The sequence below is a fragment of the Cryptomeria japonica genome, chromosome 8 (assembly GCF_030272615.1).
Source record: "Cryptomeria japonica chromosome 8, Sugi_1.0, whole genome shotgun sequence".
Classification (NCBI taxonomy): Eukaryota; Viridiplantae; Streptophyta; class Pinopsida; order Cupressales; family Cupressaceae; genus Cryptomeria; species Cryptomeria japonica.
In genome coordinates, this window is record NC_081412.1 from 142,689,800 (window position 1) to 142,761,888 (window position 72,089).

Here is a 72,089-nt window from a genome sequence, read left to right on the forward strand (position 1 = left end):
AGAATTGATCCCTAAGATCATGTAAGAGAATTTTGCATGATGAGCATGGAGTTTGCACATGAGGACACATACTTAATGAGGTTATTTACAAAGAGCTTAAGTGGCCAAGATATGAAATGGTTCTCAAAACTTCCACCTGGAATTATAACATTTGCAAAATTGGTGGACAAGTTTGTTTCACAATACTCTTATAACATACAACATGAGATCACACTACTAGACTTATGTCACACCAAGCAAAAGAGTGGAGAACCTTTCATGATGTTTCTACAAAGGTGGTGATGATTAGATCATGATATCCTTGTACGGTCACAGATAATGAAAAGATGGACATATTCATTGACAATCTAAATGAAGAAATGAGTTATAAACTAAAAATACAATGTCCTCCAAGTTTTGAAAAGATGATTGATAATGGAATCAGGGTTGAGGAAGCTATGGTAAAGAAAGGAGAGTTGAAGATATACAAAGAATGAGTTAATCCTCCTCCCAACAACAATACTAATAATAAAAACAATGATAAGCCCAAGTTTTGGAACATAAATCGAAACATCGTCAATGATGGGATAGTAGATAATAAAAATTTGAAACCAAAGAAACCAGTTTTCAATTTATCAAATCACACAACAATGATTCAACAAGATAACAATAAACCAAAACCACCTTTTAATAATTTTCGTAGGAAATTTACTAACATTGGCGAATCACTTGGGTTAGCATTAAAGACACTTCTTGCAAACAAGTTGATTACCTTGCTAGAAGCAAGAGACTTTGAAGCCAAGGTTAAACCTACTTGGTGGAATGACAATCATTATTGTGATTTTCATCAAAACAAAGGACACCAAACAAATGATTGTCAGTGGTTAAAACATGTTATCCAAGATTTGATTGACAATGGCATAATAACTGTGGATGGGCATAAGACAAATGAGTCGCACACAAGTTTCAAAAATCCACTTCCTAATTATGAGAAGGGTGAATCATCAACAATGCAAAATGGCACAGGTAAAGAAAAAGTGAACTATGTTCATACCTATGTTAACGTGGTCAATGTGATTGTGGTGAAAGAGAAACAACAACAAGAACCCACTCATGTTATCATGAGAAGAAAAGCCAGGGTTACTTTGTCGGGTCCTACAACTTACATGTCATCGACGTCAAAACAATACAGTATAGTGGATCAACTATAGAAAACTCCCATGCAAATATTAATTTTAGAACTTTTAAAACTTTCACCCGCACATAAAGAAATTTTAGAAAGAGTGCTAGTAGATATGACAGTATCCAAAGATCTTGGTGTAGACCAGTTCTAAACTATGGTGGGACACCTCACAGCGCCTCATTTCTTATCATTCATAGACAAAGATGACATGTCTTTGCAACATCCCCATAATGCTCCCTTGCATATTGAAGTCCTTATTCATAAAACACTCATTAAACATGTCCTAATAGATGGAGGAGATGACTTGAATATTTTCTCATTAAGTCTTGTTCACACGTTAGGTTATTCTGAAGATGTAGTTGTGATAGTCCTAAAAATCACTGCACAAAATAAAAAATTCATTCCTTAGTCAAAATCTAGGTCATTTTGGATTAATTTTATTCTCTACTCCTGCCTTTGGGGTTTAGGGTTTAGGGTTTTAATCTTTCGTAATTAAATCTTGTGGAAAAACCCTAAGCCTATTATAATTTTGCATTACCTTTTTGTCTTAAGGCTTGAGGGTTGTGTCATTGTCGGCGGGGCCATTTTCTCCCCTAAGTTGTGCTTACCTATATTATCCTAGGTGGGTCTCGTTTAATATTTCAAGCGGCCCCTTTATATTTTCCCAAGTCTAATGTTTTAATATTTCGGCTGACAGTTAAACTGTGAGCAGATCCTACAGCCCGCACTCCCCCGCGGTCGAAGGTGCGCAGTGGTTAAGGACCGTGACATCACGAGATGATGCCATGTGTCCAAGGCGGGGAGGTTAAGTCGGTAGTTAAACCTTTGCAACATTTGTTGTTACTATTTCCCAGCAAGTAAAGTCTAGACTACTAATGGTTCATCAATCTGCATGTGCTTGTAAAGGACGAAGATGTTTTAATTTCTGCAAAAAAAGTTGCTTGACTGCTAAGAGACTTAAGAAGGCAGTCATTGTGGCCGACAGGTAAACAATGAAGCGATCAAATGGCTCTCATAACCCCATGATAAAGAGATGCAAGGGGATTATGGACCACTACATCACGAGATGATGCCATGTGTCCAAGGCGGGACAGGAAAAGTCAATGGTGGGTGTAAAGCGAAAAAATCGAACCCTAGGTGTTCCTCCCTTCCCCACTCCAAGGAGAGAGAAAGGAGGGTCATTGGGGTTGACGGTTTTCACTTAGGAGAGACTTTACATTCAAAAGAGGGGTTGAAACCCACAAGATCCAATCCCACGCAATGCAAGACTAGATTTTAAATGAGTTTCAAGGGTTGTGATAGCAAGGATACCCTCTTTTGTAAAGAATGTCGATAGAATGATTGAACTAGGAATGCATGTAAAGTAAGAAAGATTCGCTTGTAAATGGAGATAGGGATATGGGATGAAGCTACGGACCTGGAATTAGCAGTAAAATGTCAAGACGATACTGTTCTACAAATTTGAGCGAAAGTTGACAGGACAATGGTGCCCGGAGTGCACACGGTCCTCTAAAAAGTCCGCAAAACGAAGGGGGATCTGTTCGTCTCTGCACAAGGATTCCAGATCTTCAATTACAGCTGCGTACCTGCAACCTACACATAGAAAAGAGAGGATGATTGGGGGGTTAGGGATTAGGGGTTTGCCTTTAGGTCAAACACCAGTTTTGGAATTAACCAAGAAATGAGAATGCTGTAAATGTAAATGTTTGTAATGTAAACAAGTATTGATACCTTGTTGTAAGAATGTTTGTATTCTTACATGCAAAGGTGTAATGTATGTTGTATGTAATGTGTTGTAAGTGATCTCCTCTTCAATGGTTGAATCCTTGTCTTGAATGCAACACTTAGCCTTGAATGGAGACTTAGAATGCTCAATTGCTTGAAGGAATGCTTGAATGCTTGAATGTTTGAATGTTTTTATATCGCTTCCGCCTCTTGCTCTTGCTTCTTTCCTTCCTCCTTTTCTAGGAGAGGAAAAGTAGTTTATATACTTGTCAATTAGGGTTGAGAGACTAATTTTCCCGACCTTAGGCCGACCTAGAAACATTATTTTCCAATTTGCAAACTTAAAGACTCGATGCCCACAAGAGACCGGGCCCCAAATAGGGCCAGGGACCAGGGTGCTGGGCGCCATGGTCCCACCTCCCGAGACAGCAGGGTGCAAGGAAGGATCATGCCAAGGTGTAGAAATATGCAGTTTTTGGTATCGCAAACAAGTTTCGGGGTCTCCATTCAGGTTCAACGTTGCATCGCCATCGTGAAGACCCAAATGCAGTCGAAATTGCAAGTGTCACAATTTTAGGAAGCTACATTTAGCCCCCACTTTAGTGGGAGTATAAGCGTACGCCCATACTTCCGGTAAAGTACAAGGAAACAACATTGAAAGACTTTCACCATGTCAAGGAAGCAAGATACACCAAGCCCCCAGTGGACCAAGGATCTTACGACTTCGATTGACAAAGTAAAAGGGAAGATCACGAGGGAGAACCATGACTGTCAATAGTAAGGTTCCCTCACTATGAGTCATGCAAGAAAAATACCAAAAATTTTCGAGGCAAAGCTAAGTTCGCCAAGAAACTTTCAAGTATCTTGAAGAGATATGAACGGGATGTATGCCCCCTACGTTAAAGCGATCGCACACACCTCATCGGGGGTGATTGCTTTAAGGTAGTGATACATATAAGAAATGAGAAGGGAAAGGAGCACGTTAGCACAAGGATTTAGCCCCCAAGTGTGAGATAAGCCCAAGGATAATAGACACAAAACACAAAGCACAAGGTGACTTTTCTTTCCTCGGGGTCAGTATGCTGTATGATAATTCATGTATATCATATGTATGTATGCATAATTGTTCTTCATTCCCCAATCAAGGAAGGTCACCTAGAAGAAGGGAACACATGTGTCTTTTGAGTCAACATGAGAGAGACCAAAAGAGATCTCAATGCTTTGCATCATCCTCAAGTAGACAACACTAAGGACAACAAATAGAAGAATGCGAGTAACACATAGAAGAAGTAACAAAAGAGATGAAGAGAGGAGGAGAGAGTCTGCTATGCTAATGAAACTAGTCTAGCACGTCATCTACCCCCGATCTTGCTGATCAATATTTCAGGAAGGCAGGAAACACGCTAGAGGAGGAACATCCAACACAGCAGATGGAGCTATCACAAGATCCAAACAAGGGCTATGTTCATGTTCCAAGCCACGTTGTTCTTGTCTAGGAGCTAGGATAAGTGCTTTAGAAAATTCGTTAGATAAATGGTTATCAACATCAACATATTCATATTCACTATTAGAATGAACAGGACTAACATTTTCATCATGAATAACATTTTCATCTATATCATCATCAAGATTTATAAAAATAGGATCTTTAACTCGCACAGGATCAAGACCATCATGCTTCTTATGTTTAGGAGATTTTGGCTCAATTTTCGGCTGAGGAGAAAATGGAATAATACTAGTTGAAGGTGTTTTTGGGGATTGCAAAGTTTTAGAAGCAACTGCCTGAGCTCTAAGACGACGCTTTCGTCGGCGTTCATGTGCAAAACGATTTCGTCTAGTCTTAGTAAGAAGTTGAGAAGATTGAGGAGGAGGAATGTTCTCATCCTTATCACTTGGGTGTTTAGGTTGTGGTCTCTTAGGTTGAATAATAGGAGAAGAGGAAGGTCTCTTCTCTCCATAAGAGAAAGGAGGAGGAACTGCTCCATATAAAGGAGGAATATTTGGTTTAGGAAGGAGACCAAGTCCATCATGACGAGGAGGTACAGGTCTACCTTTAGGAAGTTTGTTAGATATAGACTTAGTCACATTCATAGGGATGGGTTGGGAATCTTCTTGAGGAAAGACATTAGTTTTATCTTTCAAAGGAAGAACTTCCTTCTCAAGAATGATAGGAATATCAAGTTTGGGTGTTCTAGGTTCACTTAGAGATAGGATCATATCTTTTTTCCACTTTTGATAAGATTTGAAAAGATGATCACTTCGCGGTGGAAGAGATTATAATTGTTTAGGCCAAAAAAAATCAATAGGAACGCTAGAAGTTCTTTCAGCTGGTTTAAAGAGACTATGATTGACAGTAACAACTTCACCATTATGGGGAAATTTCAAACACTTGTGAATAGGAGAAGCAATAGCTTTCATGGAAGATAGCCAAGGATAGCCTAACTTCACACGAAATTGTTCAGATGATGGAATAATAGCAAAGTCTACATCAAGGGGTTTGTTATGGACCTCAATAGGTAATGTAATAGAACGAATTGCAGGAGAAGAGAATGCATCAAATAATTTCACAGCCACATTTGTTTCATCATAGATCACTTGACTCAATTGCAAAGTAAAAAGAAATTCTTCAGTAATGATATTAACCATACAAGAAGGATCAATAAGCACTCCACGACAAGGTGTAATCTTGACTTTTCCAACTATATATAAAGGACCATCAGGTGCCCTGATAGTTTCACTGGAATCAAATGTGATGGAAGGTTCTTCAGGGATTTTCTATTGTTCTACAAAGTTAATCACATTCGGAGTCATAGACACAAGATCATCAGGTGAGACAGAGGAATCATTAGTATCAATCACATTAGAGGTATGAGAAGGTAATGGATCAGTAAAAATCTTAAGATTTTGGTTAGGAGGAGCTACAGATGTGTTGCTTTTATCATTCACACCAGAAACAGAGATAGTATTATTATCAATCAAATCTTGAATTTTACCCTTTAAAGCAAAACATTTTTCAGTATCATGCCCAGGTTGACGATGAAATTGACAAATAGATTTGTTATCAAAATAGGGTGAATTAATCTTTGTAGGATCTATTTGCTTTATAGGAGGAAGAGTAAGCACATTTTGTTCCAATAACTTATTCATAATACTATGCAATGATTCATTCAAAGGAGTAAACTTTCTTTCTTTCTTGAAAAACTTAGAAATAGGAGGCACACCTGATGCTGCATTCACATTGTTGTTGATGATGCTTTCATTGAACTCAATGGACTCTTTGTTCAGTTTAAACTTCCCAAATAGTTGTTGACTACTATCACCCTTATCACTCGGAGCCATAGGATTTGCTTGTTCCATTTGACTCACAGTCAGTTGATAATTGTGAAGAGTTGTGCACAACTGTTGGAAAGAAGTAAACTCAGAAAACAGAAGTTTTTCTCTAATATCTTTTTGTAAATTAGAAATAAAGATTCTTTGAATATCATTGTTAGGTACTGGAAAAGAAATTTGAGCATACAATGCTTATATCTACCAATGAAATTAGTCACTTTTTCTTTAACACCTTGTTTACAATGCATTAAATCAATCAAAGTAACTTTAGGACTTATATTGTTTTGAAATTGTTGAATGAAAGCATTTGCAAGTTGTTCGAAAGAATTAATAGAATAAGAAGGCAACGAGCAATACCATTGTAGGGCTTTATCTCTTAATGTTCTAGTAAACTGTTTTGCAAGCAACCTTTGGTCATAAGCAAAATTGGTACATATTGTTTGAAAGGTCTTAACATGTGTTAGAGGATCACCCTTATCATTATAAAGCTCCAAATGTGGAATTTCAACATGTTTAGGGGGGATAGCTCGAACAATGTCAAGAGAAAGTGGGCTCGCAACATCAAATGTGGGCACACTAAACTTATATTGGTTCATAGAGGCAATTTGTTGCTGTAAAGAAGAGACAGTTTGTGCAAGATTGTTAATGGTCGCTTCAGTCGAAGAGTTCATATTAGACGTGTTAGATTGTGATGGAGGTATTATGTTATTGAAAGAAGGTATTGATTGAGAGTAAGGTGGCGGGACACTATGATAGTTAGTCATAGGGGATGATTGGAAAGGAGGAACACTACAAGGAGCAATGGAATAATTAAATGAATTGCCCCCTTGCGTCATGTTTATTTGTGGAGATGAAATAGGAACACTCATTGAAGGAATGAATGAAGAAGTTGGATTGAATGAAGGAAGAGGGCTGATTGAAGAAGAGGGATTGCCCCCATGACTGGTGATCATAGGTGGAATGTCTTGTATTGAAGTAGTCATTATGTTTGATGTAAAAGTAGGTATACTAGCAATAGGAGTTGTCAAAGGAATTGAATGATTGACTTGAGTAGGAGGTTGTGTATAACCCAAAGTTTCGGCACAACTCTTCATAGGCATCACATTCGAATCCACAATGTGTGCAATACCATGCAAAATATCAATTCCATTCTTATCACTTTGAACCATACGTTTTAGACCCTCAATTAATGAAAGAGCTTCACTATCAGGGTATTCTTGAGACATCCATTGTCGAAAATCGTCAAATTGGTTATCTAATTTCGATAGTTGTTCTACAGAAACCTCATGGAGAGCTTCTTCATCATTAAGAGGATTAGAGGAATTACCCATGTCCTCGTTAAAAAGGCCATTCAAATTAGGTTCCATCTCCTCAATAATTAAACCTTGGAAAGACTTAATTCTAAGGCCTCGCCTAACAGGAATAGTGTAAGTAGGGCTTATTGTTGTAAAACTCATGCACAAAAGAGAGAGAGAAGATTTTGAATTTTAGAGGTAGCAAATTTCAATAAAATCAGCCAATCTCCTAGATTTAAGCTGTTAAATACAATCAGGACAATCTCCTAAAGTTTTGAAAAAAATGTCAGGGACCGTGGCGAACGGAGTGTACACGGTCCTCGCAACTTTTTTGAAATTTTCAGGGATGAAAGTTATGATGATTTTAAAGCTAATCTGAAAAAATTGAGTGATTTTACGATCTGTAGCTAGGCCAAATTAAAGTTGCAATCTCAAAATTGAACCCCACCAAGATTGTTAAAAAATGCAAAATTTGAATTTTGAAAAAGAGAGAGAAACTGAAATTTTGAATTTTATGATTTTAGAGGGAATACTGAAAGCAATGCAAGCTTTGAAATTTAAAAGTTGACTCGATTTCATGCAAAATTCAAATTTGAAAGCGGAAATCAAAGTTGCCGCAATTAAATACTTAATTTCAAAAGTCACAAACTGCAAAAATTTGAATAAAGCACTGAAATTTCGAATGAATGCTAACACACTTTTCAGATTTAGGACAGTAAGAAACACAATTTTGATATGAATTTTAATTTCAACAATTTTTGAATGATTATAAGCCTTTATCCAAGCAATCACTAGACCAACTTTGACTTTAATTTTGAAAGTGTTAGAATTGATGAAATCAGCCAAAATTCTAGATTTTAGCAGAAAAATACAGTAAGATCTAGCTCTCGAAATTTCGGAAAAAATGTCGGGGATGATGGTGCTCGGGGTGCACACGGTCCTCGCAACCTTTTTCCAAATTTTCAGGGATGAAAGATATTGTGATTTTGTTGTGGAATCCAAAGTTACAGCCGATTTGGAGGTGTTTTGATCAGTGAAATTATCAGTCAAAGGTTGAATCAAGAAGGTTTTAAAAATTAGGGTTTTGACACTTAACCACTTAATTTTCAGAATTAAAGCACAAATATGAATTGACAATTTGCAATAGAAGGGTAGATCTGAAACAAGCATTAACAATTAAACATTTCACAAGCTCAATTACTAAAAAGAAAATTTTAGGGTTTTTATGCAATTAACCTCTAAAATTTGCAAAAGATCAAACATGGAAATATAATTAAGGAAGCAAATTTTTTAGATCTAACCATGAATAATTAGAATTAGGATGTTTCACGTCGGTTTCACCAAAATGTAAAGCGGAAAAATCGAACCCTAGGTGTTCCTCCCTTCCCCACTCCAAGGAGAGAGAAAGGAGGGTCACTGGGGTTGACGGTTTTCACTTAGGAGAGACTTTACATTCAAAAGAGGGGTTGAAACCCACAAGATCCAATACCACGCAATGCAAGACTGGATTTTAAATGAGTTTTAAGGGTTGTGATAGCAAGGATACCCTCTTTTGTAAAGAATGTCGATGGAATGATTGAACTAGGAATGCATGTAAAGTAAGAAAGATTCGCTTGTAAATGGAGATAGGGATACGGGATGAAGCTACGGACCTAGAATTAGCAGTAAAATGTTGAGACGATGCTGTTCTGCAAATTTGAGCGAAAGTTGACGGGACGATGGTACCCAGAGTGCACACGGTCCTCCGAAAAATCCGCAAAACGAAGGGGGATCTGTTCGTCTCTGCACAAGGATTCCAGATCTTCAATTACAACCGCGTACCTGCAACCTACACATAGAAAAGAGAGGACGATTGGGGGGTTAGGGATTAGGGGTTTGCCTTTAGGTCAAACCCCGGTTTTGGAATTAACCAAGAAATGAGAATGCTATAAATGTAAATGTTTGTAATGTAAACAAGTACTGATACCTTGTTGTAAGAATGTTTGTATTCTTACATGCAAAGGTGTAATGTATGTTGTATGTAATGTGTTGTAAGTAATATCCTCTTCAATGGTTGAATCCTTGTCTTGAATGCAACACTTAGCCTTGAATGGAGACTTAGAATGCTCAATTGCTTGAAGGAATGCTTGAATGCTTGAATGTTTGAATGTTTTTATATCACTTCCACCTCTTGCTCTTGCTTCTTTCCTTCCTCCTTTTCTAGGAGAGGAAAAGTAGTTTATATACTTGTCAATTAGGGTTGAGAGACTGATTTTCCCGACCTTAGGCCGACCTAGAAACATTATTTTCCAATTTGCAAACTTAAAGACTCGATGCCCACAAGAGACCTGGCCCAAAATAGGGCCAGGGACCAAGGCGCTAGGCGCCATGGTCCCACCTCCCGGGACAACAGGGTGCAAGGAAGGATCATGCCAAGGTGCAAAAATATGTAGTTTTTGGTATCGCAAACAAGTTTCGGGGTCTCCATTCAGGTTCAACGTTGCATTGCCATCGTGAAGACCCAAATGCAGTCGAAATTGCAAGTGTCGCAATTTTAGGACGCTACAGTGGGGTCATTGACCGAGGTGAATTAAGCGGTGAGTTTTCTATGCCATGTCATACTTTGGGTGGACCCGCTTGCCACATAGGATGGTCAATTTAAGATTGATTAAAGCTAATCATGTGATGCGCCATTATGGAAGATGATCGACGGTTCAGTTTTAAACTTATATCAAATGCAAGTATGAGCCATTTTTTCACTCGCGCAAGCAGTAATGGTGGATGACATAGTGGCATTTCATTCCAGAACAATAATAAAAGCATTCTCAGATCTATTATCCCAAAACTTGTATCCTTGTACTCCAGCTCCATATCCTAGGGTTAGAGAATGCTTTTATTATTGTTCTGGAATGAAATGCCACTGGGATAATTGTTTTCTTAGGATCCCAAAGCTTGTATCCTTTAACTCCAACTCCATATCCAATGAAAATACATTTGAATACTTTGTTATCCAATTTAGATCTTTTAACATCGGGTACATGTGCTTATGCCTTTGAACCAAACGCACAAATGAGTCTTAGAGAAGGTTTCTTACCAGACCATGCTTTCATAGGTGTCTTGTCTACTAACGCTATTGTAGGTGACTGGTTCAACAGGTAACATGTTGTAGCAACTGCTTCTACCCAAAACATTTGTTCCAACCCAGCGCTACTCAACATGCTTCTTGCTTTCTCCATCAGAGACCAATTCAACCTTTCAGCAACTCCATTTTGTTGTGGAGTATAAGGTGTAGTTCTATGTCTTTTGATTCCATGGTCTACACAGTACTTGTCAAAATCTGTATTGCAATACTCACCACCATTATCAGTTCTTAAACATTTTATTCTTCTTCCAGTATGATTTTCAACCAAGTTTTTAAATTCCTTAAACTGACTGAACACTTATGACTTACTGTTCATAAAATAAACAAATGTCCTTCTCGAATAATCATCAACAGAGGATACATAGTACTTTGATTTAGACAAACAAGGTACATCCACTGGACCAAACACATCAGAATGCACATAGTCCATAATGTCAGAAGATTTATGAAGACTTGAATAAAATTGAACACGATTTTGTTTTCCATATATGCAATGTTCACAGAAATCAAACTCAAGGTTACAATCAGTAATTCCTTCGACCAGATTTTTACTCTTTAAAGTTTTCAAACCTTTTTCACCAATGTGACCAAGTCTATAATGCCAAAGCATTGTCTTTTCTACAGGAAGTTTAGCTTCCATATAATTTACATCATATGTCAACTCGGTAGTTCTATCAGATTTCTTGGTGACTCTATTACAACACATAGGTTCAGCATTTAACTTGTACAATGTACCAACGCATTCACCCTTAGCCAAACTAATAGACCCTCTAGTCATCTTACAACCACTAGACACAAATGTTACCTAGACTCTAGCATCATTCAGCTTGCTTACAGAAAGTAGGTTTCTTTCCAAACCTGGTATGTGCAAAACTCCATTGATTCCCTTTATTATCCCATCAGGAAATTGGATTTTAATTCTTCCTCTCCCAACAATCTCCAGTGTTGAGTCACTTGCTAAGTACACCTTCCCACCAACATACGGTTCATACTTTAAGAACCACTCCTTGTGAGATGTCATATGAAAGATGCCCCTGAGTCAATCAACCACACATTGTCAGAAGTAGGCACTGCCAAAGCTGCTACAAAGGCATCTACATCACTATGAGAAGATTAATTATCAGAAGAGTTCTTTCTCTTCTTCTCCTCTTTGCAGTCTTTTTGAATATGACCCTTTTGTCCACAGTTCTAGCATTTCATCTTAAACTTCTTTCCAGGAGACTTGGACGTCTCTTGAGACTTGGACTTGGACTTCTTCTCTTTCTTCTTGTCTTTGTCCTTTGGTCTTCCTTGAATAGAGAGTGCATCTTTTGTCATCTCAGAAGACTTCTTTCTCATTTCTTCTAACAAAAGAATATTGACCACAGTATCCATCTTGAACTAGGTCGTCGTACTACCAATGGCCATCACCAAATGTTCCCAAGAATTTGGCAATGAGCATAGCAGCAACATGCAACATTCTTCTTCTTGAATAGCCACACCGACTGATGTCAATTGAGCGAGAACCATGTTAAACGCATTCAAATGATTTGCCAAGGGTGTTCCTGCATCCATTTTTAGAGAATATAACTTCTTTCTAAGGAAGAGTTTATTCACCAAGGTTTTGCCTTGATATATGTCTCCTAACTTCTTCCAAAAATCACTTGCAGTCTTCTCCTCATGTACGTTCAATAGAACTGAGTCTGCGAGGCTTAGTCTTATGAGTCCTCTAGCTTTCTGGTCTGCTAAATCCCAATCTTCTTGCCTCATGCCTAAAGGTTTCTGTCCACTCACTGTAATCCAAAAATATCGATCAATCATCAGGTTCTCAATTTTAAGTTTCCATAAGTCAAAATTGGAGCCATTGAACTTCTCAATATCCATTCTTCCAGAAGTGCTTGCCATCTTAATCTGTAAACAATTAGATACACTAATAGACTCCCAGTGAAACAAATTAACATAAAAAAACAACCCTACCCACAAGGATAAAACAACTAGCCAGGCTCTGATACCACTTGTAAGGAAAGCACAGTGCGGAAAAATGCTTCCCTAATGTCAATTTGTAGGGGAAATAAGACTAGTATATTTTATAACTTTACAGAATACTAAGATTAGCATATACGAAATAGAGACGATGTCAGAATTCAAACATACATAGAGATGAACATCATGAATTTATGTGGGAAACCCTTTCGGGAAAAAAACCCACCACCGACAACAAGATCACTTTATTCTTAGCAAAGAATCTTTGTAATAAAGTTTATTATCATAGCACAAATGTTCACTCTGATCACTTCAGTTACACACCACAGTATACAACTTATCATCTGAACAACAACCATGTTCGAGTCTCCTCTTGGCTTAATATACATTTTCATGTTGACCGTTCAACTGTCATTTTACACCAATTAGTTAGACATCTAACTGTTTGCGTCAGTCTGCATTCATGAGAAAACAATTATTCCACATGCATCCAGGAATCGAACCGGTTCATAATCAAATACACTGGCTCAGACAAGTCGACTCCATTAGGTATTGGCGTAGCTTCAATACTACATCTCCGATGGCCGATGACAGGCCCGATCGCCGAAGGCGATTCCATCGGGTATCAACAAAACAAACAATCAGCTATCATTTGATCTTTCTCTCTACGCTCCACCACGTGGCACCCCCTGATTGGTTATGGGGTCCTTTCTCTGACATCTTAGCACGACCTCACTATCCATCCGAAATTATTCTTTGTCGCTGGGCCGTGATGGAAAGCCTCACGAGCAATTTCCCATTGCGACCTAGTGACCACCATCAGATCTTCTGCGATCGCCGTCTGATCATTTTGATTTGCTCAGCCTTTAAATTCGCCTTAGCTGCTCTCCTATTGGGTCCCAACACTTGGTCACCAATTCGCAAGGAATCTACTAACGAGCAGTTTTCCATCATGACATAATGACCATCGTTGGATCAACCTTGATTGTCATTCGATCATCTCTGATCTGCATGACCCTTATCTCACCTAGACTGCTCACTTATGCCAAGCCCCACCATGGTCGCCAAGTTGTAGGAAATAGCATACATGCATCTTTCCATAGTAGTAAAGCGATGACCGTTGGATCTAGATCTAAATTGTAAGTCTTTTATCCTTTCGTCCATCCGATAACTGATGCTACCCTGATGACCAAAGATGACTTCGTCGGATCATCGGGATGACTTCAAACTTGCTACTCCAAGCTCCGATATGTCGAGTTCATCGACAAAGGTTATACCGATAGAGTTCACAGATTTTGTTCACACTGTTTCATTGGCCAGAGTTAACTTGATCAGTATGAGCAAAGGTCAAGTGAATTAAAGGCATAATTCCAACAATTTTCAATTCATTGATTCATAGTGATTTAGAAGGTATCCCCAGAGCTGAAGAAGATTGAGATGGGTTCTTGCAATGTAGGATTGCAGTTTTCTTGGTATTTGCAAAGTAGTAAGTTGCTAACACCCCTTTTGCATTCTTTGAATGATTGAAGTGTGAATTGTGTGAGTAATTGTAGGGAAAACCTCACGAATTGTTCTAGGGTTCAGAATTTGATAAGAATTCACATGATTTTGTGTTTTTCTTGAGGTTCTTGTGTCAAATCCTAGTTTTCTTTTCCTCTTGTGGTTAAGAGTTAGAAACCCTAGTCTGGTAAGATGGCTCCCCTATGAAAACATTCAGGGTAGATTGAACATCTGAAGAGAAATATTTTTGATGATTTTCTCGACCAATTAAAGCCCTCAGCTAAGGACAAGTACCAAGGGCAGAAACTTGTTCATGGTAAAACCCTAGGAGAAGGGTTGAATGATAAAGTGTACCACTTGGCATATGCTAGGGTACCAATGACTGGGATAGATATGTTCAAATTATGGTATGGATAGAGGAATTTAAAATCCCCATTCTCAAGTGTCTGGCAATATGATGGGTAAATTAGTGGTTTTGAATGCGTTCATGGATGTCGACCTTCTTGTAAAGCGGAAAAATCGAACCCTAGTCGTTCTCCCCTCCCCGACTCCAAGGAGAGAGAAGGGAGAGTCACTAGGGTTGATGGTTTTCACTTAGGGGAGACTTTACATTCAAAAGAGGGGTTGAAACCCACAAGATCCAATCCCACGCAATGCAAGATTGGATTCTATATGAGTTTCAAGGGTTGTGATAGCAAGGATACCCTCTTTTGTAAAGAATGTAGATGGAAAGATTGAACTAGGAATGCATAGAAAGTGAGAAAGATTCGCTTATAAACTGAGTTAGGGATATAGGATGAAGCTGCGGACCTGGAATTAGCAGTAAAATGTCGAGACGACGCTATCCTGCAAATTTGAGCAAAAGTTGACGGGACGATGGCGCCCGGTGTGCACACGGTCCTCCGAAAAATCCACGAAATGAAGGGGGATCTGTTCGTCTCTGCACAAGGATTCCAGATCTTCAATTTCAGCCACGTACCTGCAACCTACACACAGAAAAGAGAAGACGATTGGGGGGTTAGGGATTAGGGGTTTGCCCTTAGGTCAAACCCTGGTTTTGGAATTAACCAAGAAATGAGAAATGTTGTAAATGTAATGTAAAACAAGTACTAATACCTTGTTGTAAGGATGTTTGTATCCTTATGTGCGAAGGTATAGATGTTGTTGTTTGTTGTATGTTGTATGTTGTATGTAGCATGTAGTAAGTGATCTCCTCTTCAATGGTTGAATCCTTGCCTTGAATGCAACACTTAGCCTTGAATGGAGACTTAGAAGGAATGCTTGAAGGAATGCTTGAATACTTGAATGCTTGAATGTTTGAGTATCATTTCCACGCTTTTTTCCGTCATACCAAATGAGAGAGGAAAATGTAGTTTATATACTTGTCAATTAGGGTTAAAAGACTGATTTTCCCGACCTTAGGCCGACCAGGAAATGTTATTTTCCAATTTGCAAACAAAAAGGCCCGAAGTCCCATAGGAGACCGGGCCCAAAATGGGGCCAGGGACCAGGGCACTGGGCGCCATGGTCCTGGGGGACCAGGGCGCTGGGCGCTCTGGTCCCACCTCTCGGGACAGCAGGGTGCAAGGAGGATCAGGCCAGGGTGCTGGAAAAATGCAGTTTTTGGTGTCATGAGCAAGTTTCGGGGTCTCCATTTAGGCTTAGTGTTGCGTCGCCATCGTGAAGACCCAAATGCGGTCGAAATTGCAAGTGTCACAATTTTAGGACGCTACATTTAGCCCCCACTTTAGCGGGAGTATAAGCGTACGCTCATACTTCCGGTAAAGTACAAGGAAACAACATTGAAAAACTTTCACCACGTCAAGGAGGCAAGATACACCAAGCCCCCAGTGGACTAAGGATCTTACGACTTCGATTGAAAAAGTAAAAGGGAAGATCACGAGGGAGAACCATGACTGTCAGTAGCAAGGTTCCCTCACTATGAGTCATGCAAGAAAGATATCAAAAATTTTCAAGGCAAAGCTACATTTGTCAAGAAATTTTCAAGTATCTTGAAAAGATATGAACGGGATGTATGCCCCCCTACGTTAAAGTGATCGCACACGCCTCACCGGGGGTGATTGCTTTAAGGTAGTGATACATATAAGAAAATGAAAAAGGGAAAGGAGCACGTTATCACAAGGATTTAGCCCCCAAGTGTGAGATAAGCCCAAGGATAATAGACACAAAACACAAAGCACGAGGTGACTTCGCTTTCCTCGGGGTCAGTATGCTGTATGATAATTCATGTATATCATATGTATGTATGCATAATTGTTCTTCATTCCCCAATCAAGGAAGGTCACCTAGAAGAAGGGAACACATGTGTCTTTTGAGTCAACATGAGAGAGATCGAGAGATCTCAATGCTTTGCATCCTCCTCAAGTAGACAACACTAAGGACAACAAATAGAAGAATGAGAATAACACATAGAAGAAGTAACGAAAGAGAGGAGGAGAGAATCTGCTATGCTAATGAAACTAGTCTAGCACGTCGTCTACCCCCCGATCTTGCTGATCAATGTTTTGGGAAGGCAGGGAACATGCTAGAGGAGGAACATCCAACACAGCAGATGGAGCTATCACAAGATCCAAACAAGGGCTATGTTCATATCCCAAGCCACGGTGTTCTTGTCTAGGAGCTAGGATAAGTGCTTTAGAAAATTCGTTAGATAAATGGTTATCAATATCAACAAGTTCATATTCACTATCAGAATGAACAGGAGAAGTAGCATTTTCATCATGAATAACATTTTCATCTATATCATCATCAAGATTTATAAAAATAGGATCTTTAACTCGCACAGGATCAAGACCATCATGTATCTTATGTTTAGGAGATTTCGGCTCAATCGTCGGCTGAGGAGAAAATTGAATAATGCTAGTTGAAGGTGTTTTTGGGGATTGCAAAGTTTGAGCTCTAAGATGACGCTTTCACCGGCGTTCACGTGCAAAACGATTTCGTCTAGTCTTAGTAGGAAGTTGCGAAGATTGAGGAGGAGGAATGTTCTCATCCTTATCACTTGGGTGTTTAGGTTGTGGTCTCTTAGGCTGAACAATAGGAGAAGAGGAAGGTCTCTTCTCTCCATAAGAGGAAGGAGGAGGAACTGCTCCATATAAAGGAGGAATATTTGGTTTTGGAAGGAGACCAAGTCCATCATGACGAGGAGGGATAGGTCTACTTTTGGGAAGTTTATTAGATATAGGCATAGTCACATCCATAGGAATGGGTAAGGAATCTTCTTGAGGAAAGACATTAGTTTTATCTTTCAAAGGAAGAACTTCCTTCTCAAGAATGATAGGAATTTCAAGTTTGGGTGTCCTAGGTTCACTTAGAGATAGGATCATATCTGTTTTCCACTTTTGATAAGATTTGAAAAGATGATCACTTCGCAGAGGAAGAGATTGGAATTGTTTAGGCCAAAAGTAATCAAGAGGAACGCTAGAAGTTCTTTCAGCTGGTTTAAAGAGACTATGATTGATAGTAACAACTTCACCATTATGGGGAAATTTCAAACACTTGTGAATAGGAGAAGCGATAGCTTGCATGGAAGATAGCCAAGGATAGCCAAGCTTCACATGAAATTGTTCGGATGATGGAATAATAGCAAAGTCCACATCAAGGGATTTGTTATGGACCTCAATAGGTAATGTAATAGAACCAATTGCAGGAGAAGAAAATGCATCAAATAGTTTCACAACCACATCTGTTTTGTCATAGATCACTTGATTCAATTGCAAAGTAAAAAGAAATTCTTCAGTAATGACATGAACCATACAAGAAGGATCAATAAGCACTCCACGGCAAGGTGTATTCTTGACTTTTGCAACTATATATAAAGGACCATCAGGTGCCCTGATAGTTTCACTGGAATCAAATGTGATGGAAGGTTCTTTAGGGATTTTCTGCTGCTCTACAAAGTTAATCACATTCAGAGTCATGGACACAAGATCATCAGGTGAGACAGAGGAATCAGTAGTATCAATCGCATTAGAGGTATGAGAAGGTAATGGATCAGTGAAAATCTGAAGATTTTGGTTAGGAGGAGCTACAGATGTATTGCCTTTATCATTCACACCAGAAACAGAGATAGTATTATTATCAATCAAATCTTGAATCTTCCCCTTTAAAGCAAAACATTTTTTAGTATCATGCCCAGGTTGACGATGAAATTGACAAAAAGATTTGTTATCAAAATAAGGTGAATTAATCTTTGCAGGATCAATTTGCCTTATAGGAGGAAGAGTAAGCACATTTTTTTCCAATAACTTATTCATAATACTATGCAATGATTCATTCAAAGGAGTAAACTTTCTTTCTTTCTTGAAAAACTTAGAAATAGGAGACACACCTGATGCTGCATTCACATTGTTGTTGATGATGTTTTCATTGAATTTAATGGACTCTCTGTTCGGTTTAAACTTCCCAAATGGTTGTTGACTACTATCACCCTTATCACTCGGAGTCATAGGATGTGATTGTTCCATTTGACTCACAGTCAGTTGATAATTGTGAAGAGTTGCGCACAACTATTGGAAAGAAGTAAACTCAGAAAACAGGAGTTTTTCTCTAATTTCTTTTTGTAAATTAGAAATAAAGATTCTTTGAATATCATTGTCAGGCACTGGAAAAGAAATTTGAGCATACAAATGCTTATATCTACCAATGAAATCAGTCACTTTTTCTTTAACACCTTGTTTACAATGCATTAAATCAATCAAAGTAACTTTAGGACTTATATTGTTTTGAAATTGTTGAATGAAAGCATTTGCAAGTTGTTCGAAATAAGTAATAGAATAGGAAGGCAACGAGCAATACCATTGTAGGGCTTTGTCTCTTTATGTTCTAGTAAACAATTTTGCAAGCAACCTTTGGTCATAAGCAAAATCAGTACATATTGTTTGAAAGGTCTTAACATGTGTTAGAGGATCACCCTTACCATTATAAAGCTCCAAACGCGGAATTTCAACATGTTTAGGGGGAATAGCTCGAACAATGTCAAGAGAAAGTGGACTCGCAACATCAAATGTGGGCACAATAAACTTAGATTGATTCGTAGAGGCAATTTGTTGCTGTAAAGAAGAGACAGTTTGTGCAAGATTGTTAATGGTCGCTTTAGTCGAAGAGTTCATATTAGACGTGTTAGATTGTGATGGAGGTGTTATGTTATTGAAAGAAGGTAGAGAGTAAGGTGGTGGGACGCTATGATAGTTAGTCATAGGAGATGATTGGACAGGAGGAACACTACAAGGAGGAATGGAATGATTAAACGAGTTGCCCCCTTGCATCATGTTCATTTGTGGTGATATAATAGGAACACTCATTGAAGGAATGAATGAAGAAGTTGGATTGAATGAAGGAAGAGGGTTAATTGAAGAAGAGGGATTTCCCCCATGACTAGTGATCATAGGAGGAATGTCTTGTGTTGAAGTAGTCATTATGTTTGATGTAAAAGTAGGTATACTAGCAATAGAAGTTGTCAAAGGAATAGAATGATTAACTTGAGTAGGAGGTTGTGTATAACCTAAGGTTTCGGCACAACTTTTCATAGGCATCACATTTGAATCCACAATGTGTGCAATACCACGCAAAATATCAATTCCATTCTTATCACTTTGAAGCATACGTTTTAGACCCTCAATTAAAGGAAGAGCTTGACTATCAGGGTATTCTTGAGACATCCATTGTCGAAAATCGTCAAATTGGTTATCCAATTTTGAAAGTTGTTCTACAGAAACCTCATGGAGAGCTTCTTCATCATTAAGAGGATTAGAGGAATTACCCATGTCCTCGTTAAAAAGACCATTCAAATTAGGTTCCATCTCCTCAGTAATTAAACCTTGGAAGGACTTAATTCTAAGGCTTTGTCTAACGGGAATAGTGTAAGTAGGACTTATTGTTGTAAAACTCATGCACTAAAGAGAGAGAGAAGATTTTGAATTTTTAGAGGTAGCAAATTTCAGTAAAACCAGCCAATCTTCTAGATTTAAGCTGTTAATCAGGACAATCTCCCGAAATTTCGGAAAAAATGTCCGGGACCGTGGCGCTCGGGGTGCACACGGTCCTCGCAACTTTTTTTGAAATTTGCAGGGATGAAAGTTATGATGATTTTACAGCTAACCTGAAAAAATTGAGTGATTTTACGATCCATAGATAGGCCAAATTAAAGTTGCAATCTCAAAATTGAACCCTACCAAGATTGTCAAAAAATGCAAAATTTGAATTTTGAAAAAGAGAGGGAAACTGAAATTTTGAATTTTATGATTTTAGAGGGAATACCAAAAGCAATGCAAGTTTTGAAATTTGAAAGTTGACTCAATTTCACGCAAAATTCAATTCTGAAAGCGGAAATCAAAGTTGTTGTAATTAAGCACTTAATTTCAAAAGTCACAAATTGCAAAAATTTGAATAAATCACTGAAATTTCGAATGAATGCTAACACACTTTTCAGATTTAGGACTGTAAGAAACACAATTTTGACACAAATTTCAATTTCAACAATTTTTGAATGATTAGAAGCCTCAATCCAAGCAATCACTAGACCAACTTTGACTGTAACTTTGAAGGTGTTAAAATTGATAAAATCAGCCAAAATTTTGGATTTTAGCAGGAAAATACAGTAAGATCTCGCTCCCGAAATTTCGGAAAAAATGTCGGGGACGATGGCGCTCGGAGTGCACATGGTCCTCGCAACTTTTTTCCAAATTTTCAGGGATGAAAGATATTATGATTTTATTGAGGAATCCAAAGTTACAGCTGATTTGGAGATGTTTTGATCAGTGAAATTGTTGGACAAAGGTTGAATCAAGAGGGTTTCGAAAATTAGGGTTTTGACACTTAACCACTTAATTTTCAAAATTAACGCACAAATATGAATTGATAATTTGTAATAGAAGGGCAAATCTGAAACAAGCATCAACAATTAAACATTTCACAAGTTTAATTACTTAAAAAGAAAATTTAGGGTTTTTATGCAATTAACCTCTAAAATTTTGCCAAAGATCAAACATGGAAATGTAATCAAGGAATCCAATTTTCAGATCTAACTATGAATAATCAGAAAGGATGTTCACGTCGGGCTCACCAAAATGTAAAGCGGAAAAATCGAACCCTAGTTGTTCTCCCCTCCCCGACTCCAAGGAGAGAGAAGGGAGAGTCACTAGGGTTGATGGTTTTCACTTAGGGGAGACTTTACATTCAAAAGAGGGGTTGAAACCCACAAGATCCAATCCCATGCAATGCAAGATTGGATTCTATATGAGTTTCAAGGGTTGTGATAGCAAGGATACCCTCTTTTGTAAAGAATGTAGATGGAAAGATTGAACTAGGAATGCATAGAAAGTGAGAAAGATTCGCTTATAAACTGAGTTAGGGATATAGGATGAAGCTGCGGACCTGGAATTAGCAGTAAAATGTTGAGACGGCACTGTCCTGCAAATTTGAGCAAAAGTTGATGGGACGATGGTGCCCGGCGTGCACACGGTCCTCCGAAAAATCTGAGAAACGAAGGGGGATCTGTTCGTCTCTGCACAAGGATTCCAGATCTTCAATTTCAGCCGCGTACCTGCAACCTACACATAGAAAAGCGAAGACGATTGGGGGGTTAGGGATTAGGGGTTTGCCCTTAGGTCAAACCCCGGTTTTGGAATTAACCAAGAAATGAGAAATGCTGTAAATGTAATGTAAAACAAGTACTAATACCTTGTTGTAAGGATGTTTGTATCCTTATGTGCGAAGGTATAGATGTTGTTTGTTGTATGTTGTATGTTGTATGTTGTATGTAGCATGTAGTAAGTGATCTCCTCTTCAATGGTTGAATCCTTGCCTTGAATGCAACACTTAGCCTTGAATGGAGACTTAGAAGGAATGCTTGAAGGAATGCTTGAATGCTTGAATGCTTGAATGTTTGAGTATCATTTCCACGCTTTTTTCTGTCATACCAAATGAGAGAGGAAAATGTAGTTTATATACTTGTCAATTAGGGTTAAAAGACTGATTTTCCCGACCTTAGGCCGACCAGGAAATGTTATTTTCCAATTTGCAAACAAAAAGGCCCAAAGTCCCATAGGAGACCGGGCCCAAAATAGGGCCAGGGACCAGGGCACTGGGCGCTCTGGTCCCACCTCCCGGGACAGCAGGGTGCAAGGAGGATCAGGCCAGGGTGCTGGAAAAATGCAGTTTTTGGTGTCATGAGCAAGTTTTGGGGTCTCCATTCAGGTTTAGTGTTGCGTCGCCATCGTGAAGACCCAAATGCGGTCGAAATTGAAAGTGTCGCAATTTTAGGATGCTACACTTCTTAAGGCTATTGCTGACAGATATGACTCTGTCTTGAGGGTTATAAGGGGAAATGAAGGAGAAATAATGCTGACAATCAAGAGAGAGGATTTCAAGGAGATCTTTGACTTGTATGAACCATTTGCTAACCTAGTACAAGTAGATTTAAATGAGTTGAAGGCAAAGTATTATAGAATGAAAGGTTTCATTAGAACTATCTTTCTTCCAATTCATTTGGCAAAAGCAGGAGAGACAATGTACTACATTGGCCCTAGTTCAAAGGAGCCTTTTCCCATTGGTGCTTTTGCTCTTTATTTTCAGGCTACCTTTTTCTCTCTATGTCAGGTCTTTAAGTTCAACCCAATTACAATTATGTCACCTGACTTCATGTATATGGCTATGCAAATTCAACATCCAAGTTATACAGTGATTTTTTACTTCACCCCATACCTTGAAGAGAAAATTCATGAGGGGTTGTAGGATGTTAAGAATGAAGTGTTTGGCACTCATTTCTACTTTTACTCCTTGCACATGCACATGTTCTTGTATCTGAATGTACATTACTTTGAAGGAACTATGAACCTTTGAAGAACAATTGACAATAATGAAATTCCAGTGCAGCTTTGGAGCATGGATATGTCTTGGGACAGACAGGAGGGTAGCTTTGTGAGGTTTGATAACAAATTTTCTTCTAGGATAAGGAAAACTTGTATAGTAAACTCATGAAGGATCCCCATGGAGATGCATGATTTTGTAAGGTGTAAGGAGAGGTTGCCACTTTTGAAGATTGAGCACAATTGGGGGGATTTCATCCCTTATCCTATTAGCACTATTATTAGAATTTATGGTTTCTCTGGTCAGCCACATGTATTGCCTTTTAATGTTCCTTTGAGAATGGGTTTTGCTGAAGTAATGTGGCAGATAGGGTGCATCCAGGATAAGGAATTAAAGGGAAGAGGCAAAGGAACATTTTTTCCTGATTATACTATCATTCCATATTTTGTGAGTTTAAAAGGAGGATATGAGCATTTTGACAAGTTTTTTGCACCATATCATTTAGGGGTTAACATAGCTAGACATAGTGACCCAGAGGGGTTTTATAACATATTAAGGGAAAGACTAAAAGGAGGCCTATTTCCCCATGAGCACAATTTCCCTGAGGATATAATAAGAAATGAGTTTGATTTCATGACTCGGGATTGGACGAAAGAGAAATGGATAGCTTTGAGGAAGCTATGGGTTATAGTTTAGAAAATGGATCCAAGCTATGATCCAACAAAAAATTTCATTCCATTTTGTCCTAAAGTTGATTTTGTCATTAAATTTTTTGATGAATTAATTCTTGCATTAAAGGGGAAGAGGGTCAAACTTGAAGAAGTCCATGGTCGACTAGTTGAAAGAAGAGATGTACAACATCCAACGCCCATCACACCAGAGGAATCAAACTTGGTTCATCAAATAAGGATGAAACTGCCAGGCCCATGACCTCATCTACCTCAAAGAAAAGATGGCCTATAAAAAGAAAGACATGTTTATGAGCCCTCTCAAAAGAGGGTAAGAGAAGAAACAAGTGGTGAAGAAGAGAGTAGCTGCGAAAGTGAATAATTGGTGAGGAGAAAAGGTAAAAAGATAATGAAGCTAGAGCATCCCCCAAAGGTGCAAGTTAAGCCTTTTAAAGCAGTCAAGATCATTGATCTTGAAGATTCAAATAGAAGTCCTCCACCACCACATGTTCCCTATTCACCTTCAAGGAAAGTTGAAGAAAAAATAGAGGAAAATACTTTCATAGTAACAAGTGCAAAGATGCAAATTGGTAATCCTCTTGTGCCTCCTAGTTTGGGGTTGGACCTCACTCCCTTGGATATTTAGGGTAGAGCTTTCAGGGATGCGAGGAAGGAGGCATGTGATAAATTTCTTAAGGATGATTCTTTTGTGAGAAGCCTGACCTTTTTGCAATTGGTATGGAAAATGAAAATAGGAGAATTTAAGAAGAGAAGTGCCGAGAGAAAATCTCAAAGGCCAGATAGGTCAGAGCATGAAAATTGGGAAGAAGTTAAGAAAGAGATGATGGAAGAGTTCAGGAAAATTACTACAGATGAGGGCAGGATGATTTTAAATTAGGTTGGAGTCTTAATTTAACTAGAATGGGATATAGCGGATGTAGTGGCCTTTGATGCAATTAGGAAATCAAAAGACCAATAATTAGGTTTAGAGGAAGAAGCAAGGTTGGCATTAAAAGGATTGGATTTTGTAGATGATTATGCAACCTTGGCAATATAGGCTTTAGAGGAAGGACCTAGAAATCCTAACATTAGTGACGTAAATCCCAACTTAAAAGGAGGTCTTATTATAAAAAGAGCATCCAACACATAAAGTGTGGAAGCTACAAATTTGAATGTCGATGTTGCCAAATTGTTTCATAAGACTACAAAGAGGGAAGCCTTGGAAAAAGAAGAGCTAATAAGAAAGTTTGACAAGCTTTTCAATGATTGTAATGTAGTTCAACAGAGGTGTGTAGAGTTGCAAACCAAAGTGAAACTTCTTGAGCAAGGATACATAAGAGTATCCTATTTTGCACTTATTGGGATATCAGCACCATCAACATCCAGATCTTTACCTATTACCCATGAAGAAGAAGCCATTCAACCTGGCAGCAATGTTGATATCCCCAATATATCATTGATACAATATGATGATGACGAGCCTAAATCCACTAGATCTATTGATCCAACTAAATCCCAACTCTTGGAGAGGATTATTGAATTCAAAAATAATCTGAAGAAATCAGGAGATAAGTCATCTTGTCAACAAAAGGAGATAGTTAGCTCAATGCTAACTCATGTAAATGAAAAAGTTGATAGTAGACTTAATAACATTCATTCTTTGTATTCGTTATTGTTTGATTCTATTCAAAAATTTGATAAATATAAGGAGATGGTGGTTCCCTTGTTCACAAAGTGGTTGCAAAGGGGAAATAAGCTTAGAATAATGTCTATGGCTTCCAAATATCATGCTGAGAGGCCACCTACACTCCAGACAACTTATTTGTTGGTAAAATCAATGCAAGAGGCCCAAATTTTGCTAGAGAATATAGAAAGAAAGATAACAGAGCTGATGAGAAATTTCAGTGAGCTGAGTGAAACATTTTTGCTAGATATTGAGGATGAAAATGGGGTAGTTAAGCCTTTACAATTTTGGAAGGAGGAGGCAGAGAGAGTCTTGATTAAGTAAAAATAGGTATTTGAAAGGTACTCGAACCTTTTACAAGCTAGGAGAATAGAAAAGCATAAAAAAGTGCCTGATCACTTCAAAAAGTCAAAATGAACCCACCGGAAGGGCACAACTTAAAATATCATTACATAATTACATAAAACTTAGAATAGACAGCAACATGAAAGCAAACGACAGAAAAGAGACAGAACCAAGGACAACAACTGGAACTAAATACTATTCAGGATCTCCTCAGCGTGAACAACCATTTGTTTCATGTTGTTCACTGAGGTCTTCATATCCTCCAGCTCATGACCTTCGATGTCAACCTTATTCTTTGTGTTGGCTCTGGTCCTCCTTTCATAACCCTTCTTGTTCACCTGCTCTTTATCACCTTCCTTCTCTGCATTGTTCTCGTACCTGTTGATAAAGATGTTCATGTTGTCCACCGAAGATTTAAGAATTTGGAAATTTTGATCAGCAAGCTGCTTGACATTGTGCTCCAGCTTGTCAATTCTGCTACCAAAATCTTTCAGTTTGTTGTCCATTTCCTTTCTATCTCCCATCTCATTGACCTTTTTCTTTGTGGCTAAGATTTTTCCAACCATACATTCAATAGCTTCTTGCGCATTATGCAGAACAACCACTAACTCTTTAACATGCTTCGCCAAGGGCTTGTCACCAACTATAATTCTTGCCATGGCCTGTGTATCTTTTTTCAAACTATTAATATCCTTCACCAAAGTAGTGATGGTCTCACAGAAAGCCTTAATGGTATCTTTGTCACCACTATCACTTTGACCCCCTTTTTCCTCGTTATGCAGTCTAGTGGTTTTCACGATCTCCATGGTTTCCAAATTATCCTTAACTAGGTTACCCTCCCCTTCTTTGCCCCGACTATCAATCCTCTTATTATCATCATCCTCCTCCTCAAACTCAACCAGAACATAATTGAGATCAGAATTGCTACCCTTTTTAGTGTTCTTTTTCTGAGCCTTCTTTCCAGAGGCTTTCCCTTTCCTCTGTTTAACAGGTTTTTCCTCAAGGGAATCAGTTTCAGAGTCTGACATTTCAGATTCCATAATAATCCTCCTCTTCTTAGCCCTAATCCTCCCTTTTCTGCTAGTTTCTTCTGACTCTCCCTTGGTTTCAGAATCAAAGTTGAGACCACTATCCTTACTTTCTGTAGTCTCATCTATGGCATTTTTGCCTTTAATAGGCTTTTCAATGTACTTCCCCTTTATCATTTTATAAACCAGGACCATGAGCCCCTGGTGGAGGGCATGATCGCCTTTAGGGTCCTTCTGGATCTCCTTTATAGTATGATCCATTGAGCAGGCCAGGTAATAGGGTAGGCTAACCCTTTCACCATGACGAAAATGGTTAAGAAGGATGAAGTGATGCCCATAAGCCTTGGTAAACAACCATCTAAGGTAATATATTCAATAGAAGCAAATAAGACAAACCTCCAAGGCCTACAAATTCTCTTTGGGGAGTGGTAGGAGTTGTCAATTTTGATCATCTTTCTTCTCTCACCATCCGTAATAGGAAACTTGTCTGCAGCCTTATCTGACATCCCTCTGTCCCTGTAAAATTTCATACCCTCGGTAGTCATCCCCATGGCCTCAACGATAACCTCTTCGTCTACATTCATCATATGTGATCCAATCAGAACTTTTCCATTTTTCCAGTTCTTGATGAAGTAGCTAGTAATTGTGGGGTCCTTCCCATTCAGTCATTCCATGAAAACATTGAGCCCCCCCTGCTGAAGGATACTCCAGACTTCTTCGTTCTTTCTCCATTTAGAGCAGGATGCAGGTTCAAATCTCTTCTTGTTTCCTCCCATTTTTCTAGCACCTTCCTTGCAATGCCTTCTCTCATTTTGATAACTTTTGCTCTGGTTTCTGTGGTTATTCTATAAGAGCGCCCATAATCTGTACCAAATAATGATGATATGACACTTATTTAATAGCTCATTATCTTCAAGCAAACCCTGCATCGAAAAAGGTGGAAAGGTCATTAGAAATAATGATTAAAAGTACCACATTGCCTTGTATAGCTTCGGTCCTGGTTGAGAAAGGATTTCATTTCACTTGCAATCTCCTTTTCACCATAACTAGTGATGATGTCTCTCGATTGGCAAGCCAGGTTGGCTACCCAATCAGAGAGAGTCATCATTACCCAAGTAGAGTAAATTTGCGAAAGGCTGAACATTGATATACCAGAGGATATTATGGACAAAATAATTGGCATAGGGACATTTTTTTGAATCTTTTCAAAGAGAGGCAAATCAAGTAGCCGTTAAGTACACTCCATACAAAGCAAAATTTGATGAGGTCTTTGCTTATGAATGGCCATTTGACGAAGAATACAACGGATGGAGTAAGACATATTTGAATGAGGAATAAGGATTGTAAACTATTTGATATAACTGTTTGGTTGAACGGTTCTTTGTCTTCTAGTGGCAATTAATTTTTTGAAGTTGAACAACAACAAAGGCAGTAAAATGTATCAATAATATTAGAGAAGTGGTTGCAAATTTTGATATTGGTTATAACTTTCCTCGAATGGAATATCTTTGTAACAAACTTCAAGTATGTTTAATCATTCTGTTGACACGTGTCTCTCTTGGCCCATAGCTTGTTTACTCCCTTGTTTCTATAAAAGGGAAATCATGGCCAAGAGAAAGGGTTCCAAAATCTCTGAATAGGGTCTCTTGTTGTAGGTCCAGTCTGCAGGATTAGGTTCCAATTTTTAGAAGTCATGAGTAAATAGAAGAGAATTGTAATGTCATTTTGTAGAGCAAAATAGAAGATAGTCATCAATTTTAAATTTCAAATGGGTTCTCCTGTAAATGAAATGTATTTGGTTATTTGATAGAAGATAGCTTTTGAAGTTAATACATATATAATTTTGAATCCTTACTCTCTTGTGTATGATTTTATTTTCTTTTGGGTAAATGGAATCAAGGGTTTCATTTGCTTGTTGCATTGTTATGATATGTAATTTTTTATTTCATGCTTTAATCCAAGGGGTTGCCTAAATGAGATTACAAAGGGATAAAGCTTGTACTAGGACTTGATAAGTAGTTCAGGTAAGAAATTGCAAATAAAATGATATTGTTATGCAGTATCGTTTAAGATTTAGTTAGCTATTAGATAAATTTGTATCAAGTTTCAGTGATATTTTAGAAACTCGGAGCCTAATGGAGCAAGGCACTAATATATGGTAGTAGATGTCATTAGGTTATCAATTTTGTGTTTGTTTCACTTATGGTTTGTCATAAATCACTAAAATCAAGACATATTTCCAAGTTTTTATGTATGTTTGAGGTGTCCTACTATCTCATGCTCTAGCTAAGGTCAAGGATCACTAAAGAATTCACCATTCTTGAGCATTCTCCCTACTGTTGAGCCCATATATGAGATTATCTACTTTGTTTTAGTATAATTCATGAGTGTGGGGCAAAGATCACAAATTTGCTAAGGGGTAACCCTCCTGGGTCTTGTAGAGCCCAAAGTGTAGAAGGATTCACAGATCCTTGGTGCAGCTGGTCTAAATCTGAAGGATATCAATAGTTGGAGTTGGCTTCTCCATGAGTATTTGAAGAATCAACTTGGCTTCTGCCTCTTGCAGTGTAAACCCATTTGGGAACCAACAAAATGTAGACTCTATTGGGGATTAGTTGTCTAGAATGTCTGGTAAAGAATTGAGTTGTAATTGATTTCTACATTGACCCATCCGATTCACCAACAAAATGGTGACTGTGTTGGGGACTAATACATAGTTGCAGTCAATCTTGTCGTCCATTTGGAAAAATTGCATTGAATTTTCATGGTTTTTTTGTAATTTGATGGTTGAGCCCACAGTTTGGTGTTTCCAGCTCATGATTTTCTATGTAAAGGGTGTTCTACATTTTTGTGAGAAAAACATTCTTGTTTGTGAGCAAGGTTCACAAATTTATCTCAAAGATTGCCAAGTAGTGTATTATTTGGTATCCCAAAGCGATTTGGGAGACAACTCTGAGGTCTCTGTGCTAGTGCGTGTATTGTTGAATATTTCTAACAAGTTTTTGAAAGATTTTGTCACTGTGTAAAGAAAAGAACACCAGAGGTTACATGAGGTTGCATATGGAAGAGAAGTTGGAAGAGCTTCCTAGAGCTCTGCAAAGAAATGAGACAAGAAGAAATGCAGAAATTAGCACTGCTCCCTCGTCATGGAAACCTAAGCATAAGAATGCAAGTAAGTCATTGTAGTGTCATAAAATTGCAACCCTATAAATTTTAACCATATTTGAAGTCCTCACCTTGGTGACGACACCCTCCTGACCCCTTTCTGTACTTTTACCCTTGGGATCTTTCTTTCTCAGTGTTGGCATTATAACAGACAAAGAGAGATTGTTAGCATTTCAATAAGGATATTGAGAAGGTTGTTGATGATTATGGATATAACTGATTAAGGATGTTTACTATCTTAATATTATTATTTTGTCATTGATGTCAAGAAATTGATTTTGTAATTCAGCATGATGTTGCCATATCTTAAGCAGTATGATTTGATGAGTATAAAGATGTCGGTAAAAGACACAAAAAGAATATGATGAATAAGGGGAGGAATACGTTATTCAATGGGAACCTATTACCGAGTTAGACAATGATGAGATCATGATGTTTAGATTTTTTTGATATCCTACATATGTTATTGATTGTAAGGTTAATACTATACTATGTTACTGAGCAAAGAACCTAGTCGGTAAACCCTAAGGAACCTAGTCGGTAAACCCTAAGGTTATTGCTATCGGTTAATGAAGGCAGAATGTCTACCGAGTGAAGTTTAGTATTTATCGAGTTGCAACCGAGTAATAACAGATTGCATTGAATGAATAAAAGCATTATTTAATGAAGGAAGTTGATGAGCTGGTTATGATTAAATGATTGGTATGTCATGCATAAAGTTTTTTAAAGAATCTATGGCAAAGGAAAATTGACATGAAGATCTATAGCTCAGATTGAACCGCAATACCCTAGCACAAGTTCCAAGAAATGTATGCAAGTTCCAAGGTGGGGTAAAACAATTTCAGATCGAAGGATACATTGAACTTGGTCAAGTTTGAAGATCTGATGGCTATGATTGATCATGGGATATGTGATCAAGGAGATTAAGCGGTTGTTAAATTGTTTATAAATAAGGAACTATTGATAAACAATGTATGCGGGCAAGTGTATGCACAAGGATGCTACATAGTGATTACCGAGCACAAAAGCTTGAAGAACTGTTTGAATAATAGAGTATAGACCCCAACAGATGGACAAGATTAGTTATATGTCTAGATTGTATTGAGCAAATAAGAATCTGCTTTAGCATTTTTAGATTTGAAGTTGCAGATATATTTTTATTACTGTTATTTTGTAAAGTGACAGAAAATCTCTTAACCGAGTGGACTTAACAGTCTTATTTGTAAAACCCTCTAGCAAGGTGACATTCTGATTGAGTGTTTGAAATCCTTTAACAAGGTCACTTCTAACAAGGTGAAGACCTAACAAATCTGAGGGAAATCCCTTAATCGGGTCACATCTAGCAATGTGTTTGTAATCTTTAACAGGATTTGCTTTTAACCGAGCATACTCTAGAAGAGTATATTTCTTAGTGGGTCTGAAATCCTACTGTGGTTTTTCCCTATTTGGGTTTCGCAATTAAATCTAGTGTTATGAGTGTTATGATGTTTATATGCTTATGAGTTTTCATGTTTAGCAGTTTTGGTCATATTGCTGAAGTATATGTTACCGAGGTTGAATCTGTTGTTTTTATGGAAGATTAAGTTTGTATGATTCACCCCCCCTCTCATCTTATTAGCTTGGAATCTATACTTAACATTAAGTATCAGAACTATCAATTGGTATCAGAGCTTTGGACTCCAGAAGAAAAGGTTAAAAGTGCTTGAGGAAAAGATCCAAAGATGTATAAGAGAGATGCACCGAAGCTGAACAAGTCAAGTTTCTCTACGTGGTAGAAAAGGATGAAGCTGCACCTATCAAGAGTTGGAGAATATGTTGTATATTATCTGGAGAATGATTTCATTACATTGAGAAAATACCATTGACAATGGAAGAGATAAAGGCAAAGAAAGAACATATTCAAGCAATGATTGAAATAACATTTGCATTGACCGACTCAGAGTCTAATGATCTAGAAGGCTACAATGATGCAAAGGCAATGTGGGACAAGCTCATATCTGTGTATGGTGGAGATGAACATGTTCAAAGAGCAAAAGTGGATAGTCTAAGAGGACAACTTGAATCTATGAGGATGAATGAAGGTCAGAACATAACCCAGTACATAACAAGACTAAAGGATATTGTCAATCAAATCAAAGGAGCAGGTGGAACTATTGAAGAAAAGGATATAACAAGTAAGATGTTAAGAACCCTTCTACCAGCATATGCAATCCAAGTCTCTACAATCAATGAATTGAGGTTTGTACCCAATATGCCAGTTTCTTTAGATGCTACTATTGGTAAGCTACATGCATTTGAGTTAAGTAATTTTGGTAATAGTGGGTCATCGGTAAATAAAGTAGAGTATGCATTTAGTTCTTTTCATATTGGTGAATCTATTGCTTACAATGATAGAATGAGTAAGTACTCTAAAGGGGATAACAGTGGAGCAAGTGAAAGATTTTGTAAGAACATGGAAAAAGTGCACAAACCATATGAGGAAATCAGAAAGCAAGAAGAGTTTGAAGCAGTATTAGCCAGAAGGTTACCGAGAGGCAAAGGTAAGTATAAAGGAAAACTACCTTTGAAATGTTTCAATTGTGATAAGATAGAACATATGGCTTCTAACTGTCCTGACAAAGATTCTACTGAAAAGAGAGATTACCGAGATGACAGACAGAAAGATAATCATTACAGAGGACACCGAGACTTCAGAAGAAGAGATAGAAAGTCATGCCTAATAGCTAATGAGGAATCAAATGATGATAAATCAGATGAAACTGATATAGAGGAAGTAGTTTATGTGGCTATCAAAGATGGATCAGATGAAGAAAGGTATGAAGAAAAATCTCTAATATCTCACATAAATATTAATGATTCTTGGATCATAGATAGTGGATGCTCACATCACATGACAAGTGATAAACACAAATTTTCTACACTAGAAGATTATGATGGAGGCTATGTAAGATTTGGTAATAATGCACCATGTCCAGTAAGAGGTAAAGGATATATAACACTTCTTGACAATGTAAGATACAATGATGTTTATTGGTTTGAAGGTTTGAAATACAATTTGTTGAGTGTGGCACAACTAAACAATACAGGTTACCAAATAGAATTTCAGAAAGGAATTGTCAAAGTTCATGATAAGCATGGAAAGTTAGCTGCTACCGGGACACAAACAAAAGGTAAGACATTTCACGTTGACTCAACTCGAAACAAGTGTTTGTATGCAAAGATAGATGATACCTGGCTATGGCATAAAAGGTTTTGTCATGTAAATTTTGATAATCTGATCAAAATAAGAAAGAAGAACCGAGTAAGAGGTCTATCGAGTCTTGAAAAACTAGAGAATGCTATGTGCCAAGGATGCCAGATAGGTAAAATGACAAGATCAAGCTTTACAAGTAAGTTCTACACTTCTAAGGGAATTTTAAATCTTGTGCACACTGATCTTTGTTGTCCTATGAAAGTTCAAAGTTATTTTGGTGATAAATATTTCATATTATTTGTGGATAATTACTCAAGGAAGATGTTAGTTATGTTTTTAAAAGAAAAATCAGAAGCTTTTCAAATGTTTAAATGGTACAAGGAAAGAGTTGAAAATGAAACAGGAAGACAACTGAAATGTCTTAGATCAGATAGAGGAGGAGAGTTCACATCTAATGAGTTCAACTTGTTCTGCAATGATCATGGTATAAAAAGATAAGTCTCTGCACCGAGAACTCCACAACAAAATGGGATAGATGAGAGAAGAAACAGATCTATTGTGGATTGTGCCAGAACCCTGATGATTGAAAAGAGAGTTTCACAAACATTTTGGGGAGAAGCAATAAGCACAATAGTTTACACCCTGAACCGAGTACAACTGGAGAAAGGAACTTTGAAGACACCATATGAGATCTGGTATGACAAGAAACCTAATGTAAGTTACTTTAAAATCTTTGGAAGTAGATGCTATGTTCACAAAGATGATAGAAATGCCAAGTTTCATCAGAAAAGTGAAGAAGGAACATTTCTTGGTTATTCTTCCAGAAGTGAAGATTTTAAATGTCTAATCAAATCATCTAACAAAATAGTAGAAAGTGAAAATGTGAAAATGTGAAATTGATGAATTTGCAGAAAGAAATGATGAAGGAAACTCCAAGGAACCAGAAAATTATGAAGAATTTGTCTTTGTTCAACTAAAAAGTCTTACCAAGAGAACTGTTGAAGAAAATGAAGAGAATATCCAGTTACCAAGTGATGAAGAAGATCATACAGAACCTACCGAGCTTGCATTAGCCAAGTATGTCAAAAGACATCATGCATCATGTCAGATTATAAGAGATAAGGATGATCCAGTGATGACAAGGAACAAACTAAGACAGAACACATGTCTGATATTTGAATTTGAACTAAGGATAGTGAAAGAGGCATTTAACAATGAAGATTGGATAAATGTTATGACAAAAGAGATTGATCAAATCAAGACAAATCACACATGGACACTGGTCCCAAGACCAAAGGACTAAAATGTAATTGGTACAAAGTGGATTTTCAGAAACAAACTGAATGAAAAAGGTGAGGTTATTCGAAATAAAGCAAGACTAGTTTGCAAATGTTATGCCCAAGAAGAAGGAATTGATTATGGTGAGACTGTTGCACCTGTGGCAAGACTTGAAGGAGTAAGAACATTGTTGGCATATGTTGCTTACAAGAATTTCAAGGTATATCAAATGGATGTCAAATCTACATTTCTGAATGGTATATTAGAAGAAGAAGTTTTTATTGAACAACCTGAAGGATTTGTTGAAGACAAGAATAAATATCAGGTATGTAAATTGAACAAAGCTTTATATGGTCTGAAACAAGCGTCTGGAGCATGGTATAAAAGATTGCACTCTTATTTAATCAAGATTGGTTTTATAAGAATAAGTGAAAATAGTAACATGTACATGAAGAATGATGAAAATGGAATACTGATCTCAGCCATATTTGTTGAAGATATTATCTTTTGTGGAAATGACTCTCTATGCAAGAACTTTGGAAATGAAATGAGCAAAGAATTTGAGATGTCATTAATCGGTGAGATAAAGTATTTTATAGGTTTACAAATACTGCAAATGAAAGATGAGATTTTCATTACTCAATCCAAGTACATAAAGGAAATCTTGAAGAAATTTGGAATGGGGGATTGAAAACCAGTAAGTACTCCTATGACTACCAACTATAAATTATCAAACAATGATGAATCTACATTTGTTGATGAGACACTTTACCGATCCATGATTGGAAAGCTACAATATGTTGTTCACAGTAGGCCAGATATAGAACATGTAGTAGGTATAGTTGCAAGATTTTTTGTAGATCCCAAGTAAACACACATGACTGCAATCAAGAGAATTTTCAGATACTTGAAAGGCACTGAAGATTATGGCTTAGTATATATGAAAGGAAATGTTTTAGATTTAAAATTTTATACTGATGCTTATTGGGCAGGCAACATTGATGACAGAAAAAGCACAAGTGGAGGAGCTTTCTTTTTAAGAGAAAGACTAGTGAGTTGGCTTAGCAAGAAAAAAGGATGTGTTTCACAGTCAACAGTAGAAGCTAAATACATTGCTGCAGCATTGAATTGTACCAATATACCATGGATCGAACAACTATTGGAATGTATAATTGAGAAAGTTACTGAGCCAGTAACTATATTCTATGACAATACTAGTGCCATAAACATTTCAAAGGATCCTGTTATGCACTTTAAGACAAACACATCTCTATCAAATATCATTATCTTAGAGAAGAAGCTCAAGAGAAGAAAGTGGTGTTGGAGTATGTTAGCACAAAGGAACAAATAGTAGATATATTCACCAAGCCACTACGAAAGGACAGTTTTGAGTATCTCAGAAGTAAGTGAGGGGACCTACCCCTATCTTCAATGCACTGACTGAGTTCGGTGAATGCATCAATTCGATGACTCTACATAATATCTTTTAGGAGTTGATGCTGATTTACACACTTTAGGATGTTTTCTAAAGGTGTGCAGGAAACAAATACAGAGAACAAGAATTGAACACAAAATGCTCTGACCAAGACTAAGTTGACACAAAATTGCAAGGAATTCACTTCATACAGGAAGAAATCATGTTTTAGTTCTTTACTTTTTGGAATTGTTGTCAAAGGGGGAGAAGACTGAAGAAAAGGGGAGAAGAATAATGTATGGGGGAGAAGACTAATGACAAGGGGAGAGCATTTAAGAATCTCACAACAATCCAAATCAATTAGGTCAAATCAATTGGTTTTGCCATCAATGCCAAAGGGGGAGATTGTTGGCATTTCAATAAGGATATTGAGAAGGTTGGTGATGATTATGGATATAACTGATTAAGGATGTTTACTGTCTTAATATTATTATTTTGTCATTGATGTCAAGAAATTGATTTTCTAATTCAGTATGATGTTGCCATATCTTAAGACATATAATTTGATGAGTGTAAAGATGTCGGTAAAAGACACAGAAAGAATGTGATGAATAAGGGGAGGAATAAGTTATTCAATGGACAACTATTACTGAGTTAGACAATGATTAGATCATGATGTTTAGATTGTTTTGATATCCTACATATGTTATTGATTGTAAGGTTAATACTATACTATGTTACCGAGCAAAGAACCTAGTCGGTAAACCCTAAGGTTATTGCTATCGGTTAATGAAGACAGAATGTCTACTAAGTGAAGTTTAGTATTTACCGAGTTGCAACCAAGTAATAACAGAATGCATTGAATGAATAAAGCATTATTTAATGAAGGAAGCTGATGAGCTAGTTATGATTAAATGATTGGTATGCCATGCATGAAGTTTGTTAAAGAATCTATGGCAAAGGGAAATGGGCAGGAAGATCTACAACTCAAATTGAACCGCAATACCCTAGCACAAGTTACAAGAAATGTATGCAAATTCCAAGGTGGGGTAAAATGTTTTCAGATCAGAAGATACATTGAACCTGGTCAAGTTTGAAGATATGATGGCTATGATTGATCATGGGATATGTGATCAAGGAGAATAAGTGGTTGGCAAATTGTTTATAAATAAGGAACTGTTGATAAACAATGTATGCAGGCAAGTGTATGCAAAAGAATGCTACATAGTGATTACCGAGCACAGAAGCTTGAAGACCTATTTGAATAACAGAGTATAGACCCCAATAGATGGACAAGATTAGTTCTATGTCTAGATTGTATTGAGCAAATAAGAATCTGCTTGAGCATTTTTAGATGTGAAGTTGTAGATAGATTTTTATTACTGTTATTTTGTAAAGTGACAGAAAATCTCTTAACCGAGTGGACTTAACAGTCGTATTTGTAAAACCCTCTAGCAAGGTGACATTTTGATTGTGTGTTTGAAATCCTTTAACAAGGTCACTTCTAACAAGGTGAAGATCCTAACAGATCTAAGGAATATCCCTTAACCGGGTCACATCTAGCAATGTGTTTGTAATCTTTAACAGGATTTGCTTTTAACCAAGCATACTCTAGAAGAGTATATTTCTTAGTGGGTCCGAAATCCCACAGTGGTTTTTCCCTATTTGGGTTTCCACGTTAAATCTGGTGTTATGAGTGTTATGATGTTTATATGCTTATGAGTTTGCATGTTTAGCAATTTTGGTTATATTGCTGAAGTATATCTTACCGAGGTTGAATCTGTTGTTTTTATGATTAAGTTTGTATGATTCACCCCCCCTCTCATCTTATTAGCTTGGCATCTGTACTTAACATTAAGTATCAGAGCTATCAATTGGTATCAGAGCTTTGGACTCCAGAAGAAAAGGTTAAAAGTGCTTGAGGAAAAGATCCAAAGATGTATAAGAGAGATGCACCGAAGCTGAACAAGTCAAGTTTCTCTACATGGTAGAAAAGGATGAAGCTGCACCTATCAGGAGTTGGAGAATATGTTGTATATTATCTGGAGAATGATTTCATTACATTGAGAACCTATCCATTGACAATGGAAGAGATAAAGGCAAAGCAAGAACATCTTCAAGCAATGATTGAAATAACATCTGCATTGACCGACTCAGAGTTTAATGATCTACAAGGCTACAATGATGCAAAGGCAATGTGGGACAACCTCATATCTGTGTATGGTGGAGATGAACATGTTCAAAGAGCAAAAGTGGATAGTCTAAGAGGACAACTTGAATCTATGAGGATGAATGAAGGTCAGAACATAACCCAGTACAGTACAAGACTAAAGGAGATTGTCAATCAAATCAAAGGAGCAGGTGGAACTATTGAAGAAAAGGATATAACAAGTAAGATGTTAAGAACCCTTCTACCAGCTTATGCAATGCAAGTCTCTGCAATCAATCAATTGAGGTCTGTACTCAATATGCCAGTTTCTTTAGATGCTACTATTGGTAAGCTACATGCATTTGAGTTAAGTAATTTTGGTAACAGTGGGTCATCGGTAAATAAAGTTGAGTCTGCATTTAGTTCTTTTCATATTGGTGAATCTGTTGATTATAATGATAGAATGAGTAAGTACTCTGAATTGGATCACAGTGGAGCAAGTGAAAGATTTTGCAAGAACATGGAAAAAGTGCACAAACTGTATGAGGAAATCAGAAAGCAAGAAGAGTTTGAAGCACTATTAGCCAGAAGGTTACCGAGAGGCAAAGGTAAGTATAAAGGAGAACTACCTTTGAAATGTTTCAATTGTGATAAGATAGGACATATGGCTTCTAACTATCCTGACAAATATTCTACTAAAAAGAGAGATTACTGAGATGACAGACAGAAAGATAATCATTACAGAGGACACCGAGACTTCAGAAGAAGAGATAGGAAGTCATGCCTAATAGTTGATGAGGAATCAAATGATGATAAATCAGATGAAACTGATACAGAGGAAGTATTTTTTGAGGCTATCAAAGATGGATCAGATGAAGAAAGGTATGAAGAAAAAGCCCTAATATCTCACATAAATACTAAGGATTCTTGGATGATAGATAGTGGATGCTCACATCACATGACAGGTGATAAACATAAATTTGGTACATTAGAAGATTATGATGGAGGCTATGTAACATTTGGTAATGATGCATCATGTCCGATAAGAGGTAAAGTATCTATAACACTTCTTGACAATGTAAGATACAATGATGTTTATTGGGTTTACGGTTTGAAGTACAATTTGTTGAGTGTAGCACAACTAAACAATACAGGTTAACGAATATAATTTCAGAAAGGAATTGTCAAAGTTCATGATAAGCATGGAAAGTTAGCTGCTACTGGGACACAAACAAAAGGTAACACATTTCACCTTGACTCAACTCGGAACAAGTGTTTGTATGCAAAGATAGATGATACCTAACTATGGCATAAAAGGTTTTGTCATATAAATTTTGATAATCTGATCAAAATAAGCAAGAAGCACCGAGTAAGAGGTCTACCGAGTCTTGAAAAACAAAAGAATGCTATGTGCCAAGGATGCCAGATTGGTAAATTGACAAGATCAAGCTTTACAAGTAAGTTCTACACTTCTAAGGGAATTTTAGATCTTGTGCACATTGATCTTTGTGGTCCTATGAAAGTTCAAAGTTATTTTGGTGATAAATATCTCATATTATTTGTGGATGATTACTCAAAGATGATGTTAGTTATGTTTTTAAAAGAAAAATCAGAAGCTTTTCAAATGTTTAAATGGTACAAGGCAAGTGTTGAAAATGAAACAGGAAGACAACTAAAATGTCTTAGATCAGATAGAGGAGGAGAGTTCACGTCTAACGAGTTCAACTTATTCTGCAATGAGCATGGTATAAAAAGACAAGTCTCTACACCGAGAACTCCACAACAAAATGGAATAGCTGAGAGAAGAAACAGATCTATTGTGGATTGTGCCAGAACCCTGATGATTGAAAAGAGAGTGTCATAAACATTTTGGAGAGAAGCAATAAGCACAACAGTTTACACCCTAAAATGAGTACAACTTAAGAAAGGAACTTTGAAGACACCATATGAGATCTGGTATGAAAAGAAACGTAATGTAAGTTATTTCAAAATCTTTGGAAGTAGATGTTATGTTCACAAAGATGATAGAAATGGCATGTTTGATCAGAAAAGTGAAGAAGGAACATTTCTTGGTTATTCTTCTAGAAGTAAAGAATTTAAATGTCTAATCAAATCATCTAACAATATAGTAGAAAGTGCAAATGTGAAAACTGATGAATTTGTAGAAAGAAATGATGAAGGAAACTCCAAGGAACCAGAAGATTATGATGAATTTGTCTATGTTCAACCGACAAGTCTTACTGAGAGAACTGTTGAAGAAAATGAAGAGAATATCCAGTTACCAAGTGATGAAGAAGATCATACAAAACCTACCACGCCTACATTAGCCAAGTATGTTAGAAGACATCATGCATCAAGTCAGATTATAAGAGATAAGGATGATCCAGTGATGACAAGGAACAAACTGAGACATAACACATGTCTGATATTTGAATTTGAACTAAGGATAGTGAAAGAGGCATTTAACAGTGAAGATTGGATAAATGTTATGACAAAAGAGACTGATCAAATCTAGAAAAATGACACATGGACACTGGTCCCAAGACTGAAGAACTAAAATGTAATCGGTACAAAGTGGATTTTCAGAAACAAACTGAATGAAAAAGGTGAGGTCATTCGAAATAAAGAAAGACTAGTTTGCAAAGGTTATGCCCAAGAAGAAGGAATTGATTATGGTGATACTTTTGCACCTGTGGCAAGACTTGAAGGAGTAAAAACATTGTTGGCATATGCTGCTTACAAGAATTTCAAGGTATATCAAATGGATGTCAAATCTACATTTCTGAATGGTATATTAGAAGAAGAAGTTTTTATTGAACAACCTCAAGGATTTGTTGAAGACAAAAATAAAGATCAGGTATGTAAATTGAACAAAGCTTTATATGGTCTGAAATAAGCTTCTGGAGCATGGTATGAAAGATTGCAGTCTTATTTAATTAAGATTGGTTTTATAAGAATAAGTGAAAATAGTAACATGTACATGAAGAATGATGAAAATGGAATACTGATCTCAGCCATATTTGTTGATGATATTATCTTTTATGGAAATGACTCTTTATGCAAGAACTTTGGAAATGAAATGAGCAAATAATTTGAGATGTCATTAATCAGTGAGATAAAGTATTTTATAGGTTTACAAATACTGCAAATGAAAGATGAGATTTTCATTACTCAATCCAAGTACATAAAGGAAATCTTGAAGAAATTTGGAATGGGGGATTGAAAACCAGTAAGTACTCCTATGACTACCAACTATAAATTATCAAACAATGATGAATCTGTATCTGTTGATGAGACACTTTACCAATCCATGATTGGAAAGATACAATATGTTGTTCACAGTAGGCTAGATATAGGACATACAATAGGTATAGTTGCAAGATTTTTTGCAGATCCCAAGGAAACACACATGACTGCAATCAAGAGAATTTTCAGATACTTGAAAGGCACTGAAGATTATGGCTGAGTATATCTAAAAGGAAATGTTTTTGATTAAAAAGTTTATACTGATGCAAATTGGGCAGGCAACATTGATGACCGAAAAAGCACAAGTGGAGGAGCTTTCTTTTTAAGAGAAAGACTAGTGAGTTGGCTTAGCAACAAACAAGGATGTGTTTCACAGTCAACAACAGAATCTGAATATGTTGCTGCAGCATTGAATTGTGCTAATATACCATGGATCAAACAACTGTTGGAAGGTATAATTGAGAAAGTTATCGAGCCAGTAACAATATTCTGTGACAATACTAGTGTCATAAACATTTCAAAGGATCCTTTTATGCACTCTAAGAAAAAGCACATCTCTATAAAATATCATTATCTTAGAGAAGAAGCTCAAGAGAAGAAAGTCGTGTTGGAGTATGTTAGCACAAACGAACAAATAGTAGATATCTTCACCAAGCCACTACCAAAGGAAAATTTTGAGTATCTTAGAAGTAAGTTAGGGGTCCTACCCTTATCTTCCATTCACTGACCAAGTTCGGTGAATGCATCAATTCGATGACTCTACAGAATATCTTTTATTAGTTGACGCTCATTTACACACTTTAGGATGTTTTCTAAAGGTGTGCAGGAAACAAATACAGAGAACAGGAATTGAAGACAAAATACTCTGACCGAGACTAAGTTGACACAAAATTGCAAGGAATTCATTTCATACAAGAAGAAATCATGTTTTAGTTCTTTACTTTTTTGCATTGTTGTCAAAGGGGGAGAAGACTGAAGAAAAGGGGAGAAGAATAATGTATGGGGGAGAAGACTGATGACAAGGGGAGAGAATTTAAGAATCTCACAACAATCCGAATCAATTAGCTCAAATCAATTGGTTTTGCCATCAATGCCAAAGGGGGAGATTGTTGGCATTATAACAGACAAAGAGAGATTGTTGGCATTTCAATAAGGATATTGAGAAGGTTGGTGATGATTATGGATATAACTGATTAAGGATGTTTACTGTCTTAATATTATTATTTTGTCATTGATGTCAAGAAATTGATTTTCTAATTCAGTATGATGTTGCCATATCTTAAGAAGTATGATTTGATGAGTATAAAGATGTCGGTAAAAGACACAGAAAGAATGTGATGAATAAGGGGAGGAATAAGTTATTCAATGGGAAACTATTACCGAGTTAGACAATGATGAGATCATGATGTTTAGATTGTTTTGATATCCTACATATGTTATTGATTATAAGGTTAATACTATACTATGTTACCGAGCAAAGACCTAGACGGTAAACCCTAAAGAACCTAGTCGGTAAATCCTAAGGTTATTGCTATCGGTTAATGAAGGCAGAATGTCTACCGAGTGAAGTTTTGTATTTACCTAGTTGCTAACAAGTAATAACAGAATGCATTGAATGAATAAAAGCATTATTTAATGAAGGAAGCTGATGAGTTGGTTATGATTAAATGATCGGTATGCCATGCATGAAGTTTGTTAAAGAATCTATGGCAAAGGAAAATGGGTAGGAAGATCTATGGCAAAGGAAAATGGGCAGGAAGAAATGTATGCAAGTTCCAAGGTGGGGTAAAATGTTTTCAGATCAAAGGATACATTGAACCTCGTCAAGTTTGAAGATATGATGGCTATGATTGATCATGGGATATGTGATCAAGGAGAATAAGCGGTTGGCAAATTGTATATAAATAAGGAACTATTGATAAACAATGTATGCAGGCAAGTGTATCATAGGGATGCTACATAGTGATTACTGAGCACAGAAGCCTGAAGACCTATTTGAATAACAGAGTATAGACCCCAACAGATGGACAAGATTAGTTCTATGTCTAGATTGTATTGAGCAAATAAGAATCTGCTTTAGCATTTTTAGATGTGAACTTGCAGATAGATTTTTATTACTATTATTTTGTAAAGTGACAGAAAATCTCTGAACCAAGTGGACTTAACAGTCTTATTTGTAAAACCCTCTAGCAAGGTGACATTTTGATTGAGTGTTTAAAATCCTTTAACAAGGTCACTTCTAACAAGGTGAAGATCCTAACAGATTTGAGGGAAATCCCTTAACCAGGTCACATCTAGCAATGTGTTTTTAATATTTAACAGGATTTGCTTTTAACCGAGCATACTCTAGAAGAGTATATTTTTTAGTGGGTTCGAAATCCCACAGTGGTTTTTCCCTATTTGGGTTTCCATGTTAAATCTGGTGTTATGAGTGTTATGATGTTTATATGCTTATGAGTTTGCATGTTTAGCAGTTTTGGTTATATTGCTGAAGTATATGTTACCGAGGTTGAATCTATTGTTTTTATGGAAGATTAAGTTTGTATGATTCACATCCCCTCTCATCTTATTAGCTTGGCATCTGTACTTAACATTAAGTATCAGAGCTATCAATTGGTATCAGAGCTTTGGACTCCAGAAGAAAAGGTTAAAAGTGCTTGAGGAAAAGATCCAAAGATGTATAAGAGAGATGCACCGAAGCTGAACAAGTCAAGTTTCTCTACATGGTAGAAAAGGATGAAGCTGCACCTATCAGGAGTTGGAGAATATGTTGTATATTATCTGGAGAATGATTTCATTACATTGAGAACATACCATTGACAATGGAAGAGATAAAGGCAAAGCAAGAACATATTCAAGCAATGATTGAAATAACATCTGCATTGACCGACTCAGAGTCTAATGATCTAGAAGGCTACAATGATGCAAAGGCAATGTGGGACAAGCTCATATCTGTGTATGGTGGAGATGAACATGTTCAAAGAGCAAAAGTGGATAGTCTAAGAGGACAACTTGAATCTATGAGGATGAATGAAGGTGAGAACATAACCCAGTACAGTACAAGACTAAAGGAGATTGTCAATCAAATCAAAGGAGCAGGTGGAACTATTGAAGAAAAGGATATAACAAGTAAGATGTTAAGAACCCTTCTACCAGCATATGCAATCCGAGTCTCTACAATCAATGAATTGAGGTTTGTACCCAATATGCCAGTTTCTTTAGATGCTACTATTGGTAAGCTACATGCATTTGAGTTAAGTAATTTTGGTAACAGTGGGTCATCGGTAAATAAAGTAGAGTCTGGATTTAGTTCTTTTTCATATTGGTGAATCTATTGCTTACAATGATAGAATAAGTAAGTACTCTGAAGGGGATAACAGTGGAGCAAGTGAAAGATTTTGTAAGAACATGGAAAAAGTGCACAAACCGTATGAGGAAATCAGAAAGCAAGAAGAGTTTGAAGCAGTATTAGCCAGAAGGTTACCGAGAGGCAAAGGTAAGTATAAAGGAAAACTACCATTGAAATGTTTCAATTGTGATAAGATAAGACATACGGCTTCTAACTGTCCTGACAAAGATTCTACTGAAAAGAGAGATTACCGAGATGATAGACAGAAAGATAATCATTACAGAGGACACCGAGACTTCAGAAGAAGAGATAGAAAGTCATGCCTAATAGCTAATGAGGAATCAAATGATGATAAATCAGATGAAAATGATACAGAGGAAGTAGTTTATGTGGCTATCAAAGATGGATCAGATGAAGAAAGGTATGAAGAAAAATCCCTAATATCTCACATAAATACTAATGATTCTTGGATCATAGATAGTGGATGCTCACATCACATGGCAGGTGATAAACATAAATTTGCTACATTAGAAGATTATGATGGAGGCTATGTAACATTTGGTAATGATGCACCATGTCCGGTAAGAGGTAAAGGATCTATAACACTTCTTAACAATGTAAGATACAATGATGTTTATTGGGTTTACGGTTTGAAATAAAATTTGTTGAGTGTAGCACAACTAAACAATATAGGTTACTGAATATAATTTCCGAAAGGAATTGTCAAAGTTCATGATAAGCATGGAAAGTTAGCTGCTACCGGGACACAAACAAAAGGTAAGACATTTCACCTTGACTCAACTCGGAACAAGTGTTTGTATGCAAAGATAGATGATACCTAGCTATGGCATAAAAGGTATTGTCATATAAATTTTGATAATCTGATCAAAATAAGCAAGAAGCACCGAGGAAGAGATCTACCGAGTCTTGAAAAACCTGAGAATTCTATGTGCCAAGGATTGTAGATTGGTAAATTGACAAGATCACGCTTTACAAGTAAGTTCTACACTTCTAAGGGAATTTTAGATCTTATGCACACTGATCTTTGTGGTACTATGAAAGTTCAAAGTTATTTTGGTGATAAATATTTCATATTATTTGTGGATAATTACTCAAGGATGATGTCAGTTATGTTTTTAAAAGAAAAATCAGAAGCTTTTCAAATGTTTAAATGGTACAAGGCAAGAGTTGAAAATGCAACAGGAAGACAACTGAAATGTCTTAGATCAGATAGAGGAGGGGAGTTCACATCTAACGAGTTCAACTTATTCTGCAATGATCATGGTATAAAAAGACAAGTCTCTACACCGAGAACTCCACAACAAAATGGAATAGCTGAGAGAAGAAACAAATCTATTTTGGATTGTGCCAGAGCCTTGATGATTGAAAAGAGAGTGTCACAAACATTTTGGAGAGAAGCAATAAGCACAATAGTTTACACCCTGAACCAAGTACAACTGAAGAAAGGAACTTTGAAGACACCATATGAGATCTGGTATGACAAGAAACATAATGTAAGTTATTTCAAAATTTTTGGAAGTAGATGCTATGTTCACAAAGATGATAGAAATGGCAAGTTTGATCAAAAAAGTGAAGAAGGAACATTTCTTGGTTATTCTTCTAGAAGTAAAGAATTTAAATGTCTGATCAAATCATCTAACAAAATAGTGGAAAGTGAAAATGTGAAAATTGATGAATTTGCAGAAAGAAATGATGAAGGAAACTCCAAGGAACCAGAAGATTATGATGAATTTGTCTATGTTCAACTGACAAGTCTTACCGAGAGAACTGTTGAAGAAAATGAAGAGAATATCCAGTTACCGAGTGATGAAGAAGATCATACAGAACCTACCTAGCCTGTTTTAGCCAAGTATGTCAGGAGACATCATGCATCAAGTCAGATTATAGGAGATAAGGATGATCCAGTGATGACAAGGAACAAACTAAGATAGAACAGATGTCTAATATCTAAATTTGAACCAAGGATAGTGAAAGAGGCATTTAATAGTGAAGATTGGATAAATGCTATGACATAAGAGATTGATCAAATCAAGAAAAATGACACATGGACATTGGTCCCAAGTATGAAAGACAAAAATGTAATTGGTACAAAGTGTATTTTCAGAAACAAACTGAATGAAAAAGGTGAGGTTATTTGAAATAATGCAAGACTAGTTTGCAAAGGTTATGCCCAAGAAGAAGGAATTGATTATGGTGAGACTTTTGCACCTGTGGCAAGACTTGAAGGAGTAAGAACATTGTTGGCATATGTTGCTTACAAGAATTTCAAGGTATATCAAATGGATGTCAAATTTGCATTTTTGAATGGTATATTAGAAGAAGAAGTTTCTATTGAATAACTTGAAGGATTTGTTGAAGACAAGAATAAAGATCAGGTATGTAAATTGAACAAAGCTTTATATGGTCTGAAGCAAGCACCTAGAGCATGGTATGAAAGATTGCATTTTTATTTAATCAAGATTGGTTTTATGAGAACAAGTGAAAATAGTAACACGTACACGAAGAATGATGAAAATGGAATACTGATCTCAACCATATTTGATGATGATATTATCTTTTGTGGAAATGACTCTCTATGCAAGAACTTTGGAAATGAAATGAGCAAAGAACTTGAGATGTCATTAATCGGTGAGATAAAGTATTTTATAGGTTTACAAATACTGCAAATGAAAGATGAGATTTTCATTACTCAATCCAAGTACATAAACGAAATCTTGAAGAAATTTGGAATGGAGGATTCAAAACCAGTAAGTACTCCTATGACTACCAACTGTAAATTATCAAAGAATGATGAATCTGCATCTGTTGATTAGACACTTTACCGATCCATGATTGGAAAGCTACAATATGTTGTTCACAATAGGCCAGATATAGCACATGCAGTAGGTATAGTTGTAAGATTTTCTATAGATCCCAAGGAAACACACATGACAGCAATCAAGAGAATTTTCAGATACTTGAAATGCACTGAGGATTATGGCTTAGTATATCTGAAAGGAAATGTTTTAGATTTAAAAGTTTATACTGATGCTAATTGGGCAGGCAACATTGATGACAGAAAAAGCACAAGTGGAGGAGCTTTCTTTTTAAGAGAAAGACTAGTGAGTTGGCTTAGCAAGAAACAAGGATGTGTTTCACAGTCAACAATAGAAGCTGAATACATTGCTGCAGCATTGAATTGTACCAATATAGCATGTATCAAACAACTGTTGGAAGGTATAAATGAGAAAGTTACCGAGCTAGTAACTATATTCTATGACAATACTACTGCCATAAACATTTCAAAGGATCCTGTTATGCACTCTAAGACAAAGCACATCTCTATCAAATATCATTATCTTAGAGAAGAATCTCAAGAGAAGAAAGTGGTGCTGGAGTATGTTAGCACAAACGAACAAATAGAAGATATCTTCACCAAGCCACTACCAGAGGACACTTTTGAGTATCTTAGAAGTAAGTTAGGGGTCCTACCCCTATCTTCCATTTACTGACCAAGTTCGGTGAACGCATCAATTTGATGACTCTACAGATATGTTTTAGGAGTTAATGTTGATTTACACACTTTAGGATGTTTTCTAAAGGTGTGCAGGAAACAAATACAAAGAACAGTAATTGAAGACAAAATGCTCTGACTGAGACTAAGTTGACACAAAACTCCAAGGAATTCACTTCATACAGGAAGAAATCATGTTTTAGTTCTTTAGTTTTTGGCATTGTTGTCAAAGGGGGAGAAGAATAATGTATGGGGGAGAAGACTGATGATAGGGGGAGAGCATTTCAGAATCTCACAACAATCTGAATCAATTAGGTCAAATCAATTGGTTTTGCCATCAATGCCAAAGGGGGTGATTGTTGGCATTATAATAGACAAAGAGAGATTGTTGGCATTTCAATAAGGATATTGAGAAGGTTGGTGATGATTATGGATATAACTGATTAAGGATGTTTACTGTCTTAATATTATTATTTTGTCATTGATGTCAAGAAATTGATTTTCTAATTTAGTATGATGTTGCCATATCTTAAGAAGTATGATTTGATGAGTATAAAGTTGTCGGTAAAAGACACAGAAAGAATGTGATGAATAAGGGGAGGAATAAGTTATTCAATGGGCAACTATTACCGAGTTAGACAATGATGAGATCATAATGTTTAGATTGTTTTGATATCCTACATATGTTTTTGATTGTAAGGTTAATACTATACTATGTTACCGAGCAAAGAACCTAGTCGGTAAACCCTAAGGTTATTGCTACCGGTTAATGAAGGTAAAATGTCTACCGAGTGAAGTTTAGTATTTACCGAGTTGCAACCGAGTAATAACAGAATGCATTGAATGAATAAAAGCATTATTTCATGAAGGAAGCTGATGAGCTGGTTATGATTAAATGATTGGTATGTCGTGCATGAAGTTTTTTAAAGAATCTATGGCAAAGGAAAATCGATAGGAAGTTCTACAGCTCATATTGAACCACAATACCCTAGCACAAGTTCCAAGAAATGTATGCAAGTTCCAAGGCGGGGTAAAACATTTTCAGATAGAAGGATACATTGAACCTGGTCAAGTTTGAAGATCTGATGGCTATGATTGATCATGGGATATGTGATCAAGGAGATTAAGCAGTTGGCAAATTGTTTATAAATAAGGAATTGTTGATAAACAATGTATGCGGGCAAGTGTATACACAGGGATGCTACATAGTGATTATCGAGCATAGAAGCTTGAAGACCTGTTTGAATAACAGAGTATAGAGCCTAGAAGATGGACAAGATTAGTTCTATGTCTAGATTGTATTGAGCAAATAAGAATCTTCTTTAGCATTTTTAGATGTGAAGTTGCAGATAGATTTTTATTACTGTTATTTTGTAAAGTGACAAAAAATCTCTTAACCGAGTGGACTTAACTGTCTTATTTGGAAAACCCTTTAGCAGGGTGACATTTTGATTGAGTGTTTGAAATCCTTTAACAAGGTCACTTCTAACAAGGTGAAGATCCTAACAGATCTGAGGGAAATCCTTTAATCGGGTCACATCTAGCAATGTGTTTGTAATCTTTAACATGATTTTCTTTTAACCGAGCATACTCTAGAAGAGTATATTTCTTAGTGGGTCCAAAATCCCACAGTGGTTTTTCCCTATTTGGGTTTCCACGTTCAATCTAGTGTTATGAGTGTTATGATGTTTATATGCTTATGAGTTTGCATGTTTAGCAGTTTTTCTTATATTGTTGAAGTATATGTTACCGAGGTTGAATATGTTGTTTTTATGGAAGATTAAGTTTGTATGATTCACCCCCCCTTCTCATCTTATTAGCTTGGCATCTGTACTTAACATTAAGTATCAGAACTATCACTTAGGACCTATTCTTTCCTCCAAACCCTATCTGGGCCCCAAAATAGGGCAGGACGGGGGTGTGGCACCCCTGTCCCAACTTCTTAGGGTGGCCCTATGTTGGGTTTTCCCAGTTTCCTATGCACAATCCGACTTCGGGGTTTGCAATTCTTATTTGTCTGCCTTTGGTGATTGAAAATTAATCATTGAGGCATGTATAAAAGGATATTAAATTCCTTCATTTGACAGAATAATGATAGGGGATAATATACAAGAATTGAAGTAGAAGGTCTTCATTATTGTCATCAAGCATTCATCAAGTCTTCTTTCTTCATGTGTCTTCTTCATTCATGCATTGGAGCAACATTACAACATTTATTTGTAAGAATGTGTGTGTGTGTTAGGGTTTTATCATGTTACATGCCATTTCATGCAACATATGTGATTTTATTCAAGAAGCAAATCAATCATCATCAACAAATTGCAAATGTACAAGGTATACACTTTCATTATTTACATTTCAGCATTTGCAATTACTTTCTTTCAAGGTTGATTCCTCAACCAGGGTTTGGCTGAGGCAAACCCCTATCCACAAACCTTCTCCCCTTCTTTTTTTTGTGTAGGTTGCAGGTGCGTAGCTATATTTTCAGATCTGGATTCCATTTACAAAGGCAGAAAAACCCTTTTCGTTTCGCGAATTTTTTGGAGGACTGTGTACACTTTTGTCACGGTCTCAACTTTTCTCCAAATTTGTAGGGTAGATCTGTATTAGTCTAATTAGCTCAGATCCAAAATTATAGCATGACCCTAAATTGGTAGCTCCTCATTTCACTCATTTTCTCTTTTTTCCACATAGTCAACAAGTCAACTTTCCTATTTACAAAAGAGGGCAAAACACACTTCAACCCTTGCATTCCACTTGGAACTCACATCTTTGTCTCTCTTGGATTTGGATGTAGTGGATTCAAGCCCCTCTTTTGAATGTAAAGTTCTCCCAAGTGAAAAATCATCCTAGTGACTTCCTTTCTCTCTCCTAGGTGGGGAGTCACTAGGGTTCAATTTTTCCACTTTACAGTCACATTTAAATCTTGTTCCTGAAATTCATACATTATCTTCTAAGGGTTCTTAATCAAATAGTTTAGGATTCTTTAATTCCTTGTTTGATACACATGTCCAAGAAGAGGTGCAACAATAGAGAAAGGAGGTTACTCAGGTTCAGTATTCAGAAAATAAGAGAGGTCAAAGTAGAAGTAGAAGTCACCAAAGTGAATTCTATTGGTGTACCTCATCCTCTTTGTCTCACAACATAGTTTCCTTGTGGTTATGAGTTACTTCAGGAACAAGGTAATGTAAACCTAATTGATTTAGGTGATACTTCTGGATCTGAGATGACTTTGCTAGATACCAAAGAATTTTTTGGAGATATAGACACATTGAGAAGGGAGCTCCAAGAACAAATAAATTTGAGAAGGAAGAGAGAAAAAGAAAAGGAATCAGAAGTCATTAGTGATGTGATAGAAAGAGACGATCTAAAATGGAAATTGGCTACACTCAAAGCATTGACTCAAGAAAACATCAAGCCTAGTGTTGAGGGTCTTGTTCTAAGAGAGGTCTTAGATAAAAGATCTGAACATGTTACAAAAGAAAATTTTAAGAGTCATGTTGATAGCCAAAAGCTAGTAGATTATAGTCAGCCAAGTGCTCGAATTCCCAAATCAGATTTGGATAAAGGAAAGCAAAAGGTATCCGGTGTTAAGATAGATGATAAAATATCTTCAACTATCCCAGATCTAAGTCAAGAATTATCCCAAGCTGACATTGAGTTCGAAAAAGATAGGATAGAGAATGAAACTCTTGCAAAAGAGTTGAAGAAAATTGAGATGGAAGATTCAAGTGCAAAAATGAAGAGAAAAATTGATTTGCTTAAGTTTTAAACATTAAATAGTGTTTCATTTACTGTTGGTCCATCTAAAACTCAGGCTATTTTTGGTGTGGTTTCTACAACAATACCAAATGTCAGTACAAATACTCTTGCCCAGAATGTTTAGAGTACCCAGAATATTAGAGTTCCAGTCATTGGGTAGGGAAGTCAAGTGGCTACTTGAAACATCAGACAACCCAACCTTTTAAAGAGCCTATTGGTGTTACTACTAGGGTTAGTACTGGAACAAATACCATTGGGACTAATGCCACAATAAATGTTGTTGGACAAGTTATTGTTGGGCATTTTCAAAGAAGACCTATCCATTTAGAAAGGTATAGGTAGTTGCATTTTGATGGGATACTAGGATATCCTAACACAATCGTGAGATTTTGCAAAGATCAAGAGCTCAATGAAATGTACAAAATAGAGACATAATATGGGACAAGAATAAACTATATTTTCATCAATAGAAAATGATCAATAATCAAGATTCAATAGTTGTTACATACAAGGTAGATGAGCTTGTTTATATAGGCAAGGCTAGGGATATGTGAGCACACAAACATGACATGTGGCTCAATAAGAAACAAGGGTAGGTAGGAAATAGGTGTGGGTAGGTAGGAGAAATAATATAATAGTCCACATGAGGTGGATCACCCACTGAATGTGGAGTGTAACAACAAGAGTGGAGTGTAACAACAAGATCAACACCATAAAAGGTGGAATTTCTCCTACACACACTATCCCAATGTGGCACAAACACCCAAGTGTCTCATACCCAAATTACTATGAAATTGCATTATCCTAAGTAAACTTAAGTAAGTGTAATAATATCCATGATGAATAATTATTTACACCAACACCCCCCCTTAAGTGCAACTTAGGGGAATGCACTTAAGTCTACAATGCAACTAAGCAATGCAAGATGGGTCCCGGCTACAAGGCCATGTTAGGTACCCATGTACAAATGCAAATGCATGCAAACCAATGCAATGAAATCTCTCACAAAGTGGGGAAAGAGAGAAAAACCCAATGGGAAAAAACCCTCCACCAAAAGAGAGATGAAAACATACAAGAGAACTCTCATAGAAGAATGTGAGGAACAAAACCCCATGTGAGGAAAGAGTCCCTCCCATATGAGAGAAGAAGAGAAGTCAAACTATGAACCCCCCTCAATAGAGAATCTACACCAATGATAGAAGCTCGATGTATGAAGAAACTGCTCCATGAACATTGAACAACATTCCTCCCCTTAGGAAGAAACAAAACCAAAGGTGTATCCATGAAGTCTCCCCAATCATGAAGGGAAGATGTATGAAGAAAACTCATGATGAATGGAATCTCTGAAAACTTCTCTAGTGTCCCCATGTCGATGCTGAAAGATACCCCTTCCAAAGGTGGTAAACTGTGCCACACTGCTAAAAAAGGTACTCCAAGATCTAGTGGAGATGGATGTAGAACATGTCCCAAAGACTCACATGTCTCCTCAAAAAATAGAGAGACCTCCTCCAACTGCTGTACATAAGTATCCACAATCATCTCAACCTTGAAAGAATGATCATGTAGAGAATGAACAAGAGGGTCAGAGTGTTCCCTCACAACAATTGAAGAAGGATCACCTTCATCAAAGAGAAGATGAATGTCATCAATGATGTCTCTCAAATCTATAATGTAGGATTCCACAAATAAACCTGTAATATTTGTCAAGTAATCATCCCATGAATCTGAAGCTGGAAGACAATGAATATCCTGTTGCACTGAATCACATGAAGGCAAAACTGTCGCACTATCTGCACCATCAGGTGCAATAGGTGATGTGATATCAATATGAGGAGATGAAATACAAGACTCAAGAATGGGGTCACATGTGAGAATCCCCATGTTCAAGTGTCCAAAGTTCTCCTCAAAATCGGAACCATCACAATAAGTGTGATCATAATGTGTAGAATCATCAAATGTGAAATCATCATCATCAATAAAATTTGAAAAGGAGTATAACCGAGATGCATGATCAACCACCCCAGTTGCAATGATAGCTCTAGTCTCCATGTCTCTAATGAAAACTAAGTCAGGTGTGAACTCCACAACTCTCTTAGTTGCACCATGTGTGATTTGATAGATAGAAAGGAGATTGTTTGTCAAGTGGGGTACACACAACACATCATTGAAGGAGTTATCCCCAATGTCAATAGATCCTTTCCCAATCACATCCATGTATGTATGATTGCCCATCAAAATATGTGGCATGGTGCAAGGCTCAAATGTAGAGAACATAGACTGCGAAGATGCCATATGATGAGAAGCCCCTGAATCTAGAAGCCCTCTCTTTGAATCATGACTGATAGTAGCACATAGAGCTTTTCCTTTTCTTGTTCCAAAAGAGTGAGTCTTTCCACTTGCTGAAGCCATGAATGCTTGCCCTTTTCCTTTTGAATGTGAGGAAGTGGAAGTTGATGAATCATCCTTCTTGTAGACTTTAGGTAAATCAATGTTATGCTTTTTGATGATATGTGTGAGCTCATCAATCTTCTTAGAATGGCAACGATGTTCCTCATGACCAATCTTTTTACAATAAGCACAAGTAGGTCTCTCCCTCTTTGGTGAATTATCTCTCTTGGAAGAGGATGAATCTCCTTGTTGTGGAGAAGATGGTGCTTTGTCTTTAGGCTTTGATTGCCATTTCTTCTTGCTGGAGTTGTCCTTTCCTTGATTTCCTTTGTTCCCTTGATTTGCCACTAATGCTTGAGACTTAGAAGCCTTAAGAATGCCCATGCTTATCAACTTAGTTTGTTCCATCATCAACATTTCATTGAAAGCATCAAATGTAGGCATTTTGTAGCTTGAACCCATTGTCATCCTATGGGTTTGGAAACTAGAAACAAATGCTGCATACTCTTGTGGAAGCTTGCCTATCAAGTTGAATATCAATTGAGTATTCTTCTTATCAATGCTACAATCTTTGAGTTGTGCCCTCAACTCATTTTCCTTAGTGACATAATCTTGTATAGTATCAAAGCTCTTAGGATCTAACATGGTGAGATCACTATCAATTTGATATCCCCTAATCTCATCAACTTGACCATACAAGTCTTGAAACTTTTGCCAAACATCATTGATTAGAGTACATTTCTCAATATGAAAAATGAGATCCTTTGATACATACTTTCTTAATGTACCAATTGCCATGATATTTTTAGTGAGCCAATCCAAGTGACCAACTGGATCAACCTTAGGATTAGCGGGAGCAACAATAGTTCCATCAATGTAATGAGTGAGTCCTTTTTCCATAAGTTTACTCCATGCATCAATTTTCCAAGTAGCATAGTTATGTGGAGTTAATAGAGGAAACTTAGAAGAACCCATAGCAGCAAAAAGGAAGGAACACAAGAGCACAAAAGCACAAGAGACACCCCCCCAAATTCACTCAATCAAAGTACCCCCCCCCAAAGTGATGATTTTGGCACTTTATACTTAGTGCGATTACAATGAGCCACTTGCAAAACAAGGCAAGGTGGGCTTATGATGAAAATTTTACAACTTCTCAAATGAGATACAAGAGACTTCAATCAATAGTGCAATGAATCTAACTGAGATTCAAGCAAATATACAAGTACCAAGAGAGCCAAAATGGCCAGAATCTGAAAGTATAATTTTTACTTACAATGGCATCAATCTGATAGCATCATGTGAAAGTAGACAAAAAAATACGCACTTTCAAAAAAAATGGCACTTGAAAAGGAGGTCGGATGACCCCAAACGAAGCCTCTGAAGTTGTAAAAACTGGGATTACTCAGGTATAGTCACCAAAAACTGCATTTTCTGAAAGATCAGTGCATAAAAATCAAAAAATTTCTCCACCATTGTGGAGAGCATGAAATTCTATCCCATTTCAAAAAAAATTGCACCCAAAAAGAAGCAAAAATGAGCAAGTTATGGCCATTTGAAGTTGAACTGCAAAATCAAAAATGCAAATGAGAGGGGCCTGCCAAATTTTTGAAAAACGCTGATGTGGTGCTGATGTCAGAAATTCACTGGGTTAAATTTGATGGCCGTATGACCATCACAAAAACTTCTCCCTCTGTTGACTGGGTGTCCATACTGTACGGACAGCTGACGTGGCAGATGGCTGTGCAGTCCGTACCGTACAGATTTGATGATTGGGCAGCTCTGGGTGGCAGATGATGTGGCGGATGACTCGGCTACCATATAGATGACTATGTATATGGGTGTACCCACGGGCTAGTGGCCGCCTGCCACGTGGCGGGCGCGGGTCCTCCAGTCTGGTAGTCGCCGGCGAAGGAAGCGGCCGAAGCCGAGGGCTGGCGGTGGAGGAGAGGCGTCCGGTGGGAGATAGCTAGCAGAACGGTGCGCCGGTGGTAGAGGACATGGTGGTGGCAGCCGGTTCACGGGAATCGGTGGCACGGGAAACCTCTGCGGCGAGGAAGGGACGGTCGCGGCTACGGGCTTCAGCAGGCACGGGTGCGGGCAGAGGGGCGTGGACGTCGACGGCCGAGGACTTGGGTGCCGGCGGCGGTGTCGTGCGGAGCAAGGAGGACACGAAAGCAATGACCGGCGGCGATCTGCTGGACTCGGCACAGGGAATGATGCGTGGGCGACGGCGGTCCGACAGGTAGTATGCCTGCAACCTGCAACACGCAGGTACGAGGGGGTCTGCGGACCCCCCAAAAACTCTTTTTGTTTTTTTTGAATTGATTTTTTTTTTTTTTGATGATTTTTGATCGAAATTTTTTGAATTTTTATTTTTATTTTTATTTTTTCGAAAAATATTTTCAAAAAATTAATTTTTTTTTTTCCAAAAAATATAATGATTTTTTTTTGAAATCCGTACAATACTAGCAAAATTGGAGAAAAAAATTTTCTCACCAAAATAGGCCGACTTTATAACCAAAATTCATGGAAATGGCCTTCTGGACGTAATGACGGGGTCGGATCTGGTCTAGGACGCCTCCAAAAGATGCTGCTCCTCAGATCTGCCTCTTGACGTCGCAATAATGCCTCTTCAAGACGAATCAATGAAGCCCCAATGGCTCTGATACCATGTGAGATTTTGCCAAGATCAAGAGCTCAATATGGGACAAGAATAAACTGTATTCTCATCAATAGAAAATGATCAATAATCAAGATTCAATAGTTGTTACATACAATGTAGATGAGCTTGCTTATATAGGCAAGGCTAGGGATATGTGAGCACACAAACATGACATGTGGCTCAATAAGAAACAAGGGTAGGTAGGAAATAGGTGTGGGTAGGTAGGAGAAATAATATAATAGTCCACATGAGGTGGATCACCCACTGAATGTGGAGTGTAACAACAAGATCAACACCATAAAAGGTGGAATTTCTCCTACACACACTATCCCAATGTGGCACAAATACCCAAGTGTCTCATACCTAAACTACTATGAAATTGCATTATCCTAAGTAAACTTAAGTAAGTGTAATAATATCCATGATGAATAATTATTTACACCAACAACAATCCCAAATGACTTAAGGGATAAATTCAATAAGTTTGCAGGAAATAATGCTATTATTGGTGAGGAACATCTGAGGGATTTCATAGATAAGTTAAATGAATATGAAGTGGAGCATGAGGATGTTGTCATGAAAATTTTTGTGCAATCTCTGACAGAGGATGCCATGGATTGGTACAGAGGGTTGCCAACTGCAAGCATCAGTTCTTGGGAATAATTTGAGAGATATTTCAAAGAGCGGTATGGTGACAAAACTAATGCAATATTTATGTTAAATGAGTTCAACAACATCAAGAAGTCATTAAATGAGGATGTGGCTGATTTTAATATCGGATTTCAAAAGGCTATGCATAAGTTATTTCAATTTTTAAGGTTGGATGATAATGTTTGTCTAACTACATATATGAATGCATTTGATGCAAAAATGACGTATATCCTTAGAGATAAAGATCCTCAAAGTATTAGAGATTCATTTAGGATAGCCATAAATGTTGAAGGAAATAGAAGAGCTTCAGGTAAGCTTGGAAGAAGAGAGGATCCCAGATTCTCTAAGAGTGCAAAGGATAGAGTTGAGAAATATTTAGGGTCAAAACCTAAAGAGGAAGACAAATGGGACAAGGTACTTAATACCTTGAAGGATGTCAAATTGATCGTGGAAAAGAATGATAAGGGTTATGTACCAAATAAGCCATAGTTTAATAAATTTAATAGACCCCCAAGATTGCAGGATTATCCTTACAATAGAAATTGGAAGGATGGCAAACCAGTTCAACAACAAAAGAATAAGCAAGAGCATCAAAATCCTGATCCATTGCAAAAACACACAGTGAATGTTATTGAGGATACACCTTGGTGTGTTGCTTGTCAATCACCCCACTCACCTGAATATTGTTGTTGCATAGTTTATTTCTGCCAAAGATGGGTTACATGAAGAAGAAGAAGAAACCTTTGAGGATGATAATGTTGATTGTCTCATGACTACTTTTTATCTCAGAGGGGCAGAATATTTTTTTGATATTGAGACTCGGGATATGGATGTAGATCATCAGAGGTAGAGGATAGAATCATACCATTAGCAAGTTTTTTTCTGATGATGATTCATGTGTTGATGATCAAATGTGTAATGCTGAACAAGGAGAAGATTTTGTATCCTTGAGAAGACCTTTAGATGAAGAGATTACTTGAATAAGAGCTTCTATGTTAGCTCAAGTTAAAATTAATTATCACTTGAGAAACAAAAAAGTTGGTGAAGACCAAGGAAAGCCTTCTGGTCTATTCATTAAAGAGTTCAAAAGTAAAGGCAAGGAGGTCAAGTAGGATAAGCTAAGGAAGGATGCAATCAAGATCAAGGAGGTCAAGGAGAAAGAATGGGCTAAGAAAGATGAAATTATAAAGCCTAGTGAGGAAAATGTTTCACCTAAGGTGAAGAAAAAGATAGTTGAAAAACCTGTTGCATTTGCTGGAGAGGACATGAAGCAAAAAAGAATGTTGAAAGAAACAAACCAAAGAATCATGAAGGAAAATCAAGTATGTCTCTTGGATTTACAGTTTACACACCTGTTGATATGCTTCAGTTGCTTTCTCATATTATAGTTAAAGTCCCTTTACAAGAAATTCTAAGAATTGAAGAGCATAAAGAGAAAAACGTGGCCTGGGTCATGGGTGTTTCTTATTCTACTAGGATTGAACATGAGAATGTTTCTTATAATGTAAAGGAATGAGTGAATAAAAATGAGACAAAGAATAAGGAGTTAGAGGGAATGGTTTCTCATATTCACCAAATTTATCTTGAAGACACAGTAGGTGAGAGCCTTGATAATGTAGACCCTTTCTTTCTGAGTGTTATCATAAATGAAGGAGTCTTAAATAATTATATGATTGATTCTGGGGCCTCAAATAATATCATGCCAATGAGGATAATGCAAGCCATGGATTTAAATGTAGATACTCCTCAGGGTAGATGTTGTGCTATGGATTCAAGAGAAGTACCTGTGATAGGTACTATAAGGGCATTTACTTATAAACTTGATGGCTTCCTTGAGAAGGAGTTAACCATGAGTGTCCTAGTTGTACATATCCCACCTTATTATGGGATGTTGTTGTCAAGAAAGTGGAGTGCCTCTATGGGTGGAATTTTGCAGTGTGATTTATCTTATGCCACTTTTTTATTGATGGTAGAAATGTAAAGATTGAAAGGGAGTCAAGAGTGCCATATATGATGGTACATGAAAAAGACTCTGATGAAGACATGACATATTTTGTAGACACATATATCAATTCATTTAGAGTTAAGGATTCTCTGCAAAAGAAAATGGGACAACCTTCACCATTGGATGAGGAAATAGAGAAATCATCAAGTGACGATGATTTATGGATGTTGTATTTTGTTGGAGCTATCTCAAAAGAGGGATTAGGTGCAGGTATATTATTCATTTCACCCAATCGAGAAAATTTTCATTTATTTTTTTACTCTGTCTTTTGCATGCACAAATAATGTGACAGAATATCAAGAATTTCTACTCAGTTTGAAATTAGCTAAAAAACATCAGATAAAGAATCTCAAAGTCATTGGAGATTTTGAATTAGTCATATCCCAAGTTAGGTCTAAGTATGCATCAAAGAATAGAAGGATGAAGCAATAAAGGAATGATGTATGGGATCAGATTGAGAATTTTGATGCATTTAGCATTGACTGGAAGGAAAGAAGCTATAATAGAATGGTGGACTTGCTAGCCAATATAGCTTTAAGGCCAGAAGATATTACCTTTGCTAGAATCTCAAAAGTTGAAGTTCAATCTAGGCCTTCGGTCCTTGATAACATTGAAAGCTGGTAGGTTTTCAATGATGATGATGATATTTTAAGGTTCTTAACTTATGTGGAACAATATAAAAACTAGGAGATTAATTTTGGTGCCTTTGTACAAAAAGAGGATGGAAAGGAGATGATCTTTGAGAAGGAGGTGATTCAATTGAAGAGAAATAGAATTCCCAAAGATTTGGTTGGTTTGGAAAGGGTGTTTGATAGTCAGGATAAGGTCGAGGTTGCTACCACTGCCCCACACCCTAAGGATTAGAATAAATTAACCTTGGGATGGAAGGATGCCCAAGGAAGGTGTATATTGGAAGGAAAATGTCACCCAAGGTAAGAAAAATGTTGATTGATTTGTTAAGGAAGTATAAACATGTCTTTTCTTGTTCATATGATGACCTGAAAGATTATAGGGAGGATTCATTTCAACATGAGATTCCTTTGGAGGAAAATGATAAGCCCTTTAGAAAGAACCAAAGACCTATTAATCCAACATTAGCACCCAAGATGCAAGAAGAATTAGTCAAGATGAGGGATGCTAGAATCATAAAACCCATCAAACATTGGACATGGGTGTCTAACTTGGTACCTGTGAGAAAAAAGAATGGAGATATCAAATTGTGTGTTGATTTTAGGAATTTGAATATATCTTCATTAAAAGATAACTATCCATTGCCTAATATGGAAGCAATGTTGGAAGGGGTCACAGGTTGTGATCTTTTGTCTATGATGGATAGATTTTTAGGGCATAACCAAGTAGTGGTTAAAGAATCAGAGCAGTACAAGACACCTTTTACTACACCTTGGGGAACTTATGTTTATGTAAGGATTCCTTTTGGCTTAACAAACAAAGGAGCAACCTCATTTCATAGATCAATGGATGTTGCATTTTCTGATATTATAAATGTCTTCTTAGTTGTATATCAAGATGATTTAACAACATATTCTAGGAAGGAAGATGATCATTGTGGTCATCTTGAAAAATATTTCAACAGGGCTGTTGAATATGAAATATCTTTAAACCCAAAGAAGTGGTCTTTTGGGGTGACTGAAGGTAAATTGTTGGGTCATATTGTTTCAAGAGATGATGTAAGGATTGACCTAGAAAGGGTAGCAACAATTGACAAAGTCCCTCAGCTCAAGACATTGAAAGCCATTCAATCATTCTTTGGGAAAATCAATTTTGTCAGAAGGTTTGTCACTAACTTTGCTGAAATTAGTAAGACCCATTTCCAAGATGTTAAAAAAGGGCACAAAGTTAGAATGGTAAGTTGAGACAACCAAGGCATTTTAGGAAATCAAGCGAGCTATTAAGAATGCACCTATTCTGAAAACACCTGATTATGGCAAACCTACACAAATATTTTCATTTGCATCTTTTCATACTGTTGTTGTTGTCTTATTGCAAAAGAATTTAGAGGGTTTTGAACAAGCCATAGCATTTTTTAGTAAGTCCTTGTAGGTTGCAGATTTGAAGTATGATTTAAATGAGAAACAGGCTTATGCACTAGTAAAGGAAGTAAAATCTTTTAGGAGTTATCAGATGGGAGCCACAGTGGCTACACATGTGCCTAGTGCTCTACTCAAAGACATTTTCACTCAACAGGAAGTGTTTGGAAGGAGATGTAGATGGATCAATAGGATCCAGGAATTCAATATTGATATCCAAATCACTAATTTAGTGAGAGGAAAAGGATTGGCCAAATTTATGGCTTAGAGTAATTTGGATGCAAATCAGATAAATGTTATAGTGGAGGAACACAAAGCTTATGTCTATGATATGGATGGTTGTGAGTGGTATGATGATATCATATACTACTTGCAGAAAATGAAATGTCCTGAAGATATGGCTGATAATAAAAAGATGACATTGAAATTACATTCTATAAAATATGCCATTGTTAATGGAAAACTTTGGTTGAGGAACAATGATGGTGTCATATTAAAATGTGTTGACCATGACCAAGCTCAGAAGTTGTTGTCAGAAATGCATGGTGGAGTTTGCGAAGGGCATTATATGGCCAAGACAAATGCACACAAGGTATTAAGGGTTGGGTTTTGGTGGCCAATAATTTTCAAGGATGCACATTAGTTAGTTAGAAGATGTGATCCATGGCAAAGGTTTTCAGGAAATTTTTTTTTTTTTCAGGAAATTTGCCATTGAAACCTGTAAATGTGCAGGCTCCATTCCAGCAATGGGGTATAGACTTTATTGGAGAAATAGCATGTAAGTCTAGTGGTTGTCACTCTTGGATATTGGTGGCTATTGACTATTTCACTAAGTGGGTTGAAGCTATACCTACTAGGAAGGCAACAAGTAAGGTGGTGATTGATTTTCTCATGAATAATGTATTGACTAGAATTGGATGTCCTAAAAGAATAGTCTCTGATAACGCTATGAGTTTTAAGTTAGAGGAATATGAAGATTTTTGCAACAAATATGGTATATAGATTTCATACTCATCACACTATCACCCATAGGGAAATGGGCAAGCTAAATCAAGCAATAAGAGTTTGATGAAAATTATTAAAATAATCCTGGAGAAAAATAAAAAGGCTTGGGACTCAAAGTTAAAATTGGCATTTTGGGCATATCGAGTGATAGTTAAGAAAGCAATATGATGTGCACCTTTTGACTTGGTGTATGGTATGCACACAAGATAACCTCAAAACAATTTGATGGAAATGTATAAGTTCGTCCAAACTTATGACAATGATATAGATGATAATATGCAGTTGAGGGTTGAAGCTTTGATGGAATTGGATGAAATTAGAAGAGAAAATAACACCAGAAATGTAAAATTATAAATGCAAATAAAAAAATTGTATGACTTTTCAAGTTAATGATTTGGTTCTGATGTGGAATACCAAATTAGAAGATAAAGGAAAACATGGAAAGTTTGACACCATTTGGCTTGGCCCAAATCTGATCCAGAGCCAGTGGGGAGAAGATTCATATTTTCTCCAAAATATAATTGGTGATACTCTTGAATTGCCTATTCATGGACAATTCTTGAAGCTCTACTTTTCTTAAAGTAGTTACTTTTCCCTGAGCATTAGATTAGTTCTTGTACATAAGTAGAGTAGTTGCTTTTTTGTTTGAGTCGTGTTGTCTAGGTTTTTTCCTTTTGGTCTACTCTGCAAAATGGTCTGATCCACCAAAGACTTTGGATTTCTTGTAGAATTCTTGAGTAATGATTGTCTCCAACAAGAGCCACTGATAGTCCTAAAAATCACTGCACAAAAAAAAAAATTCATGCCTTAGTCAAAATATTAGTCATCCTCGATTAATTTTATTCTTTGTTCCTGCCTTTGGGGTTTAGGGTTTAGGGTTTTATGCTTTTTTAATTAAATATTATGGAAAAACCCTAAGCCTGTTATAATTTTTCATTACCTTTTTGTCTTAAGGCTTGAGGGTCATCACGTTATTGACGGGGCCATTTTATCCCCTTAGTTGTGGTTACCTATATTATCCTACGTGGGCCCTATTTAACATTTCAGCCGACCCCTTTACATTTTCCTAAGTCAAATGTTTTAATATTTCGGTCGGCAATTAAACCGTGAGAAAATCCTACAGCCTACACTCCCCTGAAGTCGAAGGTGCGTGGTGTTTAAGGACCACGACATCATGAGATGATGCCATGTGTCCAAGGCAGGGAGGTTAAGCCGACAATTAAACCTTTGCAACATTTGTTGTTACCGGTTTCCAACAAATAAAGTACAAACTACTAATGGTTCATCAATATGCACATGCTTGTAATGGACGAAGATGTTTTAATTTCTACATAAAAGTTGCTCGATTGTTAAGGGACTTAAGAAGGTGGTCATTGTGGCTGGTAGGTAAATAGTGAACTGATCCAACAATCCTTGTAACCCCACGATCAAGGGATGCAAGGGGATTATGGACCATGGAATCACGAGATGATGTCACATGTCCAAGGCAGACCAAGTGAAGTTGATGGTGGGGTTGCTAACCGAGGCAAAGTAAGCAGTTAGTTGGCTATGCCATGTCATACTTTGGGTGGAGCCGCTTGCCACATGTGATGGTCAATTTTAGATTGACTAAAGATAATCATACAATGCACCATTATGGAAGATGATCGATGGTTCAGTTTTAAAATTATTTCAAATGCAAGTTTGAGCTATTTTTTCACTCGTGCAAGCAGTAATGGTGGATGAGACAGTGACATTTCATTCCTGAACAATAATAAAAGCATTCTCAGAGCTATTTTCAATTCAGTGATTCATAGCGATTCAAAAGGTATCCTTGGAGCTGAAGAAGATTAAGACGGGTTCTTGCAGTGTAGGATTGCGATTTGCCTGGTATTGGCAAAGCAACAAGTTTCTAAACACCCCTTCTATGTTCCCTGAATGATTGAAGTGTCAATTATGTGAGTAATTGTAGGGAAAACCTCACGAATTGTTCTAGGGTTCACAATTTGATAAGAATCTGCATGATTCTGTGTTGTTCTTGAGGTTCTTGTATTGAATCCTAGTTTTATTTTCCTCTTGTGGTTAAGTGATAGAAACCCTAGTCTAGTAAGATGGCTCCCCCATGAAAACATTTAGGGCAGACTGAATATTTGAAGAGAAATATTTTTAATGATTTTCTTGACCAATTAAAGCCCTCAACTAACGACAAGTACCAAGGCCAGAAACTTGTTCATGGTAAAACCCTAGGAGAAGGGTTGACTGATAGAGCATACCACTTAGCGGATGCTAGGGTACCAATGAATAGGATAGATATATTCAAATTATGGTATGGACAAAGGAATTTACAATCCCCATTCTCAAGTGTCTGACAATATAACTTGGGTAAATTAGTGGTGCCAAATGTGTTCATGGATGTCAACCTTCTCAAGGCTATTGTAGATAGATATGACCTTGTCTTGAGGGTTATAAGGGGAAATGAAGGAGTGATTATGCTAACAATAAGGAGAGAGGAATTCGAGGTGATCTTCAACTTGTATGAACCATCTGCTAACCTGGTACAAGAAGATTTAAATGAATTGAAGGCAAGAGTATTATAGAATGAAAGGTTTCATTAGAACTATCTTTCTTCCAATTCATTTGGCAAAAGCAATAGAGACAACATACTACATTGTCCCTATTTTAGTGAAGGCTTTTCCCATTGGTGTTTTTGATCCTTATTTTTAAGCTACCTTTTTCTCTCTATGTCAAGACTTGGGGTTCAATCCAATTACAATTATGCCACATGACTTGATGTATATGGCTATGCAAATTCAACATCCAAATTATATAGTGATTTTTGACTTCGTCCCATACCTTGAAGAGAACATTCATGAGGGGTTGTAGGATGTTAAGAATGAAGTGTCAGACACTCATTTCTATTGGTACTCCTTTCTCATGCACATGTTCTTTTATCGGAATGCACATTACTTTGAAGGCACTATGAACCTCAAAAGAACAATTGACAATAATGAAATTCCAGTGCAACATTGGAGCATGGATATGTCTTGGGACAGACATGAGGCTAGCTTTGTGATGTTTGATAACAACTTTGCTTCTAGGTTAAGAAAAATATTGATAGTGAGCCCACCAAGGATCCCCATGGAGCTGCATGATTTTGTAAGGCCTAAGTAGAGGTTGTCACTTCTAAATATTGAGGACAATTGTGGGGATTTCATCCCTTATCCTATTAGCACTATTATCAGAATTTATGGTTTCTTTGGTCAGCCACATGTATTGCCTTTTAATGTTCGTTTGAGAATGGGTTTTGCTGAATTAATGTGGCAAATAGGATGCATCCATGATAAGGAATTAAAGGGAAGAGGCAAAGGAACAATTTTCCTTGATTATACTGTCATTCCATATTTTGTGATTTTAAAAGGAGGATATGAGCATTTCAACAAGTTTTTTGCACCATATCATTTAGGGGTTAGCATAGCCAGACATAGTGACCCGGAGGGGTTTTATAACATATTCAGGAAAAGAATAAAAGGAGGCCTATTTCCCCATGAACACAATTTCCCTAAGGATATAATAAGAAATGAGTTTTATTTCATGATTCAAGATTGGAGGAAAGAGAAATGGATAGCTTTTAGGAAGCTATGGTGTTGGCCATATTAAACGGATATTGAGAAGGTTGTTGATGATTATGGACATAACTGATTAAAGATGTTTTACTATCTTGATATTATTATTTTGTCATTGATGTCAAGAAATTGATTTTCTAATTCAGTATGATATTACCATATCTTAAGAAATATGATATGAATATTATAAAGAAGTCAGTAAAGACATAGGAAAGAATATGATGAATAAAGGGATAAGTTATTCAATGGGCAGCTCTACCAAGTCAGACAATGATGAGATCTTGATGTTTTAGATTGTTCTAACATCATACATATGTTGTAAAATGTAAAGGTTAATACTATACTATGTTATCAAGCAAAGAACCTAGTCGATAAACCCTAAGGAACCTAGTCGGTAAACCTTAAGGTTATCATAGTCGGTTAATGAAGATAGAATGTCTATCGAGTAAAGTTTAGTATTCACCGAGTTGTAACCGAGCTATAATAGAATGCATTAAATGTTTACATGTGATATTTAATGAAAGATGCTGATGAGCTAGAGTGGATCAATGATTGGCAAGCCGTAGAAAAAGTTTGTTAACGAATCTAAGGCAATGGAAAGTCGGCAAGAAGATCTACAACTCAGATTGAACTATATTACCCTAACACAAGTTCCAAGATGAATGTGCAAGTTCTGAGGCGGGGTAAAACATTTTTAGATCGTAAGATACAATGAACCTGGACAAGATTGAAGATCTGATGGCTATGATTGATCATGGGAAATGTGATCAAGGAGATTAAGCAGTTAGAAGATTGCTTATAAATAAGGAATTGTTGATAAACAATGTATGCAGGCAAGTGTATGCACAGGGATGATACATAGTGATTACTGAGCACAGAAGCTTGAAGACCTTTTAGAATAACAGAGTATTGATGCCCAACAGATAGACAAGATTAGTTCTATGTCTAGATTGTATTGAACAAATAAGAATCTGCTTTAGCATTTTAGATGTGAAGTTGCAGATAGATTGTATTACTCTTATTTTGTGAAAGTGATAGGAAATCTCTTAATCAAGTGGACTTAACAGTCTTATATGTAAATCCTCTAACAAGGTGACATTCTTAATGAGTGTTTGAAATCCTTTGACAAGGTCACTTCTAACAAAGTGAAGATCCTAACAGATCTGAGGGAAATCCCTTAACCGGGTCACATCTAGCAATGTGTTTTGTAATCTTTAATAGGATTGGCTTCTAACCGAGCATACTCTAGAAGAGTATATTTCTTAGTGGGTCCGAAATCCCACAGTGGTTTTTCCCTATTTGGGTTTCCATGTTAAATCTGGTGTTATGAGGTTTATATTGTTCAAATGCTTTTGAGTTTGCATGTTTGACAATTTTTGATTATATGACTGATATATGTTACCGAGGTTGAATCTGATGTTTTTATGGATGAATAAGTTTGTATGATTCACCCCCCCCCTCTCATCTTGTTGGCTATTGGATCTGTACTTATATTAAGTATCAGAACTATCAATACTTATATTAAGTATCAGAACTATCAATTGGTATCAGAGTATTGGACTCCGAAAGGAAAGTTTAAAGGCACTTGAGTTAAAGATCCAAAGATGTATAAGAGGGATGCACCTAAGCTGAATAAGTGAAGTTTCTCTACATGGCAGAAAAGGATGAAGCTAAATCTATCAGGAGTTCGAGAATATGCTTTATACTATCTAGAGAATGATTTTGTTGCACCGAGCACCTATCCATTGACTATGGAAGAGATAAAGGCAAAGCAAGAACACATTCAAGAAATGATTGAAATAACATCTGCATTGACCGATTCTGAGTTTAATGATCTAGAAGGCTGCAATGATGCAAAGGCAATGTGGACTAAGCTCACATCTATATATGGAGGAGATGAACATGTTCAAAGAACAAAAGTTGATAGTCTAAGAGGAAAACTTGAATCTATGAGGATGAATGAAGGTGAGAACATAGCCCAGTACAGGACAAGACTAAAGGAGATTGTAAATCAAATCAAGGGAGCAGGAGAAACTATTGAAGAAAAGGATGTGACAAGTAAGTTGTTAAGAACCCTTCTACCTGCCTATGCAATCTGTGTCTCTGCAATCAATGAATTGAGGTCTATACCTAATATGCCAGTTTCCTTGGATGCTACTATTGGTAAGCTACATGCATTTGAATTAAGTAACTTTGATAACAGTGGGTCATTGGTAAATAAAGTTGAATCTGCATTTCGTTCTTTTCATCTGAATGAATCTAATGATTACAATGAGAGAATGTATAAGTACTCTAAAGGAGATCACAGTGGAGCAAGTGAAAGATTTCGGAAGAACATGGAGGAGGTACATAAACTGTATGAAGAAATCAAAAAGAAAGAAGAATTTGAAGCACTATTGGCCAAAAGGTTACCAAGAGGCAAAGGTAAGTATAAAGGAAAACTACCTTTGAAATGTTTCAATTGTGATAAGATTGGACATATGGCTTCTAATTGTCCTGACAAAGATTTCACTGAAAAGAGAGATTACCGAGATGACAAACAGAAAGATAATCATTACAGAGGTCACCGAGACTTCAGAAGAAGAGATAGAAAGACATGCTTAATTGCTAATGAGGAATCTGAAGATGATAAATCAAATGAGACTGATACAGAAGAAGTTGTTTATGTGGCTATCAAGAATGGATCAGATGAAGAAAGGTATGAAGAAAAAGCCCTAATATCTCACATAAACACTAATGATTCTTGGATTATAGATAGTGGATGCTCACATCATATGACAAGAGATAAACACAAGTTTGTTATGTTAGAAGATTATGATGGAGGCTATGTTAGATTTGGTAATGATGCACCATGTCCGGTAAGAGGTAAAGGTTCCATAACACTTCTTGATAAAGCAAGATCCAATGATGTAATTGTCAAAGTTCATGACAAAAATGGAAAGTTAGCTGCTACTAGGACACAAACAAAAGGTAATACATTTCACCTTGACTCTACTCACAACAAGTGTTTGCATGAAAAGATTGATAATACCTAGTTATGGCATAAAAGGTTTTGTCATGTTAATTTTTATAATCTGATCAAGATAATTAAGAAGCACAGAGTAAGAGGTCTACCGAGTCTTGAAAAAACTGAGAATGCTATGTGCCAAGGATGCCAAATGGGTAAGATGACAAGATCCATCTTTACAAGTAAGTCCTACACTTCTAGGGGAATTTTAGATCTTGTGCACACTGATCTTTGTGGTCCTATGAAAGTTCAAAGTTATTATGGTGATAAGTATTTCATATTATTTGTGGATGATTATTCAAGGATGATGTCAGTAATTTTTTTAAAAGAAAAATCAAAAGATTTTCAAATGTTTAAGTGCTACAAGGCTAGAGTTGAAAATGAAATAGGAAGACAACTGAAATGTCTTAGATCAGATAGAGGAGGAGAGTTCACATCTGATGATTTCAACCTATTTTGTAATGATCATGGTATTAAAAGACAAGTCTCTACACTGAGGACTCCACAGCAGAATGGAATAGCTGAAAGAAGAAACAAATCTATTGTGGATTGTGCTAGAACACTGATGATTGAGAAGAAGGTTCCATAAATATTTTGGAGAGAAGGAATAAGCACAGCTATTTACACCTTGAACTGAGTTCAATTGAAGAAAGGTACTTTGAGGACACCTTATGAAATCTGGTATGGCAAGAAACCTAATGTAAGTTATTTTAAGATGTTTGGAAGCAAATGCTATGTTCATAAAGATGATAGAAATGGCAAGTTTGATCAAAAAAGTGAAGAAGGAACATTTCTAGGATATTCTTCTAGAAACAAAGCATTTAAATGTCTGATCAAATCATCTAACAAAATAGTAGAAAGTGCAAATGTGAAAATTGATGAATTTGCAGAAAGAACTGATGACAGGAATTCCAAAGAACCAAAAGACTGATGAATTTGTCTATGTGCAACCGAAAAGTCCTAACGAGATAACTGTTGAAGGAAATGAGGAAGATATCCAGTTACTAAGTGATGAAGAGTATCATATAGATCCTACCGAGCCTGTATTAGCCAAATATGTCAGAAGACACCATGCACCAAGTCAGATTATAGGAGATAAGGATGATCCAGTGATGACAAGGAATAAACTGAGATAGAACACATGTTTGATATCTGAATTTGAACCAAGAATAGTGAAAGAGGCATTCAATAGTGAAGATTGGATAAATGCTATGAGTGAAGAGATTGATCAAATCAAGAAGAATGACACATGGACATTGGTCCCAAGACCGAAGCACAAAAATGTAATCAATACAAAGTGGATCTTTAGAAACAAGCTAAATGAGAAAGGTGAGGTCAGTCGTAACAAAGCAAGATTGGTTTGCAAAGGTTATGCCCAAGAAGAAGGAATTGGTTATGGTGAGACTTTTGCACCTGTTGCTAGACTTGAAAGAGTTAGAACATTGTTGGCATAGGCTACTTTCAAGAACTTCAAGGTATATCAAATGGATGTCAAATCTGCATTTTTCAATGGAATATTAGAAGAAGAAGTTTTCATTGAACAACTTGAAGGATTTGTTGAAGACAATAATAAAGATCAGGTATGTAAATTGAACAAAGCTTTATATGGTTTGAAACAAGCACCTAGAGCATGGTATGAAAGATTGCACTCTTATTTGATTAAGATTGGTTTTATAAGGATAAGTGAGAACAACAACATGTACATGAAGAATGATGAAAATGGAATACTAATCTCAGCCATATTTGTTGATGATATTATATTTTGTGGAAATGACTCTTTATGCAAGAAATTTGGAAATGAAATGAACAAAGAATTTGAGATGTCATTAATCGGTGAGATAAAGTATTTTATAGGCTTACAGATACTGCAAATGAAAAATGAAATTTTCATTACTCAATCCAAATACATAAAGGAAATCTTGAAGAAATTTGGAATGGAGGATTCAAAACCAGTAAGTACTCCTATGACTACAAATTGCAAACTATCAAAGAGTGATGAATCTGCATCTGTTGATGAGACACTCTACCGATCCATGATTGGAAAACTACAATATGTTGTTCACAGCAGGCCAGCTATAGCACATGCAGTAGGTATTGTTGCAAGATTCTCTGTAGATCCTAAAGAAATACACATGACAACAATCAAAAGAATTTTTAGATACTTGAAAGGCACTGAAGATTATGGCTTAGTATATCAGAAAGGAAATAATTTTGATTTAAAAGTTTATACTGATGCTGATTGGGCAGGCAACATTGATGACAGAAAAAGCACAAGTGGAGGAGCTTTCTTCTTAGGAGAAAGACTAGTGAGTTGGCTTAGCAAGAAACAAGGATGTGTTTCTCAGTCAACAGCCGAAGTTGAATATGTTGCTGCAACACTAAATTGTACCAACATTACATGGATCAAACAATTGTTGGAAGGTATAAATGAGAAAGTTACCGAGCCAGTAACTATATTCTGTGACAATACTAGTGCCATTAATATTTCAAAGAACCCTGTTATGCACTCTAAAACAAAGCACATATCTATCAAATATCATTATCTTAGAGAAGAAGCTCAAGAGAAGAAAGTGGTGTTGGAATATGTTGACACAAAGGAACAAATAGCTGATATCTTCACCAAGCCACTACCAAAGGACACTTTTGAATATCTTAGAAGTAAGCCTATCTTTTACTCACTGACCAAGATCGGTGAAAGCATCACTTCGATGACTCTATTGAATATCTTTTAGGGAGTTGATGCTGGAGTGATACACTTTAGAATGTTTTTCTGAAAATGTATTGGAAATAATACTAGGATAATATAGAAAATGATACAGAATTGTAAACAAATGCTTTGACCATGACTCAGTTGCTACACAACAACAAGAAATTATGTTTTAGTTCTATTCTTTTTGGCATTGTTGTCAAAGGAGGAGAAGACCAAGGAGAAGACCAGGGAGAAGACCAAGGAGAAGACCAAGAAGGAGAAGACCTACCCAGGGCGAGAAAACTAAGAAAAG